Source organism: Carassius auratus, chromosome 20 (genome assembly GCF_003368295.1).
Source record: "Carassius auratus strain Wakin chromosome 20, ASM336829v1, whole genome shotgun sequence".
NCBI lineage: Eukaryota > Metazoa > Chordata > Actinopteri > Cypriniformes > Cyprinidae > Carassius > Carassius auratus.
In genome coordinates this window covers 10907321-10979409 of record NC_039262.1, presented here as the reverse complement: position 1 = coordinate 10979409, position 72089 = coordinate 10907321, and the positions used below count along the sequence as shown (strand labels likewise).

The following is a 72089-nucleotide window of genomic DNA, read 5'->3' as shown; positions in this document are numbered from 1 at the left end:
AAGTGCAATTTAATTATTGTACTTTAAATGTATTGCATGTTCATATGATTAGCTCATACTACTGATTATGCACCAAAAACATATGAAAGGAATTGAGTACAGTACAAGATATGTATGACAGCTAGCTTGAAAAATGCAATTTTAGAGTCATGATTTTTTCTTAACAAGAGTGAAATGTGAGAGCCCAAAGATAAGTATTTTTCTTTTTCTTTTTTTGTGTTTTTAAATGAAAAAAAAAAACTTAGGCATAGAAGACTACACTTACAAAACATCTGCTGTACTGTACATTCAGTATCCAAGAGATGATGTGAATTTATGTACCAGTAAATAAAAAATGATTCCGCTTCGACACCTGACCAGGCTTCAAACTCAAAAGACCCATGTGCTGGTTGTTTGTACTTCTCCATGAAATGCAACCCATATAAATATTTAGATCCTAAACATTAATCAAGGTGCCCCTATCTCTGGTTGTGCTTCCAGACTAACAGCTGACTAAAGTGAAGATTGGTTATCGCAGCAGAAACAGAACTATGTCTGGAAATGAAACATTTTCCCTTCTCTGACAACGTAGCGGACTGTATCTCGGTGGCCTTTCAGATAAGAATGGAGTGTGCCGTTTCTGCAGTAATTTATAGTAAATGATAATGTGGGTTTGTGTTTATCTGCTTGTTTTACGTGTTAACATTTCCCCAGGAGATTTGGAGCCGCTGGAATCACAAAAAAAAACAAAAAAAACATGGACTGTTCAAAAAACGTCCTTAGGGCCTGCTTTCTTTATCATGCAAATGTGGGTCATGACATAAAAACCTCTAAGGGAATCCAAAAATAATGTAAATAAAGTAAGATTAATGATCTCTTACAACTCGAAAAATGTGATATGCTCACTTAACATGCTTGAATTTCCAAATGTGGTTTGGCTGAATTCTTTTTCATACAGTATTCCAGCTGAAGCTGAGGGAGAGCTGTAAACTCTGGATGGAGAAGACTGACGGAGGTTGTTGTTTCTCTGTAAACATAGAGGGTTGGCTTGTGGCTTGGACTGTTGGTGAAGCAGCACTGCTTTGTTTTTTATATCAACAGCAAGCTTTATGTGATGATGCTGTCTCTAAACAACCACAACGCTGGCCTATGGTGTAACGATCTCAGTTAAGTCATACACATGATCTCCTCTTCTACAACTGTTAGTGTTACCCAATGACCCTGAACTGAAATAACACTGACCTTGGAAGAGTAATTGCTGAGAGTTGTGACATCCCAAAAGGACTTCTTGGAAGTGTGAAGCTTTGAGCCCTCCGTTTGGATCTCTGTCAAACACGTTTGCATCAAGGGAGTCGGGTTTGTTGAACATTTTCAGGAGCAGGAAATAGTTCCTAAAAGAATATAACAGCTTCAGTCTTACTAATTTTGGTATTAGACTCCCATGTGAACTTGATTCAAGACACTGGTTTAACAGAAATGCCTTGTTTTGCAATACTTCTAGATACTTGGCAAACAAAAAGTGAATTCTGCAAAAGCAGAAAAGATTTGGGCACAAAAGAGCTATGAATTCAGTTGCTTTTTTAGTGAAAAACAGAAGCAGTGTTTTGAAGCAACTATTTTCCTCAGGCTACATCCTAAGTCCACTTTACCGCACCTTTCCACTTTCCACTTATATTGAGTTAGTTAGCTAGGTTACATGTCACTCAGGGAAGGGGTTTAAACTACTCAAAAGTGCAAGAACATTCGGTCGTCTTTGAGCAGCCTTGGATTACGTGCCTTGCCTGAGGGGAAGATGTGGCAGGCTCTTCATACTTTCCTGGAATGAGTTGTAAGCTCAGATCCTTATCCATGAAGATAAAGATAAAATAAAAGTCATGTTCAAATGTTCATTATTCATTGAAATAAATGTTAGCTGTAAAGTGAAACGCACTAGAGAATATCACTGTTCACTTGGGGTGTCTATACTGATCTGCGTTACTGTGGGACATGACACACGCAGAGGTCATGACCCGTTCCAAGGTCAAAACCACTAAAAGTTTTTAGAAACCCGCTGGTGTCTGCATCCTCTAGACTGGTGTGTGTCACTGCCACACTAGAATCGGGGATTACAGATTTGCTTAATACCATTCTTTTGCATTTAAAACATCATAACGTCTGGTTTTCCATGTTCGCATTTCTATTTCAGATTAAATCTGTTCTTTTGAACTACCAATTCATGAAAGAATCTAAACAAATGTTTGAAAAAATATGAATAATTATAATACTAATAAATGTAACTTAAGCACCAAATCAGCACACTAGAATGATTTCTGAAGGATCATGTGACACTGAAGACTGAAATCGCCTGAAAATTCAGCTTTGCCATTACAGAAATAATTGCGTTTTGAAGTATATTAAATTATTTATTTTGAATTGTAATAATATTTCACAGTATTACACAGTATTACAATACGGCCTTTGTACAATTTTTGTTGTATTTTTTGCAGCCTTGGTGAGCATAAAAGACAGCTTTATTGATTCTTAAACTTTATTGATTCTTTCCAACCCTAAGCTTTGAAAATGGGGTAAAAAGATAAATTTGAAGTCCAAAAGTCAGAGGAGGACATTAGAGGACATCGGAGGACATTAATGAATTTGATTTTATTTAACAAATTACAAATTATATTAGCAGCATAAAAAATTGAGTGAAAAGTTAACTGAAAAATGTCCTCATTTTGCATTTTGGCAGTGTAAAACCTGATAATCAGTATGACATGATTAATCTCAGAAATAACTTACTTGATTAATGACTAAGACATTGTGCAAAATCATAAATATTTCTATTGCATTTACATCACTACTTCATATATTGTTTATTCCAGGTTTAAGTTACATTTCAAATCCCAGATCTTCAGTGTGGTCATACTTTTTGGATCTCTCTGTATAACTGAAATCATAATCGCTGGACAAACTTCTTTTTGGAGGCTACTGCACTGTTTATAAAAGCCTTATGAGAGAAGCAGGGCATGCTGCCATTTACTACTGTTTTTATACATAAGCTTGATTCATGGATTTTCAGATGGTCACCAATTAGCAGAGACATCCTCAGGATATTCAATATTGATAAACGCATGCAATCAGGAAATCTAAAGTCATATCACCTGGAAGCAACATCGTGTCCTCTAACAGACAATCCATTTTTAGTCTGCTTATTTAGTCTGCATCACAGAGTTATTTTAGCCAGACACAGTCTGATTAAAACTATGGGAGTTTAAATCCATCTGCATGTGCTTTTCTGAGCTGTCTGCACAGGTTTAACACACCAACTACCAGCAGCTGTTTCTGAGAAAGCAGCACTCATGAAAGCGCTGACACTCTCCCCTCATTTCTTTAATGGCCATATCTCCCACACCCTACACACCGCACACACACTCCCCCCCACTATTAAATATCTGCGTGTGTGTCTCTGATTCACACACGTGCACACGCACACACACATACACTTCCTAGCAATCAGAGGCTGAGAATAGGAAGAAGGGAGAGGAAGCGTCCGTGCATTCACAGTCTGGGAACAAGGGGTGATGGGGGGAGACGGAAAAAAAGCGGAACCTGGAATTTGCAGAGGAAAAAACAACAGCCTTCCAAAAATACCCCTGACCCATCCCAAAGCAGATAAACAGAAATATTATTCCTTTGTTGCTCCGGCCATCATCATTTTCTGTTGCCCCTTCCACGCTGGCCAGGAAGCTCAGTGGTAACTGCTCATTATGGAGCCTCATCAGCCTCCTGTTTCATGATGGACACAGACTGAAACATCACAACAGTTGAAAGACAAGAACGGCTTCCTGTTAAAACCATCGCATTAATCCCACTTTCATTAAAAACATGGTTATTTCTCCCCACAATCTGTCATCATTTACTCACACTCATGTTATTCCAAACCCATAAGAACACAGAGATATTCTGAAGAAAGTTTGCGGTCACACAATGAGGCCAATGGGGCCCAAAAGCAGCAACAACAACAGTGGACCCACTGATTTTCACAGAACACTCTTAAAAATAAAAGTTCCAAAATAAAGGTCTCTATGAACAGTTCTGGATTTCTTAGTTTTGTGTGAAGAATATTTGAATATTCTTAAGAGTCTTTTTCCACAATAAAAAAAGAATTTGTCTAGTGGCAAAGTTTCATGGATGTTAAAGGTTGTTTGTGGAACCATCAATGTAAATCAATCAATCAATAAATAAATAAATGTTTATGAATTGGGAAAAAAATTATATATATCATTTTGCTCAATACATATTGTTTTTCAACAGCTTCAGTGAAAATGCACATTTAAATTTTTGTCAGAAAATATACTATCATAAGAGATACAGATGTAAGTTATGTGGTTACATCATGTATTCAAACACAAGGAATCTATTAGGCAAAGATTATAGATGGAGATCCTAATGATTAGTGTATATGGACAATAATAGACAATTCTGTAAGACGATCCAAAGCTGTTGTCATCTGGAGTTTTCGCAAGGGTTGGCATCAGCTGTCATTTTGTCCTTTTAAGTTTCTTGTCTGACATTAAACTCATACACTTCTCAGATAAATTGCATCATTCCTTTGGGATTTGTTTGGCTATTTCTTGGTACTGATGAAGTCATAATATAATAATCAATGGGCATCTATTGTCTTCTGTGAAGCCGGAGCACTAGCATCAGCATCTTGTCAGATGAACTACACACTTTACCCAACACTTTACAACTGTGACAGCCTGTGACATAACCTTTGCTATGAGTAATTGTGTGTCAGCGCTTTTAGGTCACTTCCTCTGACCCCAGCATCCTAAGTGATCCAATTTTCTCCTCAGTAGTCTGGTTCTGAGCATTCTCGGAGAGACAACATCATTCGAACGGCCATAATTGTGATAAATCTACTCTGGGTAAAAATTTGATTTATATGAAAAATGGTAACGAGTTACAAAATGATTAGCAGAATTATATAATGTGCTGACTGACATCTATTCCATTATATGGTTTCATAAATATTCATAAATGTCAAACACTACTACACTCCTCAAATAACCTGCTCTGTGTCTGCTGGGCTGCACGAAGCTAGTTCTAAAAGATGCAAAAAATTGAAGAAGCTTCGTCCATTAACACAGCCCTTGAATAATGAATAACCCCATGACCTGAAGCGTTACAGATGTGGACCCTGGTGGTTAATTAGGTGAGTGGCTAACAAGATCTCAAGAGAGAACCCTCTGGGAGTATAAAAGCATATTTTAGTTATGGAGTTGGGCCATCTTTCTGACTAATGTGTATACATGCAAGATGAAGCCGAGATATAAACACTAAATCTAATCTAAAGTGTTTTTCCCCCATTAAATGGAAGTCAGTGTGGTCCAATGTTGTTTTGGAGCCTACTAACTCTCATTATATGTACATCTTCCTCTGTGTCATAAAGGTTTAGATCAGCACAAGTCAATTTGCTTTTATCCCTTTAAAACTCATTCTTTTATTTCACTAATTGTCTTATTTCACGTTATACATTAACTGGAGTATTCTTTCTGCTTTAAAATTTCACTTCCAATTTAATGTGCCGTTTCTTTGTAATTATTTTGTGAATTTTACAAGCATTATCGGAGTAATTTTTTGTTTACTTTGAAACAAAGTAATATTTTAATACTTCCTAAAGCATGCTAACAGCATCCAAAACATGCCAGCAACATGATAAAATGATATAGAAACATGCTAACAATGTTTTTATCTAATTCTTAAACTTCAAGCTTTTGAATGTACTTCAACCTAGATGTTGTCCAATATACAGCTTTTTGAGCTTTCTCAGACCAACATCAAAGTTTGTTTACAAACTTTACCATCTATTTGGGCTTGTATGTTTTAACCATGGTTTTACCACAAATAAACCAAAAACAAACAAAACAAAACAAAACGTTTACTATAGTTAAACCATTTTTGTGTATTTCTGGTAACCAAAAATTTACCATGTTTTTTTTTTTTCAACCAACTTTTGGTGCTTTTGGCAGTGTGCAGGTGCCAGATCGTGCTGGAAAATAAAATCAGCATCTTCGAAAAGCTGGTCAGCAGAAGGAAGAATGAAGTGCTTCAAAATTTCTTGATAAATGGGTGCAGTGATTTTAGTTTTCAAAAAACACAATGGACCAACACCAGCAGATGACATTGCTCTCCCAATCATCACAGACTGTGGAAACTTAACACTGGACTTCAAGCAGCTTGGGCTATGAGCTTCTCCACCCTAGGACCTCCCTAGACTCTAGGACCTAGGTTTCCAAATGAAATACAAAACTTGCTCTCATCGGAAAAGAGGATTTTGGACCACTGAGCAACAGTCCATTTCTTCTTCTCATTAGCCTAGGTAAGACACCTCTGATGTCGTCTGAGGTTCAGCAAATTCCTTGACACGTCTGTGTGTGGTGGCTCTTGATGCCTTGATCGATTTTGCTTAACATTCCTCATAAGGCTGCGGCTCTCTCGGTTGGTTGTGCATCTTCTTCTTCCACACTTTTTCCTTCCACTCAACTTTCTGTCAACATGCTTTGATACAGCACTCTGTGAACAGCCAGCTTCTTTGGCAATGAATGTTTGTGGCTTAACCTCCCCGTGAAGGGTATCAATGATTGTCTTCTGGACAACTGTCAGATCAGTAGTCTTCCCCATGATTGTGGAGCCTAGTGAACCAAGACCTTTTTGAAGTCTCAGGAAACCTTTGCAGGTGTTTTGAATTGATCAGCTGACTGGCATGTCACCACATTCAAATTTTTTGAGATATTGTTTTTGTTAAATATGAGCCAAAATCATCACAATTAAAAGAGCCAAAGACGTAAACTACTTCAGTCTGTGTGCATTGAATTTATTTAATACACAAGTTTCACAATTTGAGTTGAATTACTGAAATAACTTACTGAAAACTTTTCCATGTCATTCTAATTTATTGAGATGCACCTGTAGTAACTATGGTATTTGTAGCAAACCTGTGGTTATACAAATGGTAGTCAATATGCCAAAAAAACAAAAAATGGTTAGTACACTTTTACTATAAAACAATGGTTAATTTTTGTAAAGGAGAAAATAATATTTCAGTCTTTTTACTTAATTTAACATTTAACAATGTGTTATTTGTAATAATATACTAGCAGTATCTACTTTTTCAGTATAATTATTTTCAATGTATCGTAAAAAATATGTCACTTTGCAGTGTTTTTTTATTTGTTCTCTCTTGTACCAGATGTGCTGATTTAGCAATTTGAGAAGGGCATATCCTACTATAACCTGCATTAAGTAAAAATCATACAGGATTGGAAGAGATGTTAAGTTCAAGATAGTTTGGACTTCCAAGTGTGTAGCGCATTTACTTGTATGGAGCTTAACTGCAGCGTAGTTCTCACTTGTTGACTGATTAAAGACAACGCCGTGCCCACAGATGGTTAGTTGTCTTGCACCCCATGCAACAGATTACCCAAAAATGTTTTCATACCTTCTGCCAGTAGAAATTTCCACTCCTACCTGTTAACAAAGAAAGTAGACAAAAATCTGTAAGATCATCTCTCATGAGTCCAGTCTAGCCCTCTGAATCCACCTTACCCTTCTCTGTCCATTTACCCTCTATCGCATCTTCCAGTTTTGCAGGGTGAGTTAGTGGGGACACAACTGGGATTATCTTGGGCCACAGACGTTAATCCCATCGTGGCAAAGGCTTTGCAGAAACTGTGCCCCCATGTGTTGCTTTTGGCCATGCTCCCAAGGTGCCATGTACCTAACCACTGGGGTTCATTTTACTTCATCACTGCTAGCACAACTGACAAAGTTCTGAAGGTAAAATTAGTCACATCAGTAGTTGTATCAGGCTTCCATAGTCAAGAAGTACAGCAACCAGATCAAACACATGGTTTTCACTTTTGTTTTGCAGGCAAAGATGTGGATGATACGGTATAGCATGTCATTGATTAATGGAGTATGTTTTCTGGGAAGATTAGAGCATGCTTTAATTCAGTCTTGCATTGTGCTCTAAACCCCTTACATGGCTGCAGGTGGTCTCTCTAATCTACATTCTGTATCTCAACCTCATGTCTTCTCTCATAATCGAGTCAGGAAGTGGAACTAGTCTCTTTCTGTCATTAGCACCATACTAGCTGGATACATCAAGTTCAGCTGCTGCTCTGGAGGTGAGAAAACACAAATATCAGATTCATTCAACCCCATTGTTTCCCTATAAATATTGCAGGGTTCCACATATCAAGAGGGGTGGCATCTGAATGTACACTATTGTTAATACAAAAGATTTCCATTTAAAATAAATGCACAAAATTTTTTATTTTTTAAATACATTATTTACTGAGTTAAACAGCCACTAATATGATTGCATCTGAGAAATTAGCTTTTTAGCATTTTCATGTCGATCTTTTATTTTTCTGATGATTATGTACTTTTCAGTATGGTTTCTTCCAGGCAGTCATGTTGTGATGCATCGTGACATCTTGAAATACACTCATGGATCATGGTTTCAACAGAACAACTGCCAGTAACAGCATTCTTGTGAGGGACGAGAAGAGTGCTGGAACAATACTGTTGTGTCAACACAATGTGGTAGAGAATGGTAGAAAATTTCCAAAACAGGTTCAGAATGAGCTCCTCTCCTCTCAGTGGGGTGATGGGTGGGTGCTAGTGATTTTAATGAGTAACCTTAATGGCTCGCCAGCATCAAGACTTACACAGCCTGTCTAATAGATATCAGATCACTATGTTTGAGTGAGGATGTTTATAATGGTAACAAAGCCTATTGTACTTAGGTTTATTGTCCAATTTTCACATTTATATCCATAGAAATATAAGCATCCAAATTCACTGGCCAAAGTCTTAAAAAAATATTTTGATAGAGGTTGAATTTGGTGTGAAGCTATATATCTAACAACATGAGCAACTCAGATTAATTAACCTTCCTCTGTGGAATATTTTACAATGAGCGCCATCCTACTTTAGTCATTTGCTGGTGCTTAGCTAAAACAAATAGAGCTCTGTACTATAATCAGTGAAACAGGTGGCTTATATTGCTGATACACAGCCTTTCAGCGCAGCACTACCGACGGACTGGATATTGATTGGCCGAGACAGATTGTGGCTCAGAGATCAAATGTAGCATCGCGGAGTGTGAAACTGCCATGTTTTTAATAGGGGTGTAATACAAGTGGACCAGGGCCATCTGCCTCCACTTCCAGTGCTGGCAATAAAAAAAGTGTTGATGAGTCAGTCCGGCAAAAGAAGCAGGTTTATTTTATAAGTTCTAGATTTACAGTAACAATACTGAGCACTTATGCATGTGGCAATACAAAGCAGATGTAGCTGACATACAAAAACCATAATAAACCTAATAATAAAGAAACCTTATTTATTTGTTTATTTAAATAGATAGCTCATATCTAAAGTAGTTTGCTGATATAATATATCAGCTTGTCTGATAATATCACAAAAAATCTGCAAGGATAATATGTGACCATGGACCACAAAGTCATAAGGGTACATTTTTTTGAAATTGAGATTTGTTTTGATATATTTATGGTAGGAAATTTACAAAATATCTTCATGGAACATAATCTTTACTTAATATCTTGATGATTTTTGGCATAAAAGAAAATAATTTTGACCCATACAATGTATTTTTGGCTATTAATACAAATATACCTCAGCGACTTAAGACTGTTCTGGTGGTCCAGGGTCACATATAAATTAATAATAATAATAAAATAATTCATATATCTACATCAAATTAAAATTATTATCCTTCCAAAATTTTGTTCACTTTTTGGAAATGATTGAGAACAGGCAGATCATCAGACTGATCTCACAGATCATCAGATCTCTATGCACAGTCAAAACAAGAAGACATATATTGTATATATAGACCGGACAACTGAGTGGAGGGAAGTGCTGTAGACACAGGAGGAAAAATGCTCTGTGACCCGATTTCTGCTCACAACAGGGACGATTTGAGGACTGCAGAAAAGCCTCTTGGGACTTCAGTTCATCCAAATCCAGAGTTACAGTTTCTGGATCGTATAACTGAATGAAGTTAAAAAGTTTAATTTTGTGGTGCTATCAAACAGCCATCTATAAAGTTATTATGGTACAAAGTCTCATTATTTTCATTAACAGAAGCATTTTTTTTCTTAGTTCTAAATTTTTGTAAATAATCAATATTCTATAAAGAAACAGATAAGAAGTGATTTAATACTGTATATATATATAAAATTCACTTCTTATCTGTTCTTTATAGATTATTGGAAATCTATTCAAAGACGCAATCGTTTCACAGCAACCATTAAAACAACTTGTTATTCAAGGCTGGTTTTATCTCCCTTCTACCATGAAAAGAGACAAATGGTAATTTTCCACATCTAGCACAACGCACTATCAGTGTGAATGCATGGAACACATCTATAAATGCTCAGTTGTTGCTTGCACCATGACATTTATTATGTCTGTTTAATTTGAGGCATATGGCACCAGAGGAGATAAGACCGGCTATATTTTCCACAGCTATCAAACCAGAAACCTGCTTTCTAGACAACCTCCTTGGTGCAAATAATACGATACTATCATCAGACTATAAACCTGGTTTAATGATTTGATGAAAACAGGCTGATTTGAAGCGTGCTGAGAGTGGTATTGCTATTTAACTAGTTGCAAAACAAATGATATGATATGCCATGTGGCGTTGTGGACTAAGGCACCACTTTGTCCACTGAAACTCAGTGATTGCTCACAATAAGCCAAAACAAACATGTCTCCATGGTTAATTTGTTATAAATGGTGCTTTTAACAATTATTTCAGTTAAACAAATAAACAAAACAAGTATCAATGCAAAGGGTATGTCTCTCCATCCCTTTCTCTCTCCCTCGCTCTATACATGCATTTCCTTTCATTTAGTTGTTTAATTTGTTCTAGCCATCATCCGCATGGCAGGTGTGTAAATATGACTCACAAAACCTATTCAGTACACCATCAGAAAAAAAGAAAAAGAAAAATATGCTGTCTCAGCAAATGTTCAAAAGCAGACCAGAATGGAGAAAAAAGATTTGAAACCGATAATAGTGAATCAACAAACACTGTTTCGCATATTAGGGTCTGTGTCAACATCCACTAAAATTTCCATTTAAAAAGACCCTTGATAAATATTTCATAGATAAACTAACCGATAAAACTGTATTTTATTATGGCTACCCTTCTTACTACGACTATTAACTGCCCTACAGAACAAAAATAAAAACAGACTCATATAAACAGAATCACATGTGTGTATAACAGTTTATCAACATAAACAACAGAGGATGGAAGAGATTGGTGTCTAAGGTATTGCAGTTGAGCTGATTTATATGATTTACTCCCTAAAATAGGATCATAGGACATAAATAGGATCAATGAACTACATCTGACTCTATGGTCTGTGTATGATTCAAATATGAAATACAGAGCTTGTACAGTTTTGAACTAAATCTTATTTTACAAGCTTTAATCATAATACGTGCTTGATAATGGGGTATTCAAGCTGTCACTTCGGCATACTACTAAATTTGGCAAGACAGCAAGAGAAACTATAATGCCTTGTCGAAAGAGCTCAAATGTCACCGCTAACCACAAAGCAATTAAACCCTCTTTCATGCACTTTCGCCACCTGTGCATGTATCAGTCGTTTCCTTCAAATAGTCATGTTGGCTCGTTCATAGCGCTCTGGCAAATGAAACAGGGCTTGCTGTAATTATTGAAAATTTTGCATTATTGTAAAGCAATTAATGCACTGCTTGGATGCACCGAATCCCTATCTATTCACACTAACGATGCCAGCTAGAATCCAAAATGAACAGGTTCTGTCAGTCAGTCGATCAGCGCGCGCGCGCAATCTAGCACCAGATGGTAAATAGAAAATCCTCAAGCGATTTGACAGTCCAATAGCACAACCAGTCAAAAATCAGAACGCCTGTGGACATTGGCAAAATAACGAAACCAAACTGGAAATGCTTTCAATTTAAACTTCTCTGTAATTTGCATTGTTCTTTCCTTTCAGAAATATAGGCTCAATGCTTATCGAAGAGCATGCCTGCAAACCACTCTGATTTTCCAAATAATTCAAATCAATTCATTAGCCCATCAGGTTCAGCATATGCAAAGTTAGCAAATTATGACATTGTTATTTACCAATCTATTATTGAGATCATACATTGCGTTTGAGCAAGGCTAAATTAATAACTCTCTCTCTCTCTCTCTCTCTCTCTCTCTTTCTCGAATAAATATAATTAAATAACACAGGCTTACACCTACATGACGCAATTATCTTCTTCCTAAATAACTGATTGATAAACCATCGTGACACTTATGGTAAAGGGTCAAATTAAACCGGAATGAAACTAGAGTAATTTACATGATCTTTTTTGTTAAGTGCAAAAGAAGAAGATGTATAGTTTTATGGCGGTTAGTTCTAAACCCCTCATTATCATACAGCTGAATTGTTATCTCACCCCATCGCAGCTAGAGGCCCGTGTGAAAGCAACATGAAAGCCCTCTAAACGCGCTTCTAACGAGGGGCACGCGACTCAACAATAATGGCACGCTGCATTTAGGCTGAAAGGACTGCGCGTGCAGAACATGTATCAAATTAAATGAGGAAATACAGTGCATATATAAAATTAGGTGTCACTTGGAGTGAGCTTTTGATTATTTTGATAAAAATACACAAATAAAATACTTTGTGTAAAACTGTGAAAATGAAAAGAAATGCTTAGAGATGTAGCCTATGTACAATAGATCTGCTTATTCAGATATTACCTGCTGTAGTGATTACTATAGCGCTTAGGTAGAAACGTGAAAAGGCTCTACGCCAGAACATCAGGTAAACTATATGACCCTACACTGACCGCGCACGCGTTCAATTATGTTATATAATTACCCGCGCAATTGACGGGAACGGGGACAAACGAGAAGTAACAGGCTTGTGCGTGCGTTGTGCGGAGTTACTTCGTTTTTGGATGAGAGAAAATTGCACGGTGTGAAACGATCAGCGTTTAACCGTGCCTGCTCTAAATATGCCAACAGATGCTGGGCTTGTTAATAATCACTCGCGCTCAATTGGTCATCATCCGCGTAGTGGTGGGTATTAAATGTGGATATCATTGTTGTCGAGAGAGGGGGGCTGACTGAGTATATAAAGTGGGCGGCGTTTAGTGATAGACAGTTTATATAATGAGCAGCGCGGACACAAAGCCTGTATAAATACTGCAGGACGCAAGAAACAAGTCTTCATTCACGAATTACGCGAGAAGTGTGAGGATACCCAACAGCGCAAAGCTGACGCACGAAGTTTAGAACCAAAACAAGACATTACCATTGACACTAAACACATCGGTGTGCTCACTGTGGAATATTAAACATGCTCAGTGGATATCTTGAGACGAAGAGGAATAAGACTGGATGCTGATTTCCCATTTCTCCTTCACCTTTTGGATAACCTGGAAATTTGACGTGCTCCTGCACACTGAAGTGCCGCGCAGGGTGGACGCGCAGCGGGATATACCCTTTTACTCTTCGGCGTTTGTTTTCATTGCACCCTGAAACATTGGAATAGGCTCTTTCGGGGGAATATAATCGTGGGTGACGCGGCTGCCCAGGAGAATCGAAAAGCATGGCAGCTTGGCTCACCTTTCTCATCGCAATTTTCACGAGCGTTTTGACGCAGGTAAACATCCCAGGTCCTGTGGAAAGTCAGCAGGACCCCTTTCCTCTCATTTGATTCTCGAGCGTATTTTGTAGGTAAGCCAGTGTTTACTGTGCAATGTTGTAACGCGTGTAATTTTTCCCTTCAGATATTTGGATCTGGTGTTTTCGAACTCGACCTTCACGAATTCAGAAATTTGAAAGGCTTGCTCGCAAATGGCAATGCATGCAAGCATGAATGCAGGACTTTCTTCCGAGTTTGCCTAAAAAACTACCAGGTGGTCGTGTCTCCAGGTGACTGTATCTTTGGAAGTGCCATAACGCCAGTGCTGGGGACAAACTCGTTCAGTATCATGGGAAGTGGCTCTTTCAGCACACCGATTCGACTGCCGTTCAACTTTGGCTGGCCGGTGAGCTCAGATGGAACTCCTTTTAATCGCATATGAGCTGAAACATGTTTGCGGTTCATTACAGTATTGGGATAGCAACAGTTTGTAATGCAGCCAGGTTCAACGTGTGTAGAGTAACAGTTTTGATTCAATGTTTTGATCACTTAAATTGCGGTTATTCATTTATTTCTGCTTCTAAAAGATTTTATAATGCTGTTCATTTTTTATTTAGATGATAGCCTACATTCTCTCGTGTTATTCTACATTCTCTCATAATGTATGCTATATTGTGTTTTATATACAAAAGGCAAAAATCTAAATATCTCTTTCCTCCTAGGGATCATTTTCATTGATTATTGAGGCCTGGCATTCACCTTACGCGGATCAACCTGTAGGTAAGATTCGATTTTGTCCACTAGAGGGCGACACTTCGATATTGTACAAGCGTCTCTTTTCATCAGAACGTTTTATACCCTATACTCTAGCCTACTTTTTTTTTCTTTTTTGTCTACAGCGCTTCATTAAACCTCGGCAAGCTGTATCCAGCTCCTAAGAAAAATGTTAATTTAAAAGTTGTAAATTTGTACTGCATTTTCCTATTGCTTCAAACACCTTTGCATTCTCATGCTCGAACACAATTGAACTTCCTTTGGTTTATTTTTGGCGTGGGAAAGCGCAGTGGTCTTTGGTGAGAATACACAGCGCTTGCCAAAACCATCCGACTGCATTTTCCTGTATTTTACACCTTTGTCTGTCCCGCCCTTTAGAATGGGATAATACCATGGGAATATTTTGCTTAACTCAAAGGAAGAGGAAGTTTTACTCCAAATGTGTCAGCTTCCAACAACTTAAAGTTGGGCTGTATTTTTCACTTTGAAGACACATTCAAAAAAGGAAACTATCACACCATGCTTTTACCTACCTAACCTATTTAATTTAACATTTTTAACCAAAAAAAAAAAAATCAATTAATAATTCAGCAATGGCCTTATCACAATATTCTCCACTTTTTTTACAGACACATACAACCCTGACTTGCAGATAAGTTTTTTTGCCATCCAAAGAAAGTTGGAAGTAGGGGCTGGATGGTCTCAAGATGTTCAAAGCTGGAAGCAGACGGAGCTACGTTATTCTTACCGGCTCATCTGCAGTGAAAATTACTACGGCGACAGCTGTTCCAAAAAATGCACACCCAGGGACGACCGTTTTGGCCACTACACCTGCAAACCAGACGGGCAGTTATCCTGTCTCCCCGGCTGGAAGGGGGAGTACTGCGAAGAACGTAAGAAATCAGAAATCACAATCCACTGGACACTTGTCTTGAAACGTGTCTTGCTCATCACACTAAATGTACAATGAACAAAAGTATTAGAACATTTCTGAGTGATGTAAACGGTGCTGTCACAACCTCTTTAGATCTGTTATATACAGTATATATATATATATATATATATATATATATATATATATATATATATATATATATATATATACACACACAACAAATCTATAATTAACAAATAAATAGCATTTAGTGTGAATAAGTGTTTAAATTAATATTTATAATTAACATGTCAGTTGTTTTGTCAATGTTTCGTCCGATGATCCTCAAGTAGCGTTTTGTTGCTACGGTTACCTCTTCAGGTCATACTGTTCCCGCCTTTTTTAACTTGTTATATTTTTTGGTCAGTCCACAGTGTTGCCAAGTCCGCGATTGTCACTTGGCAACATTATTCCCGTGTTTTTTTTTGTTTTTTTTTTCATGTCCGCGGGTAGAATTGACACCAATAACGCATATTTAGCCCCTGATATGCTAATTTTACCTGGGAGCCCCGCCAAAGAACTTGATTTTTAATGGGGGATCCCCGTCGAAACAGTTTTGAGCAGCAATTGAGCGGGTTTTGCTGTGAAAACATGGCAACCCTGTCAATCTCACATACACAATTTTGAAACAATAACCTTCTATTTATATGTAAGTAAAATATAAATGTAGCTTTATTATTAGGTTTGACTTCTTTTGATCTTAATGAGTAGAAGAAAATGCAAACAGCGTGCTAAGATGGTTATGGGTTTGATGGAAATCGTGTTTGTAGAATGTACTCATTTGAGTTTTGTGTTTTGCTTTCGGCTTTTTCTGTGTAACTTACTGTTGTAGTTTCTCTGAGAATTCACGGTGTTGATCAGGGCGCTGACACAGTTTGTGTATACTCTAAACGCGCGTGCTTGGTAATTTAATCCTGCACGAGCGTCATGGCAAGCACGCGCCGAGTTAATCGCGCCATTATTATCCGCCACGCGCCACGAAATTGTAGTCCCCATTGTTGCGCTCCAGCGTAGCAGCTGCAAATATGGTTCGCACAGACTACAAACAACAATAGGGACAGCTGTCCGTTATTGGGACAGAGCATCTGCTGCGGTCTAACCAGCAGTTCAGCGCCGGTCGGTACCCGCTCAAAATCAATGTCATAGACGGCTCAACACAAGCAACAGTAAATTACCCACATCCAAAGCAGTGACCTCGCCAGACAGGTTCTGTACAACTGCTTGCAGCGAGACGGATTTATTTGGTTAAGAGCCATTCACTATGCTGATAATGAACAAGTAGGTCTACTAAACTTGAGTTTATTTAAGAGCAGCTGATATTAAGTTAAAGCCACAATGCAATTATGGATGATCCTACTGGAAAATGGAGTCAGAGCTTGGAAATAGATTTCTAGTCCAGTTCCTGCCATTTCTGTTTTTCATTCAGCTATGACAAAGCTTTATGCAAAGTCAGTCACACTTATTCATGTATTACATCTTCGATAATTATGTACCTTCACATTTAAAAGGTGGAGTTGAATTTTTTTGTGCCACTATTGCAAAAAGAAATGTTACCTGAGAACTGTTGTTCGTTGGAGAAACAGGTAGTTCTGCCCAAGCCTAGATAAGACAACATTGTTATTTCAGACCGAATGAGATGTTCAAACACACAAAGACATGTTTTGGTCCATTGTTTGAAGAATTAATCTGAAAGTCTTACTTTTTATCAAAGTATATTAAGCTGGTAGAGAACACATTATTTAACATGGGGTAAATAACATATATCACCTTTAATAAGTCCAAATAACTTTGACTGAACTTTTCATGACTTTTAAACCCATGACCGTTTACTAACAAGAGCTTTTTCTTTTAATGCAGCAATCTGTCTGGAGGGATGCAGTGAGGCGAATGGCAATTGCTCCAAACCTGGAGAGTGTGTGTAAGTATACATGGCCTGTGTGAGAATATTTCTTTTCATTTTTGTCTTTGCATACATGCATAGTCTATAGTATTTGCTCTGTTGGAATTTTCTTACCTACATTCAGGATAAGCCTTAAAATGCAATATCATTTTTTTCACCTTTTTTCATTAAATTATTTTTAGCTGCTGTAGTTTGATGGAAAATTTTCAAATGTTAATATCTAGCGGGGTTTTAAAAACATTGTTTGTGAGCCATATTTAAACTGAAGTGTGTTGTTTTTTTTTTGTTTTTGGGATATTTGTGTATTGCAGGTGTAGAGAAGGATGGCAGGGTAAACTTTGCACAGAATGTAGGAAATATCCAGCCTGTAAACACGGCACCTGTCAGCAACCATGGCAGTGCCACTGTAAAGAGGGCTGGGGTGGACTGTTCTGTGACCAAGGTAAGACTAAACCCTAAACAGTTACAGTAGCTGACTGAATGTCTCACTCTTCAATGACCTCAGTGTCATGGTAATAGAGCTTACAGCACTTTAGCTCATTGCTAGTTTAAGACTGAACAAGTAGATCTGTGACTGAAACGTGGAGAAACTTGAAGCGTGTTGAAAAATGGCCCTTTCTGACATTGTCTTATTATTTCTTTCAAAACAGATTTGAATTTTTGCACACATCACAAGCCATGTGTGAACGGAGCCACATGTATGAATACAGGTCAGGGCAGTTACACCTGCACCTGTCGGCCTGGTTACACTGGGGTCAACTGCGAGCTTGAGGTGCGCGAATGTGACAGCAGCCCATGTAAGAATGGAGGTCTTTGCTCGGTGAGTCATTATTTTGTGTCATTGTGACTCGATCTGAGTATATGAATTTGATTAAAACCACATGCATTTAACAAACTTAGTGTTTTTGTACTGTAATGTGAATTTGGACTGGAATAAACATAGATAAATCATCTTCAAAGTAGACTTTAATGATACTAAATTCATTAAAATATGATAGATAATCTTCAGCATTAAATTACTTGGCCATTTTATCATCGGTCCATGTCACAATATTCATTTTAGTGTTTGGATAAAACCTCAGGCTTAATCTTTGAACATGCTGTGATCTTATTAATGGATCCAAGCATCCATTGAAAAGCCTTTTCTCAACATGTAGAATTACTGTACAAACATAAAACAATGCGAATGGGTCCATAAATAGCTCTATGAAACATCTGCTTCCTCTCCCCCCCTATAGGATCTTGACAAAGGTTACAGCTGCACCTGTCTGCCTGGCTTTGAAGGTATTCACTGTGAGCACACCTCACACCTCACCTGTGCAGACTCCACGTGCTTTCATGGTGGCATATGCCACGAGAAAGACAATGGGCGCAGTTACGCATGTGACTGTCCAAGAGGCTACACAGGTCTGAACTGCGAAAGAAGAGTGGACAAATGCACGACTCTGCCATGTGCCAATGGTAAGAGAATGCATCTTTTCTGCCTCTAACTTTTTCATTTAGAAATGTTGCGAATGCAGAGATCCAGATGTGTGTGTGTGTGTGTGTGTGTGTGTGTGTGTGTGTGCATGCATAGCTCTGTAAAATTTGTCACTGACACCTGTCCCACTGATCCACAGATGGCTTGTGTGTGGTCCTGGGGGGCGTTCGCATGTGCAGCTGTCGAGCGGGTTTCACTGGCCAGCGCTGCGAGATCAACATCAACGACTGCGCAAACAACCCCTGCGCTAATGGCGGCACTTGCTACGACCGCATCAACGACTACGTCTGCTCCTGCACCCCTGGATACGAAGGCCCCAATTGCGATCGGCCTTCCAACGCCTGTTCGTCCAGACCCTGTCTCAACGGCGGCTCCTGCGTGGGCGTCCCAGGGAACCCGCCCGCCTGCTTCTGCCCCAGCGGCTTCACCGGGCCCCACTGTGAATACTACTCTGTCACCGCTCCTGTGACCAAAGAGGAAACCCAAGATCGCTTCCAGTGGGCCGCAGTTTCTCTAGCCGTGGGTTTGGTGGCTCTCATCATTATTCTTTGCATGGTGGTCATTGCCCTGCGCCACATTCACAGGCAGGCGTCTGGAGAAAGGACTCGAGGCGAGGCAATGAACAACATGTCAGAATCGCAAAGAGACAACTTGATCCCCACCTCCCAGCTGAAGAACACTAATAAGCAGGTCAGCCTGGAGGTGGACTGCACACCTGACAAATCAAATTACATACACAAGAACTGCCACTTGGACTACAATTCATCGAAAGAGTTCAAGGACATCGTGTCCCAAGAGGACAAAAGTCATAAATACGAAAAGTGTTTAGAAGAGAAAATACCATTGAGTAGAATGTACAGGTAAGAAATGGATTTCACGTCACTTTGATAAACCGAGGTGTTGGGTTGAATTGAATTTGCTTTATTATGCTGAGGTCATGCTCCATTAGAGTGCCGCCAAGTATATTAACCTTTGCACTTAGAGCTCGCCTGATGACCGTAATACGAACATCAATACTGGCTAAAAGAAGTTATCCGCAACCGCAAGACACATTTACATTCTCAAACACGGATTTTACTCAAAGGCATTGACAGCAAGAAGCATTTTTACCCCATTAAATGATTTTTATTGATTTGGACCGCACAACAAAAGCACTTTTTCCTCTTATGGGGATTTTTTTTACATCAGCCTCTATAGAGTGAAAAAATAAGCCAAGCGCATTCACCCCCATCTCAGCACAATAAATAGCCGCCCCATGTGCTTTTACTTTGTGATAACATAAAGTGTGTTTTGTGTGTGCAGGGAAAAGCCAGAGTGTAGGATATCAACGATATGTTCCCCAAGGGACTCCGTGTACCAGTCTGTGTTTGTAATAGCAGAGGAGAGGAGTGAATGTGTCATAGCAACTGAGGTAAGGAGGATCAGCTCATTTCTTAATATGTCTGCATGTTTGAAGCAGGGGTCTGCTGGCCATGTTCACCATTTTATCATTCTGTCAGTGTCTAGTCTACTGAACAGAGGCTTGTTAATAGAAAGAAAAGGGATAAATCTGCCATTAAGGCCACTAAATATTCTACTGTATGCATTTCAAGTTCTTACTTTAAATATTGAAAGCAATGCATCAATTCCAAAGCATATTCGAAGCCTCTGTTTTATTTTTACTCTTTTTCTGCAGGTATAAATTACAGGCTGATGTCTATGAAGAGAGGAGACAAAAACACAATCAAAGCAGAATCTTTTTCTGGATTGTTTACAAAGATACGTAGAGACTGGAGATTTATATTGACGTCCACTGCTGCACTGAGAAACTTGAGAAACTGGAGACAGCAGAGTGCTGCTCATCGAATGCAATAGTTTAGTTTTATGTTGAAGAAGTGTTTGTGTACAAAACGTGTACAGTCCTGGATGATTTCTGAACTCTTCTGCTACGGTATGTTTTTCCCCCCGTGAGCTGAAAGGAAAAAAATATATATTATTTTGCGGTAATCATGGACATGTCGTCCGACAAGTAATCAACTGAAGGTGCCAGGGACTTCCAAACCTTCAACCAGCATTGCCAGCTATGCAAGAACGAGGAGGGGAGCACCAATCAGAGAGCTCACCCAAACAAATCAACAACCAATGCTATGAATGTCTGAGAAGCAAAAAAAAACTGCTGACATCAATCATTTAAAAATTACTTTTTGCTCTCCTCTCTACAATAAGATTGTAAGCAGCTAAAAATTCACAAAAAAGCCTTAAAAGAATTAAATAGAGAGATATGTTTGTGCCCAGGGTCTTCTTGGATAGTTTTTTTGAGAATTTAATCAACATGGAAAGAAATAAAAACAAGAAATGAAAAATAACTTGCAGAACTGTGCCAGCAAGATCCAAGAGGAAGTTAAGTTGACTTCTTTTATGCAACACGGCCCATGAGTACAAGTCAAGAAATGGACAGAAAAAGAAAAAGCGACGGCTCACCACTGACTGCCTATAATTAGTTTTGAGAATACAGAACCAATAATGTAATTTTTTTTTAAAGTGATTATTTCCAGAGTTAATTTAATAATGACACACTGCTCTTTATATGTTTTATACTATTATTTTGTATATAATGCATATTTATAAAAAACCAAACATCTGAAGAATAAAAAAAGTTAATTCCTTCAAGCTATTTTGTGTTCTTGATAATTTCAAATTTGTGTGTGTATTATATAAATACAACAAATCTTCAGTTTGGTTACAAATGTACCATTTCTTTACATCTCCATGAACTATTTTCTCTCAATCCTTAAAAAAAAAAACTCACAACCCCCTCCTTCCCCTTCTCCAGTTGTAAATTGGCTTGAAATTTAAATCCGTTGCCTCGGATACAGGCCCCTTGAGCTGGAAATTCTGAAACAAAGACAGGCGCAACGACAGAGGAGCGGCCCCTCCTCAGAAAACCGAAACAGATGCCCCAGGGTGCAACCTTGCCCTGCCATAAAAACAGCGGCATATGCCGCCCCTCTCGCCAGGCTCATCATGGTGCTGCTCTGCAGAGCACCCATAAAGAAAACACACACACACTTCTCTACAGACGCAAACGAGTTCCAGCTCCGAGGGCCTCAGGAGCCATCTCGATCCCCAACAAAAGAATTGACCGGAGCTGTTCACGTGGCCTTGGTGCCCACAGATGGGTTTCAGCCGTATTATGCACTCCAAACATGGAACGAATAGGAAAAAAAGCCTTTTTTTTTTGCCTTTTTTTTTTTGTTTTTATTAATCAAAACTCTGTCGGCCTGCCAGAGCAGAACAGCCTGAACAGAATCACCTAAAGGGTGCAAAGGTCAGCTAAGGCTTGATCAGCAATTTAAGTTGTTAAGTAGTTCATCCTAATAAATAAGGCCATTTGGACTTTCATTTGATGTTCAGCTCCGAGATTCATTCTTCCCATCATCCTGGCCAAAGTCAATATTATGAGACCCCATGCAAGGCAGCAGAGGGCCATGCAGGAGATTCGTTTTTGAGTTTTACTAAGTACTTAACCAGAAATGGTTATCCAGGAGGTCAATCTCGGGTTTCTTTCCATTCCAAAGAGCAACATAATCAACCACCGACAACAAATCAGTGCCATGCAAACACACCACACACACATCCTGTTCATCTGTGTCATCTAAGCATCCTTGTCTGTGCTTGGGTCAAAGGGACGCTTGGGAAGAATAAACACATTTCGGAAAGGTTCTGAGAGCATTTCCGTCAACGGCCGGAGCTTTAAACACTTATTATCGCCGCAATGTAGTTTTGCGCTAAAGCTTTTGCAAAGCAACCTGTTACCCGAACCCCTCCCTGCCGCAACTGCAAGTATGTATGTGTGTGTGCTCTCTGCTCTTTGGCCTCTGGGTCTAAATCGCATGGCCAGGCATTCTCATTGTGTTATAATCACTGCATCCTGTTTGTGACCCAGTGACATCATTTCCTGCTTCCTGTCTGATTAAAAAATGCAGAACATGCCGGCACTGGCCAAACGCTTTTCTCACGCATCTCTTTCTTTCTTCGTTCTCCGTATTTGTACGGATCCCGAAAAGTTTCAGGAAACGAGCTCATAACAAACAAAAGGGGAGGGGGGCATCAAATCAAGACTATTGATTTCATTTCAAGAGTATTTTGAAATCTGGGCTGTGGAATGTGAAAACATCCTTGATAGGAGGATGCTAAACATTCATTAAATTTTGACACGGTCAGCTATGTGCAGTCAAAAGAGTAAAATGGGTAAACAACACAAATGAACTTTTTCTGAACCTGAAATTGCCCATTAAAAGGTTAGTTCACCCAAAAATGGAAAATTAGCCCATAAATTACACACCCTCAAGTCATCCTAGCTGTATATGACTTTCTTCTTTCAAACGAATCCAATCGGAGTTATTTTAAAAATGGTCTTTTATCTTTCAAGCTGTTTGATGACACTCAGCGGGTGTTGCAGTGCATTAGTCCAAAAGAAGTAAATAAAAAGCGCCCATCTATTATATAAATTAATTAGAGGTACAAAACGAGGATTTGTCAAGAAGAATGATATAAGCCAAGAGAAGACTTTGCTAAAGTAAGGAAACTTTGAAATGAGAATCACTGGCACATGCTAAACGCCGACCTCATACGTCATCTGCCCAGAGCTGCTTCCATGTGTAACTGTTGGTGCAAGCTACATTAACGTGGTTATTACGTTTTGAATACAGATATTTTTATCGCAAAAATGTGGCAGATGTGAGATATTTTTTTTATGGATGGGCGCTTTTTGCAGGCCCGTCGTCAAGGGGGGGCATTGGGGGGCAGTGCCCCCTCAAATGACTTTTAGTGCCCCCCTAAACGTAACGCACAGAACAATTAACCAAAATTGCATTACTGTGCATTCACACCGCCGGCGTCGAGAGCGTCAAAGTGGCCGGAAGTCATTCATTTTCAATGTAAACCAGCGGCGAGGAGCAGCGAGGCGCGACTTGGCCTTTGAGAGCGTCGAGCAGAGTTTAATCAAGGCAACTTTATGGTAATGAGCTATGACGCGGTTGGGCAGCAACCAATCGGAACGTAGAAGTCAACCGCTTGAGAGGATTCCAGAGGACGCAGCTCCGATCACATTAGTTCCTAAGCAAAATAGAGGACAGGTTGATTATTGCTGTTTCGCGTTTGCAGTAATCTATGATGTGTCCCTGTTTGCGTACAGGGACATAAAAAAATAATTCAACGTGATACGTGGACCAAGGTGTCTGAGATCGTTCATTTTAAGTAAAGGATCTTAATATTTCGTCCACAACAACATTTAATGAGATCAACTTGTATCGTTAACCTCCTTGTGGTTAGTCTGCATAAGCTCAACAAGTCTGTTCGCTTTGCGGCCACTTTTAATACAAAATATGAATTCGGTCTACGTGACTACGTCACAGCATCTGAGCGCTCACGAATCTTCCTGCAGCGTCGTGAACAGAACTGCAAGAGCGATTTTTCACGCTCCCGACGCCGCCGGCGTGAACGCGCAGTTGGACGTTTGACAGATCATTGCTCTAATAATGTTGTTTCAGCAGAACTTGACTCACATGAACAGTAATCACTACAACGGTAACAGTAGAAATGCATAACACATTACCTTCAGAAATGATTCAGAAGATTCATTATTCAACGCATTATTACACAGAACATAATTTTAAATATAATTATATTCATAAATGACTGTTAAAACATCCCAAAACAGCACCCAAACCTTGCAAAGACCTACCTCATTAATTATTCAAATACAACAGCCAATGGCAAGTCTCCAGCAGCAGACCTTTCAATATGTTATTTTTGTGTTAGTAGTTTTATTAATTCAAATTACAATATGCAGTTTGTGTGTAAGTATATGTATATGTATATGTATATATAAATCATGCAATTAATTTAGTTAAGCATACAGTATTGTATTGTTTATACGCAATTCCTTTGCGCAGCTGAGCTGCGCGTTGCATGCGATCTCAGAATAATTTTTTGGCGGTTTTGGAAATGTTAAGAGACAATAAACAGAGACGTTGAGATCAAACGGTGAAGTATTTTATTTGAATAATTGAACAAAACAAGATTATTGTGGTCTATTTTAGTTATAGCCTAATATGGGTTTATGTTATGGTCTGTCTCAGATCATTAAAAAAAGTGTGCCCCCCTATGAAAATTAAATGCCCCCCCATTTGGTTTGTTCTGGCGACGGCCCTGGCTTTTTGGTTCACTTCTTTTGGTTTGATGACATTAAACAGCTTGAAAGACAATTCAAAGACAAATGTAATAACTGACTGGATTTGTCTGAAAGAATTAAGTCATAATATACACCTAGGATGACTTGGTGAACTAACCCTTTTAAGGCCTTCCTGAAACCGCGTCCATATGTGATACTAAAATGTACTATTTAAATCACATGGGTCTAGTTTCACAGACAGGGCTTAGACTAAGCCATGACTAGGAAATAGTTCAATTAAGACATTTAAATGTGTAATAGAAGATCTTAGAAAATGCTAACATTAGCCTGATAGCACTGAAAACGAACGTCCCACTCTCCCTGCAATCACCGTCCAATGCCACGCTCCCTGGACGCATTTAGACTCACAGACCAACATAACTACATATAATTACAGAGACAACATTACTACAATAGGCTACATCAGCGGTTCCCAATTCCAGCCCGTGTTCCAAAGTGGAATAAACCCCTGCTCAGTGAGTAGGAAATGTAATGAGTAATGAACACGGTGTAGGGTCATATAGCTCATCTCACTCTGTTTGGACAGTAGTGATGGGTTGTTCTTGAACGATTCATTCATTTCTTAATTTATCTTTAATGTGACTCTAATGTGAGAAGAACGAGTCATCTTTATGGAGTTATTTGTTCAGTCGTGCATGCGCAAAATTCTTGGTTCTGTACTGTAATTAGTCTAGTAGTTCCAAGAGCACCAGTTTCAGTCAATGCAGTCTAATTAGTCCTTTATTATTAGTCCTTTAAGTCCTTTTAAGTCCTTTCTCAAGGTATCGCACACTGGACGCGCACATTCTATATGCGTGAGCTCAATTTCGCAGCAAGATGGGAGAGTTTTAACTTCATCTATTATTATTATTTTAAATATATGATTTTAATTGATAAAAGCTGAGTTTTGAACGTTAATTAATGAAAAGAATCTGTGTTATTATAATAAGTCTGTTATTGTTTTGTTGTATCTGTTGTCTAGGCAACTGTGCAGCTGAAAACGTAACCAAACACTTTTTGTAATGTTTTATTTGAATGAAACAAGTGTACTGTATTTTAATTTCAGTTTCAGTTTATAACATCTGGGGTTTTTTTATATAAAACTATGCGGATGGCGCTCTGTGGCGCGGCAGAAATTTGAACAGCGTTCTGAGTCATAGCTGGGCGCCGCGGACAGACGCCGAATGGCGCCGCCGGTGTGTGTACACCCATAGAGAATAATGTGTTCGAATTTTAAAGACGTGGCGCGACGCGACGCGGCGCTGCGCTTCTCGTCCGGTGTGCGACCCCCTTAAGACGTAAAAACAATTGTTTAGTTCATCTCTCGAGTATCAGGTTTTTCGAGTCGTTCATTCATCAAGTGACACACCTAGAAGCATAACCAATGCAGTCTCAAGCCAGAAAGAGAATCGATTAGTTTATCTTTTGAGTCTTCTGGTTTTTCGAGTCGTTCTTTCATCACGTGGCAGACCCATAAACTTTAACCTATGCTGTCTGAGTCGGAAAAAGACTTAATAATAATGATAATAACCAACTCTTTATTACCTCTGTCACAACAGTCAGTGTATGGAAAATAACCACCATTACAGAAAATCACACATTTATAAACTGTAAGAAGTAGCTAAGCTACAATTTGATAACAGAAACGCAGTACCTGTAAGAGTAAATAATAATAATAATGATGAAAATAATAATAATAATAATAATAACTATGTACAAGTTTGTAAGGAAGCTGGTAAATTAATTTCTCTATCCAATGCTGTCACGTTATGCGACAAAAGAATGAACCCTAGGTTAAAGCCTTTTATACAGTCTATGGTTAAAGCTTATGGGTCTGTCACGTGATGAAGGAACGACTCAAACCTGATGATGACCCCATATATGATCAGACTACATAGGTTTAGATTATGGGGCTGTCACGTGATGAAAGAACGACTCAAACTCGAAGACTTGCCAGATAAGAGGTGAGGTAAGCTTATTGTATACAGAAGACCCAGGTAAACAATGAATTCATCTTTTTTCTTATAGCATTATAGTTTTGTATTGTTTGTAGTGTGATCAACGTTTGCGTAAGTACTAGTAGACACGTTAGGGAAGTAACACGTAAAATTGTAATTATATTTGATAAAATGAACGAAATGAAAAAAGATTTGTTCATTTTGCTGAACGAGGCTCAAAGGTCCGAGTCTGTAAAATGATCCGAACTTCCCATCACTACTGCACAGCATGCATGAATGTGCTGATGACATATTCTGTCTGCGTGACCAGGGTGTGCAGAGGTATACATACATTGACAGGCAGCTAAGGAAAGCCATTTGAAATGCTCGGACCGAGTGTTTTGATTGGACGTACATTTCTTGGTCCTACGCCTTCCACAAATATATGAATACAGATAAATATATTTAGACCACTTAACTTAATGATTGCTATAGGAATGTGAAGAGACTCTCAACCAGTATAACAAAAAATGTTTCTGAAGGCAATCACCTATTGCACCTTTAAGTACTTTTTATTAACTTGCCTTAGAAAAACATTACTGGTGTGCATTTTGAGACAAATCAGAGGCACCTATATATTTTAAGATCAGTTAGTGAAAGTTTCTTTCAGTCAAGCAGCTCAGACTTACAATTTAGTCTGGGACTAGGCTTAAGCCTTGTCTGTGAATCCAGGGGTTTATTTCCAAAACACAGCTATCATAAGCCAGAAATCCATCAAACTCAGTTGTCCTCCATCTAAAATTTTCTTTCACTAACACTAGATGTCACTAAAATGCCCATGAGGTTCATATAGCAACACTATAATATAGTATAGCTGCAAGTTTCATTATTGTTTAAAACAACAACAACAAAATTCTGTTGTCTATTGCTTATCACACTGTTCTTGAAGTTCTCTTTTATATAAAATTAAAAATTTTAATATTTAATCATGTAACAAAAGTATGTTCAAATTAAAGTAATTCTCAAAAGACTAACAACAATGGGACAGTTCACCATAACTGGGTATTCTGTCATTATTTACTCTCCTTTCTGTCGTTTTAAAATAAAAAAAAATATATTCTGAAGATCTGTTTTTGTCCATACGACTAAACAAAGGGATTCGGTGTTGTCTTTCATGGACTATAATAGTGGGAACATTCTTCAAAATATCTTTAAATACGATATTGTGTTCCAAAGAATAAAGATCAAAATTACATAAAACTGATGATCAAAATAAATATATAATTATCAAACATTCTCATCTATTAGGGAACCAGTATATATATAAAAAAAATTAAATATTTTTTTTTTATTAAAACACTATGTCTGAAATGTTCCCTGCATTTTATCATGTATGGCAGGAAGAATGTTTAAGTGCACCATACATGTGTGCATGGGGCATGGGAATGTACTTTTTTCCCTAGATTTTGGGTTTGTTTATTTTGGGTGCAGATTTCTTGGTCTCCACCCATATGGCAAGCCCATTCTCTGCAACATTTGACAGCAGTATGTTCCTGACTAGCTGAAACTGGTCATCAACATAGCATCAAACTAACATGAGCCAATCAAGCAGTCTGAAGATCTGAATGTCATACTTTTTTTTTTTAAATAACGAGCTTTGGCAAATTACATATATAATTACACTCATTCAATTAAACATTCTATCAATTATGCTAATAAAACTTTCAGTAATTTAAATCAACAGCCAAAAAAAAGTATGGTTTTAGAAACTGGTTAATAACGGCTAAAAAAAGAAACATGCAAACAAATGTCAAGTACAACACGTGCATTTCACACGATTCATATAAGGTCAGCAGGGGCCTAGCGTGTCCGCGCCTGAGGTTACTGCTCTGGAGAAAGTAAACAGGCTGTCCCGTGAAAGGTCTGGTCACTGGAGCTCCCCCGTCTGCCTGAGCTATAGGCAGAGAAAGGCTTGTGCATCATGCAGACTTTTAAGGAGCTTACATGTGCTTGTATCTTATGATGCCAGCTAATACCTCTATTTATAGATAATCCTATTTTAACCAAAGAAGAGCCTAAGTTATACTACAAGGAAATGTCCAGGGGTGGCCAGGCCAGGGGCAGAGGGGTTTTGTTTATCAACTGAAATAGGACTTATTTGAACTTTTTATTAGATAAAAATAGCAGCAAATACAACATTAGTCTAATTGTTTGAAATTCAGTGATTCATTTACCTGAAAAAAAAATTACTAACAGGCTTGCAAAGATAAAATAACATGGGTTAGCTAATAAACTATCCTTTCTGTTGACATCAGAAATTTTTTACATCCGCATTGCCACACAGAGTGAATATTGGATGAGTCACTAAAGTAGTCTAATGGCTTAGATCCTGGCCTGACAAAACTCGTCAACCTAAGACGTAAATCCCAAACAGAGCTGACAAAAGAACAGTGACACTTCTGAGATCACAAGTCTGCTCTGCCTCTATTTCTTCATAGTTTGATGTTGTCATGTTGTTATTCTCAGGCTGGTCAGATATATAATATGCGAAAACACATTAATATAATAAGACTCTTAATCTTCTAGACCGACAACAGGTCAGTACATAAATATTTGTTTTGCTAAGAACATGACGCAATTCTAATGACAAACAACGTTCTCAGAGTACTTTCCGAATTTATGGCACTGATGACCTCAACGTTATCATAATATGCAAATAATCAGAGCATGAGATGTAAACAAAGTAGAGATAAACACATGTGGTTGAACTTGTCAGGAACGTGGCACTGGATGTCACAGGTTTGCAAGATTAGAACTGTTTGTGTACTTATTGGAAAGGTCTGAAATATGTCACATTATCATAGTAGAGATTACAGACAAAGGAGATCGAAAATACAAGCCGATGCCATAGCTTAAAAGATCTTTAGGAAGAAACTAATCTGTCTCAGCAGTCATGATAGGATAAAACTGAATGGAGATTTCTGAAGGATGTTACAATTTCTGGTGGCAATGCAAAATGTATTTAATATTTGACTAGATTTCTGCATTTGAAAAAAAAAGGGAATCCGTGGACATGCTTTGTAACAGCATCTTGATATTATATTATATTATATTATATTATATTTGAGATGCTCAGTTACACTCCCGCATCCCTGCGATGGATAAATAGATTAATGTTATAGTAGCTATTTTCTCATATATTATGTTATATTAATACATGAATTATTATATCTTCCAGTGAAGACTTCATACGAGGTCAAATCGGCTACCTGGTGTGTGCATTCAGCAGTGTTTTCGGTGTCAAATTACATTCTTAAAAGCCAAGTGCATGAGTGCAGGAGGCCGGATAATGAACGTACACGTCCACTGTTGGAACGGTTCTCGTTTTCGAGTCAAGAACCGGTTCGGTTTTCGGATCATCAATACACTGAACCGATTTCAGAACGATGAGCTGATGATACTGGGCATGCGTGTAATTTTTCAAGAGGACGAAAAGAATGTTATCCTCACATATTGTTAAACGTTAGAAAGTGTGATAATCTAAATATATTTAAAAATAAAGAAAAAAATATTTAAAAAAAAAGAAAAAGAAAAAAAGATTAATGTATCCAATTGTTCACTTGAAGACTCTAGGTTATATAGGCCAATGGGGTTTGTCAGGGAAGTTGGACAATAATTAAGACTCTCTGTTCAATAGGAATAAGGGATGATTTATGAAATACCTGTACTGTAATTATAGTAAATGATGACACATTCACAATTTGAGTTCGTAGCAAATAAAACATGAACAGGACACGAGTAGAACAGCTGATGAAATAACAGTGAGTGCAGCATACCGGTTAGAGCGGTTGTCGTTCTCGAGTCAATAACCGGTTTCATCAGTTTTTGGATCACCAGTACGCTTACACTGAACCGAGTACCGGTTCTTTCGGACACGTCTGATTTGAGAAGCGATAAGATGATGATACTGCGCATGCGTGATTCAGCGTGACGCTTCCAAACACATAGACTGTAGCCTATAAAACAGTGCAAAACAGATAGCCTACTATTAGCTACTGAAACAGTACGTCTGAACCGAACTGGTTATTTTGAAAACTGTGCTAATTGAGAGCGGGGAAACCGAGGACTTGTATGAGGGCAATCTGGCGAAAGGTAGCCTAAATTTATTTAATGACAAATTAATCTCAATGCATTATGAATAGTGGATTAACTAATTTAGACTATTTTATATCTTCACGATTGAAATCCGTGAGCACAGCCTATTACTGTGTTTGGGTGCTTGGTTGCAAAACTGAAGTTATGATTTCTTCTGACTTTATATGTTTGAATGTGTAGGCCTGTTTTCAGATAGACTTTTTTTTTAAATTCTTTTTTAAATGGTTATTAATTCACTGCCACAAGAACATGAGGTATTACATATTCACATAATAAAAATTAACAATAGCTGCCAGAGAGAGAAAAATAATGAAATAAATAAATACAAACGAGAGAAAACAAAATACCATACATTTCCATACATTTTAATTCGTTTCCTGTATAAAAGGTAAAACAAATTTCTATCATACACTCCATTTTTCTGTTAATATAGAATACCAGTCCTTCCAAAATAATCTTGAGTAAACACTCAAATTTACACACAAATGACCACAAAATTCAAAGGTAGTCTATATGAAATTTAAAGCTTAAATACAAAACATGCTTAGCAGAATAAATTCTATGAAGTATTTTGTAAGACACTTCCTGAATTTTGTAATTGATACAACACTTATTTGGCAGTTTCCATTCTTTAACCCAAGAGACAGCCTATTACCACATTAAGAAGACCAAAAAAAAAAATATATTGCTGCAAGTAAGGACACCGAAAAAAGAGCATTCCTTAACATTATTGCTACACTGCTGTTTTAAAACATCCGTATTTTTAAATGAAAATATTTCCACAAGGATTAACCATGCTGACTTCTGAGATACAGTTTTTTAAATAGTTGTGGTGTGAAAAAGAGTATTTAATATATAATTAGGGAATACATTCAAAGGAATTTAGCTATTCTTCATAAACTTTATCAAACATTTAATTTTAAAAGTGTCATTGAGAATATAATAATCTAAGACCTCCAGTTCCCCTTGCTCTTTAGGATTACAAATTACCTGGGATGAAAGATTTGATATCATTACGCCATCGCGAATTACTATTACATTAGGGTGTACAAGAACCGGGTCATTGAAACAAGCTGTCCGAGATAACCGGACTTCCAATCACTAGTTTAAAGTTGCATCAGTCGAACAGAATTTAAGCGACAGATTTTCTGACGAATGAGTGTGAGAGTTTTTTTGTGACTGACGTCTGGCTCGCCTATGAAATGAAACAACTTCTCACGTTTTTTCCTGGTTTGTGAGCCAATCAGACAAGTATGCGCTTATAGATTCACGACGAGATGATTTGATTGGATAGAAGATAAAACGCCCCGCCCTATCAAAGCCGTGATTGGCCAGGATTTTGAGCAAGGTCAGATACGCCCCTAGACACCGTCGCATATAGTCTGCCTCAAAGCAGCCTAAATTTCATCATCATCCGCAAAGGAGGAAAAGCAGCACGGCAATCTAAGCAGCTCCAAATTAACAGTTTACATATTATTTAATTTGACTTAAAAGTGTCGTGTGAATGGCTAGGTGTAGGGTTGTTGGTAAACAGCAGGTTTGGCGGTGAGCTAGTAACAGCTTCTGTGTTTTATTAGATGATAGAGCCCGAGAGGCCAAGATGGCGTTTTAAGGCAATGATGCGGTAACTACACGGCATCGGCATGCACCAGGCAAAGAAAAGCGATTTGCGGGACTTTACCATCACAACTGCTAAGCAGTTGGGCTCTGATACCGTCCGCGGTATAGCCGTGAGCCAACCGCTACCTCTGCTGCTAGACAGGAGGAAGCTAACGCTAGCCAGTTAGCCTGTGGGCCCAATCATTCAGTGCAAAGCAGATCTTCGATCAAAGCGTAAACTACTACCCTTTCTGTCTCATACCATCCTGTAAAGATGAAACCTCAAGACATCATCGCTGTTAAATCCAGCCTGTGGATCTTCGGTTACGGGTCGTTGGTTTGGAAACCAGACTTCAAGTACAAGAGGAGCAAGATCGGATATATTAAGGGGTACAAGAGACGCTTCTGGCACGGGGACAATTTTCATCGTGGAGATGATGAGATGGTGAGTTCCTCCGTTTATACAGATGTTTAGTTTTCTTAAAACAGTATAACTAAATACCCGAAGAGCTCCTCTGTTGAAACTCATTGACCCTTCCGTATTTCCATGACAGCCCGGAAGAGTGGTGACGCTCATCGAGAAGGATAACGTAAGTGGAACTTCTCCTTTTAGAGGAACAACGCTATGAATAGACAGCCGAGAAATACCCAATTCTGTGGGAATAAGTTGTTACTTTTTTTTATTTCTTGCGTGGTTTCAAACCTGTATTGACTGTTTTCTGCTTAACACTAAAGATGTTAAGTTGAATGACAGCCATTCTCCTTTTAATTTTTATTGTATAAAAACAAATAGATGCAATTTAAGCAAATTGTGACTGAGGCCATCATACAAAAAAAAAATTCTGCTGGAAGAAAGTCACTCATATTTTGAACAACATGAGTCAACAAACTACAAATTAAATTAATTATAATAAAAAAAGTCTCTTTTAAATACTCCTCCCCACTTTATTTGTGACTAACCTTGTGCTTTCATTCACAGGCGTGCACCTGGGGTGTTGCCTTCGAAGTGACTGGCTCTCAGGTCGAGGAGTCTCTCAGATATCTGAATGTAAGGGAGGCGGTAAGAGGCGGCTACCTGACCCGGCTCGTAGAGTTCTTCCCGCAGGGCATGAACCAGTCACCTGTCCAAGCTCTGGTTTACATTGCCACACCTGACAACCCTATCTACCTGGGGCCTGCCAGTACAGAGAAAATTGCGGCTCAGATCGCTGTGTGCAAAGGGAAGTCGGGCCCCAACATTGAGTACCTGCTTCGCCTGGCGGAGTTCATGAGAGTCAGCTGCCCTGATGTGGACGACCCTCACCTGTTCTCCATTGAGGCAGCTGTTCTCGCCACCATGAGACCCATTTTGTTTGCAGGCTAGACACCTGTATCTTCTGTAAAACATTAAATAGGTCAACATTTAGTCCAAACACTATTAAGGTCCTTGCATTAAGTTAATGTTGCCGTCCTTGAGGTGTGATTGTGATTTAGTGGCTATTCAAATATTTAATTCTCCCTATACCAAGCTATTAATCTTTACTGTACTACAGTAAAGATACTGTATTAAGGGAAAATGGTATTTTAGGCTTTCTGTTGTTATTCTATAGTGTGACATCATGCATACTGTCAGTTCTCATTGGTGCTGTAGTACAAATGCATGCTTGTGTGATAATGTATTGCCAAAGTTTGTCCAGTTCTAAAGCTGTTTGCATTTTTGTTTTGGATATGTGGGGATGAAACCTCAATACACTTTTAATTTGCACTAAAGCAGAATACTGTTAAGCCATTAAAATGGTTTTCCTTTTGTAAATAAAAACCTTGAGAGAACCTGTAACCTGAATATCAAGTGTGTTTGGTGTGTAATGAAGTGGCTGTCTGTGTTGAATGCATGCAAGAAAGATGATTAAACTTGAGAGAAAAATTTTTTACTCCGGTAGAATTGCATTTTTAAAACAGGCAAAAATATGGTAACAGAATGCATATGCAAAAATCACATTATATGTGAAAATTTCAAATCGCTGAATCAATGTTTATTAAGGTTTTTCTTTCTCTCCGAGTTAGTAAAAGAACCGTTTGGGTTTTTCTTCAGGTATTTACACTGACCTATAAAAATAGACAAGCAATTGCGGGAAAATGGAGAACTCTGAAAGGGACGATACCCTTGAAATATTTACACCCGTAGAACAATTATCACATTTAAAGACAAAATAAACCTAGAAATGGCCTTCGTCAAAACCATAGCCATATTTCACAGATGCAACAAAATTATGGACTTTTCATTGTTATTTAAAAATAAAATGGCTTTGATACAATTTACAACTAGCACACATAAATGACCAAGTTTTAACTTAAGCAATGATGCATTTCACATCCAAATATTTTAAGTCACGATCTAAGCAGTGACACGTTTTTCAAGCAGCACTCACTTCAGACATTTTTTCCATCACATTTACTACAAAAAAAACATTGATTTCTTGTATTTTTCCCAAGAGAAAATATATATTAGTATTTGAGCCAAAATCTTTGAATTTGAAGCGAATAAACAGAAAGAAGGCCATTTGGTATTTTAATTGAACAAATGTCAACAAGTCTGTCCTACAAAAATAAGAGCGATTTTACAAAAGCAGTCTTTTCTGTTCCTATGTGTTCAAGGTAAAGACGTTGTTCGAGAGGGTGTTCGATAAACATTCCTCCCCCGTTTGTATTTCAACTCATCTCTGCTCACAACGACGCTGAACATTCATGATCAGTGCCAGAAGATAAAGAAAACTTTGATCTCTCATTTGGCTTTGTTGCCCTTTGCTTACTTGGTTATCAGAAAACAAAAATGAGATCTCCCTAGAATAATCTCTATTGTCAGCCTTTACAATGGCTATTTTCTGTACAAAGGAACAATTCGTTACATTTCATATTCAGAAGATCAAATTTTCAATGTAAAAGAGACTCGTTTTTGCTTTTAGGAAAGTGCGCAACCTCCTGTTCCTCTTCACCAGACCCCAAATGGATGCTAAATTGGGGTGGGCATCAGGTCGGGCTTCACAGTGACAGTAGGGCTTGTGGTGTGATAATGGCTCAACATCGTAAGCATTAGAATTGCCAACCTGGGACTGATAATGCACTGGCCATGCTACAATCGAAAAGCGAATGTTCACAAGCTGCTACCGCCCACTGTGATTGCTCGGTCCTTTGCTTCTCTTAGTGGGGTTGTGTTGGCTTTGTGAACTGCCGTGGGCTAAAGTCTGTAAGTTGGTGGCCACAGCACTTCCTTTAGCCTGAGGGGAGGAGGTGCCAGCTGGGACAAAGGCAGGTGTGGTTGAAGACCGAATGAGAGCTGGTTGTAAGGAGCCTGTTGCTGGTATACCTGGAAGAGGGTTAATTAACAATGGATGAACGGTTATGAACCTTTTCACCAGGAGTTCTGCCAGTCAATGTTGAATCTGTTACCTTTGGACACACTGTAGCCATATGCGGCATACGCAGCTGCAGACGCCGCTGCCGCCCCTGCCATCGCCCCCGCCATTGCTGCGGCACTGCCCGCGGTGGACTTCCGTCCTCTTCCTTTCCTCACAGAAGAAGACTTCCCGACCCCTCCAGAGCCTTTGGGTCGTCCTCGACTCCGACCGGACCTACCCTTGCCTGGACTGGATATATCTTGAGAGGAGACCCCTGGGAGAGAGTCATGTGATGAAATGGGTTAGGATTAAAGGATTAGTTCACTTCCAGATTAATTTACATACCCCCATGTCATCCAAGATGCTCCTGTCTTTCTTCAGTCGAAAAGAAATTAGGGTTTATGAGGAAAATATTCCAGGATTTTTCTCCATTTTGTGTACTTCAGTTTGGAAGGACCATCTTGGAGTTTCATGCAGCATCAAAGGGATCTACATGATCCTGGTCAAGGAATAAGGGTCTTATCTAGGTCGGACACTTTCTTAAAAAAATTTTTTAACCACAATTTATTTATTTATATTTTAGAAAATGACCGATCATTTCGCTATCCAATCCTTATTTCTCGGCTGGAATCATTTCATAGAATCCTTTCATCTCCAAAGAAAAACTGAATTTGGAACTTTAACCTGTTGGCTCCCATTTAAGTTCACTATACAGAAAAAAAATTGTGGAGTGAGAGAAAGACATGGACATCTTATCAGAAATTATTAGGAAATGTTTTGTTCTGGAAGTGAACCAATCATGCAGCTTTTCCATCACATGAATAACTTACATTTTAGTATATTAAAATGAAAAAATAGTTAAAAAGTTGTAAAAAAAAAAAAAAAGTCACAATAATTTTTACTGTATTTTTTACCTTAATAGAATTACCAACCCCAAACTTGGCAGTGTATCCTCAAACTATGATTTCACAGATCTACAACTATTTAGCAGATTATGTGCCAGCCAAACACGTCAATATGTTTATACTAAATTGTCAGAGTGTGCCATTTTTCTCTAAGCCTCATTTTATTATAAGGTTGCATGCCAAGGCTGCCCTGAGCCACTGCGGCCCAGACTCACGCACACCATGTCTCCTTCATTGCCACAGTTCTGCTCGCGTTTCACAGGCAGACTCAGTCCCACAAACCTCTGCACTCTCAGCTTTATGGCCTAGACTGCAACACTGCTTATTAGCACTGCTCATCACTCGACAGGAAGGCAGCCAGATCTGTGCTAAATGTGACCCTGTTAAACTATATTCAGGGATTTGAACAGTAAAGCAATAAGACCCAAAAAAACAAACATAAGCCCAGTGAAGCAAGAAGTTGTAGTAAATGTAGGTGTTTAGACAAAAAAGTCTCACATGCATGGGCGGCTCTAGGGAAGGGCAAGAAGGTGCTTTAGCACCCTCAAGAAAAGCACCTTCACACAGCACCCCCACAAAAAAAAACAAACAAAAAAAAACATTTGACTCGTTATGCATGCATAACTCATGCAATGCATAACATGAAGTGATTTCTGTCACAATTTTCGTAATGTCATAGCATTTTATTTTAAAAATGTATTGGTTCCTTGTGCCAAGTAGTTATGTGAGCCTTTGACTCACATTCTGAAATGTTTGTTCACTAAATTATAGATCGACTGTATAAAAATATTTGGGATCTACGCTACCTGTTTAATTTCATATAAGTACAAATAAAATAAAAAATTAATAAAAAAAAAAATTCTAGCAGAGTATCCGAGGAACAAGCAGTAAAGGCATAGCCCTATTCTGGAGGAGGAGGTGGGGAGCAGCAGCTCATTTGCATTTAAAGAGACAGACACTAAACAGTGTTTCTGCCTCTACTCAAAATAGGCATTTTCAAAATGATATAACTAATGTTCTGTGGGGTATTTTGAGCTGAAACCTAAGACACCTGAGACTTATATAACATATTGTAAAAAGGGGATTAAAGGTCTCCTTTAATGTGTGAAATTTGATGTATATGTCTAATACAACAAAGCCTTCTGTGAATTAAATAAGTCTGAATGTAATTCAAAACGAACAAAAATTCTAACAAGGGCACCCACCATTCATGGTGTCAGACACAGAGCCGGCGATGGAAGCGGGAGAGTTGGTGGCACGGGACTGTTGAGCAGAAGACACAGGTTCGTCCACAATTACCAGCATGTCGCTGCTGCTTTCGTCTGCAGGAATGGAGCTGGGCTGAAGCTCACTGCTCAACGAGATCTGCAGGGACACATAGTTCTGGGGGTGAGACAGGAACAGAGGGACAGCACCACGGAGGAAAGACAGCAGGACCAGAAGATGGATGAGGAGGAGGAAGACGGCATGAGATCAATGCAGCAAGTGAATGAGAGGATGTGTGTTGACAATGGCATAATAGCTCTATAGAAATCATCCATTCTTTGGGAAAGTTCTCACATGATTGTTCTGCGGACTCATCAGCTAAAGAAATGTCATTTCAGGACCAGCACTGTACAATAATTCTTCCTTACATTGTGACCTCTGCAGTTCAATAAACATCAGGATCACAAAGTTCCACCCAGTCCAGGAAGTGCATAACAAGAAGAGTCTGGTACATTCTTACCTCACTGAAGGGGCTGGGCATGGCAGAGTCCATGTCCACACTGATGAAGGAGTCTTCTCCATCTGCCGACAGATTGGAGTTGTCTGCAGACGGAACAAAAGGGATGACCACATTCACACCTTCCTTCTTCCTCTTAGTGTCTGGGTCATCTTCCTTTTTCTTCTTTGAAATGAGAAAGATGCATTGAAAGAGGACAGTTGGTTAGGGTGGTTTCTTGGCGTTCACATACAAAATAATTTGTTATAATATCTACAGCATACGGATTGCAACATCATTATCCTTGAAAACCTTGATAATAAAAAATTTTTTTGATAGTGAATATAAAGCAGTGCTATTTTAGTATGATTTATATACTATTAAAACATTTACATTTTTGATAAGGTTTTACTTTTTGTCATTTTGATTTGTGCTTCTGTCATTTTTGGTAGATTTATCATTATTTAGTCTTCATTTCAACTATTTCAATTTAGTTGGTTGCTAAGTTTTTCATCTTATATTTTATTTTATTTGAATTAGTTTTAATAGTTTTTATCTACTACATGTCCTTGTGTGGTATCTATACACACACACAACACACACACACACACACACACATACACATATATATATATAATTATTATTATTGTTATTGTTGACCACTTCAGAGGAAGCACTTACCCTTTCTGCATACTTCTCCCTCTTCCTCTTCCGCTCTTTCACCTTACTGCTCTCCTCCAGCTGCCGTTTCTCTTCCTGCCGTAAACGCACTGCCCGGAAACAAAACCAAACCATCCAATCAGAGCTGAGCAATTAATTCATTAATTAACTCGTACAGATTACGCATATGCATATATCATCATAAACGGAGTGGTAACTCACATTTTTTCTCCAGCTCCTCATCATCCAGCAGTAGGCTGACCACCTCTTTGGGCTTCAGGGTGTCAGGTTTAAAATTTTCTCCTGATATTACCATCCTCTGAATCTGAAGCGCAGATCCCACAGCCGCAAGTGATTATCGAAATCAAATAAATACAATCAGTAGGAGCAAAAAGAAGACAAAATTTGACTCTTGGAAACATACACTGACTATAATGATGTGTTGATACAGACATCCTGGAATACATGTTTAAAGCACGTATGCAATTACAGTATAATTAGTAGTAATTAGAGCTGAAACCATAGGCTAAATAGTCCTTTAACCCCCTTGTCACTGCAAAGACTCTTCTGAGGTTTGACATTTAGATAAATATAGCTTTGTAACCTAAACTGAAGGATGTAAGCTATCAGGAGAAAAGGGGGTAATTTGTCCATCCATTACAGAATTAGCTGAATTAAAGGGAAAACATATTATATTTTGTGTAACCTGGCCCAAGGAAGGCACTTGATACTGTGGACTAACCTCACTCTTTTCTTTGGCTCTCTGGAGGATGCGTTCCTCAATTGTCCCTTTGCATATAAGCCGATAGACTGTGACCTGCTTGGTCTGACCAAGTCTGTGGGCTCGATCCATGGCCTGCTGGTCAACTGTGGGGTTCCAGTCACTGTCATAGAAGATCACCTGGAAAGAGAGGAAATGGCTAAATTGGTGGAATAAAATTATCTCCTCTTATGAACTAATTCCTATTCCTGGCTATTCCACAGATGCCATTTTTAATTCTTGCGCATATTATCCACCCTGGTTTAAAATACTGTCTAAGGCTCAAATCGCACACCTCTTGTAACCACTTCCAGAGACTGCTGCACCGCTGTTTGTTTATTTAATACCTTTCTATTATTGCGATATTCATCATTTCAGATAAACCCACCCCCAAACAAAACAAACTGTGGTAGGTCGCGTTACAAGTGTCCGTGTTAAAGTCAACGAGTTCAGCAGCTATTATTACACGAGTGCTAATGTCTTTGAGTTCATAAAATACTAGAGACTGTTCTCAGGGCCTACGGTGGGGGGAAGGCGATCTGGTAATCATGATGTGCTGATGGGCTGCGGCCTCACCGTGTCTGCAGCTGTCAGGTTGATCCCCAGGCCTCCGGCTCTCGTACTGAGGAGGAAGACAAAAATATCTGTCCTGCAAAGGGAGGGGAGACCAGAAGAGTGAGGGAAAGCAAATAAAGCGGAGGCAGATCGTGCTCTTTAAGGGGCCTGCCCAACCGCCCAGGATTTACACAGAGACATTTCAATATACAGCACACTCCTCTAGAAAATAAAAACCAGAGCCCACTGCACCCACAGAGAGCTGAGCTAATGCAAACCAGACCCCGTGTGGAAGGGTAGGGAAAGAGAAGAGAGCCCAAAACCCTGACAGCACCGCCAGGGAAGACAAATTTACGCTTGGTGACATTTTGGAAAAACAAGCCCCAATTAGGTTTAAGAAGAGACAGGCGCTTACAGACATGTTCGTCTCCTTTTCAAACTTTGCTGTCGGGCTGCTGAAAAACTAGCTGAAACTCACCGGCTCTGGAAGTCAGCCACCATGTCCCGCCGCTCCGAGATCTTGGATGAACCATCCAGTCTCATGTAAGTATGTTTGCGGTACACCATGTACTCCTGCAGATCAGTTGAGAAACATTTCAAGAAAGAAAGTGGAAAATCATGCAGGCAAAGCAGTCAACCATATAAAACTGGTGTGTTTATTTCACTTTAATTCTTTTTTTTAAAATCTGCCGGGCCGGTTTTCAATAATGTCCCTTTTAACACACCGCCACAGATCCTCATTAGCCTTGCAGACTCTGCTCAGAGACTCTTCTCAGATGACCTCCCACTCTCCTACACCACCCAGAGTGAAGTCTCAGCTCCATCGAGCCTACCACTCCACTGGACGGCCTCCCAAAAGCACATCTGGACCGTATGAAGCAAGCATTAGCACTCTTTTTGACATTAAATGTCTATGATTAGGACTTTGTTCCAGTCTGAAGTAACATTAGATCACAAATCCCAAGCTTCTCTGCAGCTGTGAGTAACAAATGATACCATCTTAAATGGCATTACAACCACTGAGAATATAAATCCAGGTTAGCAGAATGTCGAACATAACATGATTTAGCCTGAGACTTAGGAACAAAGCCCAGAATATGCTTGAACAGATCTCAAGTGGGAGTTGAGCTATAGAAAACATAATTAAAAAAATACATAAAATAAAAACTTGACCAAAACACTCAAGGGATCTGCTTGGAGAGACACAATATCAAAGGAGACAAGACACGACAGTCTTCGGCTTCTGCACAGAGAATGCATCGATACAGGGTTTTTCAAACTGGACTCCAGCGACCAGAAAATCTGAAGGCTACGGAGCCTTGTACATGGCATGCAAGAAAACAATTGTAGGCTAATTCATGTGCATGATTTACTATTTCGTTTCCTCGATTTATAAATTGTGTGCACGATTTACTAATTTGTTTCCTCAATTTGCTAAATCGTGCACAGTTACGAATTAGTAAACTGTGTGTGCACGATTTAGCAAATTGAGGGAACAAAATAGTAATCCTGTGCATGTTTTAGTCATAGACTGTAGGTTTTAGTACAGTAGTTTACCCAGCCCTAGCATATTTTGTTTTTAGTGGCCTCTGCTGTCACTGCGGAGTGTGGTGTTGAACAAGAAAAGTCATCTCTTCATAAATAAATAAATGCATGCAGTCTATATGCTTGTCCTGTTGGTTCATTATTAAAAATGAACGTCAAAAAAAATACAAGCAATTAAATGTGATATTAAAATTTAAATGTGAAAAACAAAAAGGGTAATGGATGATATCGGATAGTGTATATTGATAATATCATAAAACTCCAGGGGTTGAAAAACCAAAAATAAATTAGGATCAATCAAGATTTTCATGCTGACATAAAGTAAAAATATATGGTGTAGGTATAGGTCTATGCCAAAACTAATGGCCAATCAAAGCCAAAGGTTGATGCCATGTTTTTCCATGTTTAACTTTTTCTTTAGACCAACTTCTTCATAAATAAAGGATGTCAAATCTATGTAATCAGACTTTAGAGAGACTGCCATGGAAAAGGCTTAAGCCAAAATTAATCGGAAGGAATTCCTATTGACTCTAAGGAGGTGTTTCTAGACAACGAGTGCTGTTGTGTAGGACTATAAGCCGCCTGTGTTGACAATGTTATTGGAGGCTTCTACTTTTAGCTCCATGTTTGGTTTGCTGCTGAACATGTGGCAAACAACTGTGTGCCTCTGGAAAAAGTGATTGTTTCCTCCAGTTCTCTTCTCTCAGCTTTTGTCCAGCTTTAACAATATGAAACTATTTTACAGCAAACATTCCCTTCCCGATGCTTGATCAAATTTAGCCATCTCTCCTTTTGTGGGATTAACACTCAAAGTACAAGGAGCATGTAAACAAAAACACATACAGCACGACCTCCGATATCTACAATTGCTTCAGTACAGAACCATTTCTGTATACATAAAGGAAAGTTTGAAGGTTAAAGGAGAAAACATATCACAATGACATGATGTAGTTACGCAATGTTCACAGGCCACAGAGCTGTCAGTCACCGACTGTGAGAAGTTGCTGGAAGCACTCACCTCTAAAAGGTCTATCATGCGGGTCATCTGAGAGTAGATGAGAACTCGGTGGCCCTGAGACTTCAGTCGAGTCAGCAGCAGGTCGAGAGTGTGAAGCTTCCCGCTGTCTGTGATCAGAGACTCTTTGTCTGAAGAACAAAGAGGAGAAAAACATTTAAAAACACTGAAAATGGGAATGCGTCAGCTCACGAGATCAAAACTGTATCCCACACTGTCGGAACGGAGCTGATTAGACAAATCAATTTAATGAATAAGCTTGTGGAGTGACAGCAATTTCCTCTCCATGCTCAAAAGTTCTATAATCACTCCGCTCCAGCTCCGCTCCGGGTTTTCCATTTCCTGCTCCTCACTTGCCGATGACAGAAACCCCACTCTCGAGTCTCAGCAGCAAAAATTTGTTACAGATACGCTGTAAAGTTCGTTCAATGTGTTTGTTTTATGATATCACGAACAATTGAGCACAAAAGTGCAACGTTCTCTTAAGTGGAAAAAAATATTACGGTACTTAAAAAAAAAATGGTATACTTTACCAAAATTAGGCTAAAATATACTGTAGGTACTACACTCAGAATGGCAGAGGTATTTGTTTATATTTTTTTTAATGATGCATGATATATTTGTACCAAATCGGTTACTGATCACAGGAGGTTTTTTTCTTCCTTTTTCTGTATTTTTACATTTAAACTAACACGAACCTTAAAAAAGCAACAAATGACTGATACTGTTAAATGTAATTTTTGGAAACAACAACAACAACAAAAAATGATATTGATGTGAATTCAACACAAAATAGCAGTGAATTTTGACTTTGGTCACAACATGAGCCTATCAATATCTAGCATTTTAATGTTGTTGCATCTATAGTCATTTTTTTGATAATATTCGTTTGTTTGTTATCATCTAAATAATTTTCTGAAGTCATTTTTAGCTAAATAAAAATATTGTCAATGTCCACACTGTGCATTATAATGTTGTTGTGATGCCTAAGTGCACTTTCATGTAGATTTAAGTTTTTTTTTCTTTTTAAAAGACAAAATAGTACTGAATTTTATCTTTTACTATAACATGAGCTTATCAATCAATATCTAGCATTTTTGTTGTTGCTGCATCGCTAGTAGCTTTTGGTTTGTTTGTTCACCAGTTATATAAGTCCTCAACACGTTTGACGTTCACAGACCAGAAACTGTTGTGCCAATGGTCTATCAGAACTGTCACCCCAACGGTGCTTACAAAAGAGGAAGCACGGGCTTCCCATTGTTGACTGGTGCAACCCTTGACCCTAGGGTCAGCTCATGGGGGGAAGTTAAATGACCCTGCTAGTCATGGGCACTCAGAAAGTGATTATACACACAAAATGAGCCGGCTGCCAGAGCAATCTAGAGATCCCAAGAGACAGTTTGAGGCCTGCTGGCCAAGCCTTAGACAGTACAAAAAGCATGTCAAACACACGGCCAGCATGACCATGTTGCTGTTACCACATCATGTACATGCTAATGTGAACCATAGATGAACCCTGACTCAACACCCCATGACCCTGAAAAGGGCATGTGTGTAACCTTTTCAATGAGTGGTGGAGAATGGCTCAAATGAACCCATACACTCAAGAATCTCATACTCACTGTGTTGACGATCCATGAGTTAAAGAACACATGGATCTAATTTACTCCACCCGAGATGAACATTATCTCTGAGGCAGGGGGTCTTAAACATCAGGCCTGTGCACCATATTTGGCCTAAGTCTGCATGCTCGTATACATCAAAACGGTTATATTCGGCTGCACTGAATTAGATGGAAAGCTAGATCATATCCAAGCGAGATGTTTGCAGAGAGGATGGCAAGTTCTGTCTGAAAGCTTCAGAGCTAATTCATGTCATTTACAAGCAAATGAATTCTCATTATCGTCCAACTTTAAAAAAATATCCAGATTATCTGGCAAAAAAATTGGAAAAACAAATCAGACACTTTACAACGTTTACAAATTCTTCATTTACTAATCATGAAGAAACTGCACATCCATCAGCTTTCTGAAGAGTTTCAAAACAGATGTCTAAAATCTCCGTCTATAAAATACTATGAAATATAATTAGAAATATTTTTTAATATATTTCTATTTTTTCGCTTTTAAAAATGTAATTTATTCCTGTTACGGCAAAGCAGAATGTTTAGAAGCCATTTGCTGCTTAATATTTTTGTGGAACCGTGTTTATTATAATTTTTTTTTGGGATTCTCTGAAAAGGATAAAATTCAAAAGAGCAGCATTTAATTTAAATATAAATATTTTGTAACAAAGACTTTACGGTCACTTTTGATAAATCTAATGCACTTCCTTCTGAACAAAATTATTACCTTCTTTTAAAACAATGTTCTGCCCCCAAACTTTTTAATGGTAGTGTACATACCTTAAATTGCTTTACTTTTTTACAGTGACTTGCAGAATCAATAAAGATAGAACTGATTATACACTATACAATGATTATATACTACGCTACATAATGATTACATACTATACTATTTTCAGACCACTAAAGATTGCTTGAAGGATCCCATTTTTCACCAAGAGATCGCCTGCTCAAATACAAGTAGAAGTTTAACAAGCATATCCCACAGTGTTAACAGTAATGGTTTCTTTAGCAAAAAGCCGAGGTTTTAGGTTCCCTACTGAGAGAGGGATGTTTTCATGAATAGAGAAGAGTCTACCATACGCTCTTCCCCATAAAGCTCTAATCTAATGGGTCTGGCGTCAGAGGGATGAGGCAAAGAGCTGCCAGATCCCACTTTATGAAGCCCCTGAAAGACTGTGGGATGAAGATGGTGGTCTAAGGGGATGATGTGACCCGTCGGTACCCACAACTCAACGGCACCGGCACCACAGAGTCTCCTCTGTTCTTTCCATTCCCGTCTTATCAAACCCCCCCACACGTCCTATTTCTCAAGTCTGACGAGTCTGCAATTAGTCAGACACATGCTACTTCATCTAAAACCAGCTCTTTGACATGCTTATCAAACACAACTAATCTCATACAAAAACATTTGTCATTTTCAGAGGAACCTAACAAGGGTGACTTCTTCATTTAGATTTCACGATAACAGATTTAGGGGTGGATAATGTCGGAATGAAAGTTCACAGAGGACAGCTTCATGTATTTTCAGGACACCTTCTAACTGCAAAACAGAGGGAGAACAAAGATGCCATCAGACATCACTCTGGTTTTTGCTATCAATTCAACCCACCTGCTGGTGGATCGCCCTCAAGAGTGCCCTTCCAGGAGCCTTGGCTCTGCTCTAATCCAATCCATCCTGTCCCGAATTCAGGTCTGACCCGTGGGTGAACCAATTGAAAAATCTGTCACAGAGCCCTGGACGAGCTCATTAACCCCCCTGCCTATTTAATTGCCTTTCCGCTGCTAGCTAATTTCATTAAAGCGATCTCAGCATTAGAGCCGCTTCTTCTGGAAAAGGGACAGTGGGGAATAACACAAGCACTGGCCTAACTTGCTATAAAATTAGCTTTAGTGTTTACTGACGCCCAATACACCCACTAGTCAACACCTAACCATGAGCACAGGGCCAAGGGATGGAGGTGAGTCTGGTGTTCAACACAAACAATATTTGTTTTGCCACTCTGTCAACTGGCAAAACTTCGCAGAAGTGACAGTGATTACTGCACCTTAAAAACAGGGCAGAGCTGCACAAATAAATGACGCAATCACAGTTTATAAGGGCATGAGCTCAGATTGGCAATGTGATATATTTCCAAAGTAAGGTGTAATACACTTGAAAATAAAATTCTGTCATCATTTACTCACCCTGATTATGTTTTAAATAACTTTATAATAGGGAACACAAATTATATTTTGATGGATCTTCCCAAAAATGTAAGTTCTGTCATTAATTACTCACCCTCATGTCGTTCCAAAACTGCAAGCCCTTCGTTCATCTCCAGAACACAAATTAAGATATTTTTGATGAAATCCGAGAGCTTTCTGACCCTGCATAGACAGCAACGCAACTGAAACATTTTAAGGCCCAAAAAGGGAGTAAGGACATCGTAAAAAAAAAAACAAAAAAAAAACTTAATTTTATGAAGCACGTTATGTTCTTTGCGGACAAAAAGTATTTTTGTATCTTCATAACATTACGGTTGAATCACTGATGTCACATGGACTATTTTAATGATGTCTTTACTACCTTTCTGGGCCTTGAACGTCTCAGTCACATTGCTATGGACGGTCCGAAAGTTTCATAAATCTTTCATGAAAAATATCTTAATTTGTGTATTGAAGATGAATGTAGGTCTTATGGGTTTGGAACAACATGAGGATGAGTAATTAATGGCAGAATTTTTGGATGAACTATCCCTTTAAACTTTGTAAAAAAGTGCTAAATTCAATATTCAAGACAAAAAAGCCACAGGCCAGCTGTTGATGGAATGGATTCAGATAATTAGGATATTTAATCTAAAGTCATCTTTTGATAGGTAAAAATCATATGAAATGTGACACATTTGCCACACACAATCTTTACAGAGTCTTGCATCAGTCCAGCGACCACAGATCTTGCTGGGACGGGAGGTAGAACGGGCGAATGAGGGAGACTGTCATTAAGCTGTCGTATATCGATTATACTCACCAGATCTCGCCTGGGATCTGAGCACTAACCCAAACACCAAAGCAAAGGGATGAAAGATGTGACCACATTTAGACTTTCACACAAAAGGGAGAGGCAGAGCAGACTAAAACCAAGCAAAATGCTCCCTCTGTAGGCCAGAATGTGACCGGCATCAGTGAAGCAAATCATTTCGACATCGACATCATGACTCTTGCAGCCTTTGACCTGCAAAAGCAAAACAAGCAGTGGTCTTGAGAACAGATTGCGCAGTGGAGCTCATGGGAAATCAGGGTTCGAGTCTGTTCCTGGCCATATTCCCATAATGTATCCTAAAACTAGCAAATAAATGCAGCTATAGAAAAAAAGAAGTAAAAAACGTACTAGTAATTGTAAAAGAATAATAAATAAATCGATTAAAACGTAACACTGTTCTATTCAGTCTTTGATACATTAGCGTGATAAGTAGCGTGATTTTTTTTTTTATAATATACATATATATCTTACTTTCTAATATGCAAACATGGATACTATTTCCAAACACCTTGGTGAAGTCTAGCTGTTTTTCACAGTCAGAAAGGCGGGGCGAGGGAGCAGATCACAAACAATTATGCAGTCACTGTTGTTTGGGCCCCAAATCAAAAAGGCCAGGAATATTTCCGGCCATTTTGCTGGAGTGCAGAGATTCTTTGAAAGAACAGGAAGGGAAAGCAGAGTTTCCCACAGGCTGTCTGTGAGCTGAGCTCTGCAGCATTCTCACTCTCTCTCCCTCAAAACAACAGCTCAAAGCAGCAGGCGCGTTACAACAATGTGCAGAGCTATTGGAAGAGAAAGCCTGTCCTCCTGTGGCCTGCCCCTCAATTAGTGTGACACGAAAGGTACAGCAGTTAGTACACTAACACTTTCATGTGTGCGGACCATTCTATGGGCGGCCACACCAAAGCTGACAGCCCAAAACAAATGCAGCAATTAAAATCTTGCTAAATGTTTATGATACAGTAAATGTACTATGAAGACGGCAGAAGATCTAAATAAATATATATAATCTTCTACTATTCCTATTCTTATTTACATATATGAAATGATAAAGTAATCATCCTGACTTTTATTTCATTTTATTATACAACTCAAAAATATCTGTGATGATATAATTCATTCAATCAAGGGTTTTCAATTTAAGATGTCACAGACACCCAAATATCATCATCAAATCCTCAAAACCTAAATTCTCAAAATCAAGAGACATTTCTATAGTTTTTTTATAAACACCCAACAACCCTTTGGAAAACTAATAAATATGCCAAAAGAATGTGTCTATTATGTTTCTTTCTACTCATTATAATACTATACTGTTATAGTACTGTATTTATTTATTCACTAAATTATTTTCTTATTTATATTAATCTGATGTTTCTTCATTTACTGTAAGCTTATTTTGAATTATTTATGACCCCCTCCCACCATTTATGAACACCTGACCTATATAACTTAGTCATTTTTTTTATTTGGCATTTTAAGTTACAAATTTACAAATATTTCGATATATATTAAAAGGCTTTTTTTTACATTATAAATAACATTATAATGCAATATATATATATATGTTACCCAATGTATTACCCTATAATTAATTACACAGTATCCAGTCATTGCTCAGAAATCCTCCATCAGTCTCTATATGTAGATGTAGGCTTTCAATTGCATGAGCCAGTGGCGGGACCGCCAGCATACTTCAATGACTCTTACCCAGTCTTGTGTCATTTCCTTCCCTGGGTACAGTATGACTCTGAGAAAATGGGAAAAGTGCGCCCTGAAACACCTTAAGCCTGTGAATGAACATTCACAGTGATACACACACATACACTTTCAAAGCGCTTACCTAACGCTGTGCAGAAACAATGTCCAATAGTCCAACTTCCTTGCTTTGTCCCCCCTCCCAACTTCACAAGCACTCCCAGACCTCTTTCTCTTCCCCAGTCTGCTCCCAGCAATTACACTGGAACGCGCACACAAACACACGCCTACACGCAAATCACACAACAGGCTGATGCAAAAATCAGTCTTATCTGCTAATGAAGTCTAAGTATCGCCTGGCACTACTCCTATCGCACTGCCATGCTATACATGTGACGAATGGCTGTGCGTTGGTGCCAAAACAGTGATCATGACTTCGGTGCACCGGCCCTCAGACATGGCCTCTTCCATGACCTCCAGCACTCTCCCATGGGTCTCCATCTCGTTTTTAGCCAGTTTTCTTTGATTGAAGTGCACTTTGGCCCCAGAGCACAGCGGTGCCATGGTGTCCCTCAGGGCCTGAAGGCTTGCCATAAGGAGCTGAGACACAGTTCTCTGGTTTGTGTTTGGTCTAAAGGAGGGAGTTGTCGCTTCTGAGGGCATTATAACTTTCAATAAAATGTAGACTTCCTCTCGAGACATTTGAAACATTTATGAACAAACCAATGAACGTGAGAAAGTCCTTTGTCTTAAATAAAAATGTCTTTGCAAGGACAATAGCCGGATACAAACGTCTTGGAAAAATGAAGTACCTCTCGATTGCTTTTACACACGAGCAAACATAAACAAACCTGCATGCACGCATGCTAACTCCCACCCAGGATTTCACCTACCTGGGATCCTAATGAAGGACCAGCCGTGTCTTTGCTGCAGGGACATGACGCCCCCTGGGCTCTGAGGGAGGAAGGCCTGCGAGCGTTGAGCCCAGGCGCTAGCCAGCTCGGGGGATCCGTACAGGAAGCACTGCTTGGCAATGAGACTCCCTCCATCTCGTATCAACCTCCATTCATACTCGGCACTGCGATCCGCACAGTAGCGTTCCATGGGAACTGAAGTCACCTAGGGAAAGAAGAAAATCCCTTAGTCAACACCCCCGAGGCTGTTTACACTATCAAAGTGTCATTCCTCCAGATAATTGGCATCCATTTCCCAGTATTCAGTCTTTTTATCGCTAAGAAACACCAAACAAATTGGAGCTTAAGGGGGGAGAACAATCGTTTCCAGTTGTCGAACTTGCACACACACAGACACGCACAACCCTGTCTTTCTGACATTTTGTTCGAACCCCGCGGCTCTGGCAGGAAAGCGTGGCAGAGGTCAGCGGTGCTAACAGCGCTAACAGGCCTTTGAGTAACAGATGACCATTTCCTGTAGTGAATCACACCGCTCACAACCCCTTTCCACTGGCCATTTCTTTTCTCTCCCTCTCCCTCTCTCTTTATCCCTCTTTCAGTTTTATGAAGAATTTTATGGCGTGCTGACAAGCGGATGATATTATCTTCCTTTCATTCTTATCTCTGATGAAAAACAGCTCAGCTTTGGCCGGGCTTCCAGTTTTGCAGCGAACAGCTGACCAATAGGAGCACGAACACGCAGATGTGGCCATAAAAAGCCAACAGGGTCAAGAGTCCCTCATGAATAAAGAGAAGAAAGGCGACTAATCTATCTTATCACTTTCCCACAGTGCCCATATGCCCCTGGTGCCTAGGGGCCAGTGCCAACGCGGTGCCAGTTCTCACATCGTACCCATGAGGCCAGACACAATCCCGACTCGGGGCTGGGATAACACAGAGAACAGTTAACAGCAGATGTTGGGGAGAAAAGAACAGTTTCTCATACATGACTGAACCATTAGCGTTACAGATATGATTCAGTACAACCCCACTGATCACGTATAAAAGATTCATATCTTGACTAGCGTAAGTAGGACGTTTTCCTGGCTCACCGTCTTTTGTTGGATCTGAAACAACCTTCCTATCCACCAATCAGATTTTCAGATTAGGTTTAGGGTTACGGTTAGGCTTAAGGGCTTGAAAGAGATTCTGATCAAACTGGCATTTGATAAAAGATCAAATTGTCTCAGGTTTAAAAGGTGGCTCACTGTTAGGGTTCGAAAAAGAGTGGAGGTTCAAACCGGGAAAACGAGGAAGAAAACGGAGTGAATAAAACATATCAAATTATAATATCATAATTAAATAAGCAGAATACAAATATAGAAGAATTATAACGTTATTAGTTTTATAAAATAAAATACTATAAAATATATGTAAATAATTATTTAATTATATTACATGAAATTATATGTAAAATATGTACACATAAGAATACTGACATATCTTTTTCTATAAATAATAATTGCATAACTGTAAAATCTACTTAAAATATGTAAACTCATATTATAATATTATTGTAGAAATAAAATTATAATTATAAAAAATAAAAAAGGAGAATAAAAATTGTATCAATAGACTAATTAATCAAAATAATTTGGCTTTTATAATAATAATAATAATAAGAAGAAGAAGAAGAAGAAGAAGAAGAAGAAGAAGAAGAAGAAGTAAGACTAAGGATATGTATTGTTTTGAGATTTTCTTTATCAATCTAAAAAGATCTGAAAACCACTCAGATATTTTGGCTATAATTGTTTGAAAGGAATACTGATCGTGAAGCAAATGAGCAAATAATGTTATCAGTCTCAACTAGCATGTTTCCTTTAGTACCAAACATGTTAATTCAAAATATCTCGATAATTTCCCCAAGTTTGCGAGTATCCCAAATGGCGGTGTGGTTTTTGATGGGCTGTGTGTTCACAGCCAGAGAAGCAGCCCTTAACCAAGAGCTCTGATTTCTCACTGGTGGGCTTGTGTTGTTTGGTTACTCTCCACCGGGGTCATGATCAGCTGAGCAGAAGATCTGTCAGGAGGTCAAAGAGGATAAATAAACCAGGCTTGTACTGAGGGCCACACAGAGAACAAGTCTTTCATTTCGGATAGCAAGTTTGTTTCTGAGACAGCGGGAGATCCCTGTCAGCATCTGACCACCCTCAGCAGACTTTTGCCAAACCGTTACTGGATACTGAAAACTGAGTTACTACGTATCGAAATCTGGATTTATTTCAAACTGCTGAACTGAGTGAAAGTTCTGCCAATCAATATGGTCTACTTAGATGTTTGTGGAGGGAAAGGCTGTGTGTTTCTCACCCTGGGTGTGACGGTGAGTAAAAACTTGGGTGGCTGGGTAGGCTGGCATGGTCTGAAGGTTTGAGTAAATGAGCGTCTGCTATGGATGACCACGTCAGTGTGACAGATCAGCGAAGACCCTGTGCACGTGAACACCAAATCCTGCAGGAAAGAAAGAGAGTTAGTGTAGCATATTACACCCTACTAAATCACATACTGTCAAAACGTCAACAACATGAATGAATGAGTGAGTGTGTGTGTGTGTGAGGATGGCCATTATTCTGCACAAAGTGTAAATTTATCACAAAGGAGTAAATGGGCCTGCAGCACCTCCTAGTGATATTACTACTCTACAACGAGTTACTCCTAATCTAATGGAAACCCAACTCCCATCTCATCAGCTCCATTTGTCACAAGTCAAGGGGTCACACTGAGCAGAAGTGATACCCTAAATGAGACCACAGTGGTAACAGACATCCAGACGAGGTCACGGTCAAAACAGCTCTAATGACCCACATGAATCATAAAGACCAGCCTATATATCTGCCTGTTTCCTGTCTGCATCCACAAAACTGACCAGAATAAACAGACATGTCAACTTCATTTAGAGGAGGCTGTGAGCTAATGATGGATGAGGTGTGAAAGACATGTGATGAGAGAGAGAGAGAGAGAGAGAAAGAAAGAAAAAAAGAGAAAGTGAGAAAAACCAAGAAAGAAGGAGTGAGAAAGGAAAGAAAAAAAGCAAATGCAAGCAAAACAACACAAATAATTAGAAGAACAAAGGAGTGGACAAAGAGAGCAGAAATGAAAGATTGGAAGAGTGCAAGAAAGAATAAGAACAAAAATAAAGTTAAGATGGAAGAATAGGGGATAAAAAACTAATTAATAAATCACAGGAAAGCAAAAATTAAAGAACAAAAAGAGGAAGGATGAAAGAACAAATAAACAACAATAAAATAAGAGAACATAAAGCAGAGAAAATTAATACATTTATTTATTTTTTAAAGAAATCATAATAAGCAGGCAAGAAAACAATAATACAAGAAAAACAAACAAAAAACAGAGAAAGAAAGAAAGAAAGAAAGAAAAAGTAAAAGCAAGCAAAACGACAGCAATAACTAAAAGAATGAAGAAATGGGAAAAGGGAGGAGAAATAAAAGAATGGAAGAGTGCAAGAAAAAATTAACAGAAACAAAGATAAAGTCAAGAAAAATAGGAGAAAAAAAATTAAAGAGGCAAAGAGTGAGTACAGGGGAAAAAAGCACAAAAAGCAAGAAAATTTAAAATTCTAAACAAAAACAAAAAAAATTCTTAAAAATAATTGATAGGAAAGCTAAATTGAAAGAACAAAAACAGAGAGAGTGAAAGAACAAATAAACAGCATTAATAAAATGAGAGAACAAATAAAGAAAGAAAGAAAGAAAGAAAGAAAGAAAGAAAGAAAGAAAGAAAGAAAGAAAGAAAGAAAGAAGAAATTAAAAGTGGGTTATGACTGAAAAAATAGAAGAGTGCAGGAAAGAATTAAAAAAACAGAATAAAGTCAAGATGAAACATGAAAAAAATAATAAAAAAGAGGGAGTGTGAAAGAACACATAAACAGCAATAATAAAATGAGAGAACAAAAAAGCCAACAAAAAATAATAAATGAACCAACAAAAGAAAAAGCAAGCCGGAAAACAACAAATAATATAAAACATGAAAGAGAAAGAAAAAAAAAGTATTACTGAAAGGATCAAAATGGACCAAGAGGATTACAAAGAAAGAAAGAAAGAGCTGTGCTGTAGGCCAGTGTCAGCAGGAGTGCTCGAGTCTCGTTTCATAAAGCACAGGCTTCAAACTCTTGCCAGGACGTCAGTGAGAGTGACCGTACAAACACAGATGAGGCGTCAATACGATCCAGCATCCAGAGACTGGGAATCAGTTTTGCAGAGTATCTTGGATTACAACTCAAAATGGCAATATGTTGCAATGTTTGGAGAAAACTGAACTGCTTCAAATTGTGCCTGGGGCAGATCTGAAACAGTAGAAAAAGGCAGGTGCTTTCACTTTTGTCACTAGTTAGTATAGTTTCAGGTTCTTTACAAGTGTAACGGCAGGCCTCCGAGTGCTCGATATGGGCCAGTCCACACGGGGAGCTGACTGTTGTGGTGTCGTGTTCCCCATCCATGCCCCAGTGGAGCTAGGAGACGCTTGTGTGGTATAAAAGCTGTAGTGGGAAGTGGATAATATTACACCTCAGTCAGCACCTTCTGAACACAGCTTCCCCTGACCGTAGCCTGAACGCACGCCAGCAAGCCAAACTGCAGGTTAACCCTTGCCGCTGTTTGGCCTCCAGGGGACGACACTGTAGCTTCTGGACTGGGACATCCAGCATCACTTCCTCTATGGTCTTTCCTTTCCCCGCTAATCAGTTTGGACCTTTGATATTCCCATCAGCATTTGATATACAGCAACACTGGAGAGATTCGTGGGTGAGTAGAAATAGGTTTCCACAACGAAATACGAGCCTTAGCCGCTAATGAAAGATGAGGGTTATTTAATCTGGTTCGGTGGGGTAACCCAAAGCAAGAGTAGACCTGTGCACTCACACATAAACTCCAAAACGGTGGATGCACAAACAAATACGCCAAAATTTGTGCGATCAAATCTTTGGAAGATTTTCATGATAACTAGACATCTAGAAGCAAGTCTTTTCCACAGTGTCTTTTGAGTTATGCCTGAGAAATAACCATTACTTATTATTTTTGGATGTACCTTTCAACGAGATCGTATTCCAATAATGAGAAGTCATGGGGACGTTCACACAGAAGGCAATTTTTGCATTCCACTGTACTGCTTTTCATATGTTTTTCTGTCTCACAAAAACTCATGGATCACGGCATTCCAAAAAAAAAAAACAGATACTTTTGGTATCTGTCACGGTTCTGAGAGAAGAACACTTACAAAGGACAGCATATGGCAAACCTTCTCTAATAGGAAAAGCCTCAGCAAACTCAGCAAAAAGGGAATTATTTAAATTTATTTATATTAATTATCTTTAAAATGTAATCAGAAAATTGAGGTCTATCATCTTAGTTCGGTAAATATATTTTCATATGACAAAGCAAAAAAAAGAACGACAGAGCTTACCTGTAGAATAGGACTCCTGTGGACATTTGGGTAAGATGTTGGCTGGTTAAGCCACAGGATGAGATCTCTGTGTGAAAGCAACAGCTTGCCTAACCAGGCTCTCCCTTTAGCCTCGTTCTCCTGCACCTCTTCATCCCACAGGCGGCTGTGGTGGAGCCGGTAGGCCGATTTGAAGGACAGATACAGAGCTAACCACCTGAGAAAAGAGGAGATTTTATCATCAGCTCTTTAAGTTGCTTTTGCTTGCCATAGAAAACAATGAACATGATGAAATGGACCCAAATCTCACCTTAATGCACTCAGCTATGCATCTCAAGTGTGGCAATAATCAGATTCTTATTGATATATTAAGTGAACTGTCCTGTTATCTAACTTACCTCGCTAGAGTCCCCTGAAGCATGATGTTGGACATCTCAGCAGGAGACACATCGATGAAACGAAGGAAAGAATAGCTGCTGCCTTCATCGTCAGCTGTATCAGTTGAACATAGGATCACAAATTAGATAAGTTTACAAAATCGAAATAAAATTGTTGAATAAAAGAGACTGACTTTTTCGGTGAAACAGGGACTGTTGAATGTGTTGAGCAGAGAACGGAGAGAGCAAAGTCTGCTTCAGTCTGAGAAGTGAGAGAATAAATAAAACAATGATTAAAAAAAGACCATTTGGTTAAGAATCACCCTAAAGGTTTGTTCACAAAGCATTATACCTACAAAGAACTGTAACAAAAACTATAGATTACAGTCAAAATCATTCATACCCATGGTAAAGATGATCAAAGAAGACTGAAAATACATTTCCACAGCCCATCAAAAGTTTCTAGCAGGGACGTCTCCAATGGAGATATATTTTCTCAGACTTTTTTGATCAAAATGAGTAATTTTGAGCACAACTGTATGTTGTCTGCTGGCTGCTGCTTTAAATGTTCTGATAAGCTGACAATGTTTTTTTAGCATTCATTAGCTGGTAAAACATATATATATTGTTCTTTATTCCAACAATATTTGTGTATTTGTATTTGTGGTGCGGACTTTCATATTCTTACAGAATTGGAGCGGTTATAGTTATTATCCTTGATGTGAACAGGCCTTATGGAAGGTACAGTGAACCTGGGAGCTACACTGAGATCAACTCACTTGGTCTTTCCGTGGTCAGACGTGTGGAGCATGGCGTGTCGGAAAAGAAATTTGGACATGATGAAGGGCTTCAGGGACATGTGGAAAGGCGAACGTATCTCCTGACGCTCAAATAGGTCTGGGTGGTTACAAACCTTTTTAAGTTGAGAAAAACATGTTTTAAAAACAGCAGCTCTTCACTCTATACACAGTAAGAGTTTAAAAGGTCACACAGGCTTTAAAGGGATAGTCCACCCAAAATATTCTGTCATAATATACTCACCAAATTTTCATTTTTGGGTGGACTATCCCTTTAAAGCTATCCAACCCGGCCTCACCTTCCTGAACTGCATGACAAGGTTCATGAGGCTGCTGGTGGTGCTGTGGGCCTGCTGGGCCGTGCCCATTGACGACTGCAGCAGGTCCTCGATGGAGATCTTGTTCTTTAGAGCCTGGTAGAGCAGCCTCTGTCTGCTGGTCAGCTGGCAGTACGTCAGGATTTCAATCTGAGAAGCAGGTTTTTTTTTTTTTAAAAGCAACATAAATATTACACACATACACATTTTAGGTATGAAAGCATAATTTCGACTGAGAGGCTGTAAGACATCACCTTGTCAGAGAGCTCGTTCTCCACATCCTTCTTTATTCTGCGCAGCATAAAAGGTTTTAGGATCATGTGCAATCTGGAAAGTTGGTCTGAAAGGGTAAACCACGATAAATCAGGTCAAACGACAGAATCAAATTATATTGCGTCTGAAATCCCAAATAATATAGAATAAATGAATTATGTTGGCTTGAGAAACCAACAAACTGTTCTTGACTAGCTTAGAACAGAGTAGATGCAAGCAAAACATTCAACGGGCTAAAATATGCTAGCAAAATGATGATAGGCTAGATGAAGAACAGATGAGGATGTCTTTTAAAACTACTTCAAACTGAAAACTTTTGGACTTTAAGCATTTAAATCTACTTCAGACTTTCTATCCTGTCTTTCCCACATCAACATCTACATTTGTCTTGACAAACTTTTTTTTTTATTATTATTTATTTGACTACATCGTCCCACCCTAACACATATTGTATCCTACTTGGAGATCAAATGAGCAGTAAACAACAACTTAAAAGAAATAAACACAAGAGTTGACTGACTTTCATCGATAGCAGATTTGTTTTCAGCATGACTCTCGATGTCTTTGGAGAACCACTCGTTGAACTCCTCGTGAGAGTCAAATAAAGTCGGCATGATGAAATGAAGCAGGGCCCATAACTGAGAGGAAGAACAACAATGTCAGGTTTTTCTTTTCGCACATGTGGACTCTCAAACAAGGTATCGCATGAATGCACTCACTTCTGCCATTGTGTTCTGGATCGGCGTCCCTGTTAGCAGAAGGCGGTTCCTGCACTGGAACTGAAGGAGAATCTTCCATCGGACACTGCCAAGAATACCCAGACACAGCTACTAAGACCTCCCAAGCAAGCAGCAAGCTGAGGTTAACGGAGGATACAACCCTCGACGTGACATCAACACTCACTGCTGAACTCTGAATCCCACAGGTATTTTCTTCGGAGCTCATTTCTCAGACTCGGTTAAGTCTTTCATTGATTATGGGGACTTTAGAGACTTAAGGGCTCATGAAAGCCACTCTGACTGCCCGTTGAGACTCTGATTGGGCAATAAATCATGGTCCACCACAACAGAAGCTGCTGGCACATGTGCTGTCATCTCCAGAGAGGCACAAACTCACACTCAGAGCTCGAGAGGCCATCGTTCTCTGAAGGGTTCCAGTCCAGACATAGTGTCGCTAAACTGACTGTGAGGACAGGGACATGGAACATCTGAGATGCACCAGTACTGGAGACTCCCTGGAGCATCTGGAGCTTTTTATAAGATCTTTTCCCCTTGTTTAAAGGTTCAACTTAGGATAAATACCAGTGAGACAAGAAAATTTGCAAGAAAATACATAGATTGACTGCCTATACATGGCCATTTTAAGATTTTCAGCAGTGTGGCAAGTGCTAGAGTCAGTCCCCAAACATTTTAAAATATTGTTTTCCAATTTTTTTTTGTCAAGATTTGTTTGTGTGTAATAATCCTATATGCTTTGCATTCAATCATCTTATTATTCCAGAAATGATTTACATATAGTGCTACATGTATACAAATAGTGTATGTGTGTAAAGTAAACATCTGAAAAACTGCTATTAAGAGTATTAATCGAGTGCTTATTACCTGGTGCTGCTTTTCAGTGCCTGGGCCTCATCCAGAACCATATACTGCCATTTCACCCTCTGGAAATACTTTACATCCTGTACTACCAGTTGATAACTGGTGATGACCACATGAAACGGTGCATTCTGGGTATAAAGAGTTTTCTACAGAAGCCAAAAAGGGATAAAACATGGTTCAAGTAGTCGATTTCAATTTATCTGATATTTTAGAGCATAGGTCTTCAACCCTGCTCCTGGGAACCCACTGTCCTGCAAAGTCCTGGCCTGGGACTTTTCAAGTGATCCTGAAGACCTTGCTTCACTGGTTCAGGTGTTTTTGAGACGGGTTGGAACTGAACTCTGCAGGACAGTGGGTCCCCAGGAGCACACTTCAAGATCTATGTTTTAGAGCAGTATTCTTATAAATGTTTACCTGGCTCCAATATTTTCTATTAACTTTATGATCGTGAGGATTCCCCCAGTATTGAGCAATATTCTTATGAAATGTTTACCTGGCTCCAAAATTTTCTAATAACTTTACGATCGTGAGGATTCCCCCAGTATGGCAACACCTGCAAGACAGAATGAGACAAAATTGCAATTCTAAGAAATATTATTTAAATAAATTTGTCTCAGCCTGATGAAATGTAAAACTAAAAATATATATATGTATATACTTTTCATAATCGTATATACAAGGTGTATTACATGACTTATTTAGGGCTCTACAAGAAGAATAGACTGATTAACCCAGGCACGAATGAGAAAGTAAAAGTATGGATTTTAATTTATCATTATATTTCTATAAGTTCCAGTTATTACACAAATTAAAAAACATGATGCATTACTTTTTGTATCTAGATTTTAATATAAAACAAAAACAAGCATTTAATGAAAAACATTTCCTTCTGACACACAAAAATATGCCGCTAAAAATAAATTGTGGCAGGGCCAGTAAAAACATTGGCAGGGCAAGTATTAACCCGAACAACTGGCCTTACCAGGCCAACAAAAAGAAATAATTATTGCTCAGCCCTCCGATATTCCTAAAGTTTTTCTGGCTGGGATTTCAGATTCAGATGATTTGTGAGGTTTAGTCTGACTTGCAGGGAAATAATTATTTAGGTGGCTGATATTAGTGGAACACGCTATAAATGATACAACACTGCCCCCTAAGGATTACAAAAGTCTGACCAGAAGTGCAGTAATCTGTCATGCGTTTCCTTACAGCAAACATAAGCAAAAAAAAACACTTTTTCCATTGTTCTGAAAATAGACATAGTTCAATGGGTTTATAAAACATTTGACACAGTGAGGGACACTGAAAGAGAGAGCGGTAAAAAGGATTCCACGGCTACAGGTGTTTCCCTGCACAGCTGTCACACTCACCTTGAATTTGGGGACAAAGCGGGAGAACTCCTGATGCCAGTTGTTGAGTGTTGAGGCTGGGGAGATGATCAAGAAGGGTCCCCAGATGTTTTCCCTCTGTCAGATAGAGCACACGAACACAAAATAAGCCAAACAGGTGTGGACAGCGGAGGGGGAGGGGACAGAGATGGTGGGAACGAAAGAGAGAGGAGAGAGGGGTCAAGCAGGAAAGAACTGAAGAACGAGGTAACATGCTACCATGGCTTCCTATGGGCCCACAGCGCTACACTTTCATATCAAATACCAAAACTCTGCATCCTCCTCTTTTCACAAGCCCTGGAAGTCACAGAGAGCAGCGGAGACAGCTGGAGGGTTCACACTGATGCCAAAAACCTGATTTGTCGTGTCAGGGGTTTGTTTGGGAGAAAAGAATATGATAGCACTGAATCAGAACCGACAAATGTTTTCTTTTAAAATCCTGGTGTTTTATTCCCAGAAAATAAACCTTTTCCAGATTTTCGACCTGAAAGACCTGGAAGATTGGGAAATACAGTATCTTTCAAGTGAAATCAGTTGGCTTGAAGACGAAACAATAGGGATGGAGAGAGCATATACATGTACTTGCTTTAAAAACAATTTTTAGTAGTAGTCGTAATAGCAGTACTACTATTTGTTATTTATGGAACTCTGTAAATGTATTAATAATACTAAAACAGTACAGAAAAGCTAGAGTGAATGCCAAGATTTACAGTGTCTGTTCCCCAAACAAATGTGCTGCATGTCTTCAGAAAGCTTGGAACATCAATCCTTACCTCAGCCAGATGAGCCAGCAGAGCAATACTCTGGACCGTCTTTCCAAGCCCCATCTCATCTGCCAGAATGCCATTAATGCCCTATAAGAGACAAAAATCACCTAAAGATCACAGGCAAATACACTGCTGTTCAAAGGTTTTGGGGTCATTATGCGCTTACGCTAACCAAGGCTACATTTATTTTAATCAAAAAACAAGAAACTTTTTTTTTTATATTATCAGTGTCATGCTGCATAAACAATACATGCATGATGTATTTTTTTCAGGATTCTCTGATGATTAGAACACAGTGTGAATGTGTTTACGGTCATTTATTATTGACCCAAACATTTGAACGCTTATGTATATAGAAATAAACATAAGAGAACATCAAAAATCACCTGTTCATAAAGATTGGCCAGCCAGTTCATGCCTTTGAGCTGGTAGCCTTTAAGCTTCCCATTGAAGATGGTGGGCTGGGGGATGTCTTCACCTGCTTGAATAGATGGGTTTGACAAACTGTAGCTCTCGCCGAAGCCAGAGCCAGACACGCTAGCCGCATTCAGAGAGGCGCAGCGACTGTCCTTTGCTTCATCATCAAACAACCTAGTCTATACAACAAAATGAGGGACATGTAATAATTTCCAGCAGAAATTCATTCATATAAACATGTATGATGTAAATCAAAGGTATAAAATACACTTACTCTGGCCTGGTGAATCTGGTATGCCTCTTTTGCATTTTTAAGGGCCTGAGACTTGTAATATTCACTATCTGCAAAAGGACAGCATGAGATTTGACATTTAAAAATGCACATGATTGTAATCGGCATTTTGATAAGATCTATCCGGGTGGGTAAGAATAAGATCTTACCATAGTCTTCCTGGCCGACATTGACCAAAACCCCTCCACCGATGTCGATCTGCCGTTGGGAGGTGTTGTCCTCCAGCTTTAGTAGGATCTCCTCCTGTGTGCCGTCTCCCCCAGCGTTCTGCTTGCCCCCCATGAAGTGAGCATACAGCTCTGTCTGGGTGATCAGGAAGTTAAGCTTCCTCTGCTGACGCTTAGCCTAATAGGACACACAGGAAGAACTGTCAGGAAAATGATTTAGGAAGTGATTCTCAGCGAAATATCATTTCTAGTGCATATTTGCTGATACCTCCCGCATCTCCTCATCCAGTTTGCGTTGCTCAAGAGCCTCTTTTTCAGCACGTTTGCGGTGCTCCTTCTCCACCTTCTCATACTTCTTCCAGTACAGCAGCATTTCTTTGGTGAGGCGGCGTGCTCGCGGCAAAGTCTCTTTGCAGTTCTTCTGTGCTTGGATCGCAGCCCTCCGGACCTCACGCATACATTGGTGGGCCAACTGGACAAGTGTACACATACAGTTTTTATACCAGATTGTCTCAAAATATTGACTTGTGACATGTTTAGGGTCAGTAAGTTTTTTTTTATTTTATTCAGAGGGGAATTACATTGAATTAAATTGAAAATTAAATTGATCAAAAGTGTAAGTAAAGATTTCAATTTCAAATCAATTCTGTTTATACTTTAGATATATTTACATACTACATACATTTTATATATCTTATAAGTTTATATTTATTAAAGGTGCTGTATGTAGGATTGACACCGAGTGGTTGAATTAGGTATTGCAGTCCAAATTCTAAATATTGGAGAGGGTTTTTTTTTCACCGGTCTCTCCTCCTCAGATACGCAGGTTGACACGCAGGTTGCTAGATTGACACACCGACAGGAACGAGCGCACTTGACGATGAATTAAATTAAATATGCTGTGTTTTCCACCAACTGGAAACCCGGGGTGCAGAAATACAATTGGGTAAACTGGCAGTGGGCGGGTTTCACAAACCAAAACAAAGACCGACATTCCGGCTGGAATGCATATTTTCAAAGGAGAATAACTGACTGTTGTTTTTCAGATAAACAAGTATGTTAACTTAGCATGTTTCTTAAATATCTGCAAACATGTTTTGGTAATGTTATGCTTTAGTAGAGTCAAAAACTTACATACACCTTTAAATAGAACTGACAAATATTTCAATTTGTTAAAAAATGTAAAGTACAACAACGGTTTTCAATATTGATGATAAGAAAGGGTTCTAGAGCCCCAAATTAGCATTCAAGAATGATTTTTGAAGGATTATGTAACACCATCAAAATATAAAAATAACATTTTAAAATATGACATTATTTAACTTTTTTCCCAAATAAATGCAGCCTTGGTGAGCATGAGAGACTTCTCTAAACCCCAGTGGTAGGTTATGTAAAAAAAATAAATAAACATCTCTTACCTTTCTGGCATTGGATAAAACAAAGTTCCTTGCCGAGACTTTCTGTTTAAATGCCTGAAATGAGACAATGAAAACCTAGATTAAAGCGGAGAACCGAAGAAACGGATATCGTGCATGTCACAAAGCTCAATGGGATTCCAAAGAAAAATGGTTGCACCTTTGGGATTTCTTTTTTGGCAATCGTGAGCCAGACCTTTCGTCTGCGAGCATTGAGCTGCTCGATGGTTAAGTGCTTCTTTTTGATCATGGGAAGAGGTGCATCATGAGAAAACTTGGCAAAAATTTTTGTAACGTGTGGCCGACCCTCCATAGAGAACTCCTCTCCTCTTTTCTTCTTCTTTTTCATCTTTTTTAACTTGGCTAGGAAAACAGAAGAAGGATGAGTATTCAAATGATCAGAAAACAGCTACTGTCATCCTCTTCTACTCTGTAGGCTTACCCTTACATTTCTTCTCTTCCTTGATTTTCTTTTTCTTGAGGCCCAATAGGTGGCGCTGCTGCTCGTAGAATGGGTCTTGAGTGGACAGGAGGCCTGTGCTGTAGTGTTGATAGTGCTGCAGCTGTGAACACAAACACAAATTACCAACTGGTTCCAGGAAGCTATTTATGCGGGGGCAACTATCCCAGACTGTCCCAGCAAGTGGGTCGTACCTCTCTGTCAGAGTGGAACTTGCTCTGGTGGAGTTTGGTGAACTTGTGCAGGCGCAGCATGTCCTGGAGCTCTTCCCGTGACATTGTGAAGTCAGAATCCTCCGAGTCGGTATCGGAATCTGTGGTTTCATCGCTCAGCAGGATGCCCTGAAGTTCACAAACAATCTCCCAGACATCAGGATGCTTATAGGACAGGCACAACTGACAAGGAGAATTCTTATTTTGCCAGTTCAAATAGTAGTCTGGAAACCTGTTTCCTCTTCAGAGCAACTGAAATTTTATATCTTATTACTGCAATTTATTTGCATTTTGTCATAACTGCAAAAACAAATAAAAATCGCCTCTGTCCTCTTAGAGTTGGTATCTCAATATTGTGAGTGTACTTCTTTCTTTTAATTGTGACTTTACTCTTACTAGTACTCTCACAATTTTGACTTATCATGACTTTATTTCTTGTAACTGTTAGTTGATATTTTGCAAAGTGCCTTTATTTACTTTTTTAAATGTTATATTGCAATCACTGGTTTTATTTTTTACTCTGAGGCGGAAACAGGCTTCTTTAAAGCTGGGGTTGGATTTAGATAAAGGTTTTCCCAGAATTACAGTAGTGTTGTATCTATACATTACCTTTAGCCATTTCCTGCTTTTCTTCAGTTTTGAGAAGTTATACAGACTGGCCTTGTCAGCTCTATACTCTGAGGACGACAGTTTGGGATTTAAGGTGAACTCAGTCTTTTTTTTTTTACTCGTTAAAAGCATCTACCCAAAAATAAATGAAGAGTACTTATAAAAATATGTTTAAAACCATATACACATCGAAATGCTTAATAAAGGCTGCCATGTTAATTCCATGACCATCCAAATACTACTAATTTTGTCATAGCAATGAGACAAAATGTACTACATCAATGGTATTAGTGCAATATATACAGAAAATGCCATTCTTATGTTATATATCATGGCTACTTTTTCTTTTATGTCTTGTACCTTGCAGCACAGCGCCATTGAGAGTGCCACACTCTGCCTCTCTATCTCTGCAGAAGTCCTTGCTCTCATTCTCAGGGTTGATGTGATCCTTTTTCACTGCCAGCAGTGGGTTAGACGAGGCCAGAGAAGACCCCTCGCCCAAACCATCATCGCTGTCATCGCTGATATAGAGTAACAAACACAACCGTAAACAAACCACCACAGGCCTTACCACCAAGCTGCGGTGCATTCATTGGAATGGAGAAACACTCAAACACAACAAAACAACAAACTACGCAACAAAAGACCTGGAAATATTCTGGTTAAACACAGCAGCAGTCTGCTTTAAGAACGTGTCTAGCCGGAGGGATCGCTCAAGGTACTGCAGGTGAAGTGGTTTGGCCAACTTTGAGCTTGTGGCGTCTCCCACACCATCCTGCTCTGAGGCCATAGGTAGAGGTTAAGGGCCCGATCACTGCAAATACAATATGGAAAGTGTTTGTCGGTAAACTCTAAATGAGATTATGAAGATCATCTGAATGCTTTGAATCGAGGTCATAGAACAGTACCGTACCTTTCGAGAGCGAAACTTCATATTTCACGATTTCAACATTGAGTGTCCCAGAAATGATTTATCTGAAACAGAAAAGGATGTGATATTGACTTATTTACTGATTAACCTGTCTGCTCTTATATAAAAAAAAATCACTGTAAGATTTATTGCACATTTAGTATAAGAATATTGCATATAAATAAATATTCAGAACTTAATGACCATAACAAATTTTAAATAAAAATTAAAAATAAATGTAAAAAAAAATACATATGAATATGGCATACTGGCAGTAGCTGGATGATAATGAAGTGGATAGAGGTTAACACAGCTGACAGGTTTATTGAGAGCATACTGAGATGGAATACTGAATTTGTTTCATTGTTGTTGTTGGATGTGGATGTAGGGCAACAGAGGAGCTAATCAACCTGATAAACAGCCTTGTGAGGTTCAGAATCAACTGGACACAAACTTATGAATGGCTTGGCCTGAACTTTTTTCAGATTTGCATCTGTTCAAAGATTTCAAGAAAAGTAGATTTTTCTAATTAAAGTTTGGGACTGGTAAAAAAAAAAAAAAAGTATGTTTAAAAAAAAAACCTTACTGACCACAAAAAAAATTCTTACAAGTATTACACAATTCAAGTATTACACAAAAACAGACAAAAGATTTTTATAATAAGTAGGACCAAGTAGCAAATCATGTTTTTGTGACATCAAGTGAATTCATGGAGTCTTTAATGTTGAGAAAATGTAGCAACAACAATCTCAGTATGTCAAAAATACAGAAGAAAAAAATCTATTGCTACATCACTGCAACTTTAAAAATTAACAAACATGAAGCACATGGATGCATGGTTTAATATTACATTGGGGAATTCTGAACTAATACACTTGAAATTAAGGGTTCATAAAAAATAAAAAAAATAGATAAATGGAAAATAGGGTGAATGTTCTTTTCACATCCACTTTTTAAAACTACTAGTGAACTCTCAAAATATACGTTGTATTTATATAAACATAGGCAATGTTTTATTAAAAATGCACCACTGTAAAAGGATTTATATATGTTTGTAGTAATTCAACCCACTGCAAATCTAAAGCAAACATGATACTCCACGTCAAATAATACTGGTGCATTTGCACAGGTTTTTGAAAACATAAGCAAGCGCCTCACCACTAGTGTTTAGTATCCCATTTGACCACTTCCTGGATGCAGTATGACAAACAGAGCAAAGGCTAATCTATGAGTCACTCATTTCAATAGTGTGGCAACACATTTGCCTTTAATATCTGGGGAACTATTATCATACAAGCAATAAACACATGTGTTACTAACAAATACTCGTCAATTTTGGTTTCTTCATACGAGACAACACAATTTACAAACCTAACGCACACTGATGATAGTCATACCAGCGTAGTAACCTTTTATATACAGATGAAATGTTAGCGGTGCAATGTGTCTTAAGACTTATGAAATTTAGGTAAACCTACTGTTCACAAAATATTATTGACAGGCTTATGTTTTATTTCCGACTTAGCTTAGCTAGCACACTAAACTGGCTAGGTTTAGCTAACGCAGTGCTGCTTGTTAATCTGAATCCAGGGTCACTGTACATGTTGTTAGTTAGCACCGCTGCAATGTAATGTAAACTTGAGTCACGACCACTAAAAACTATGACGCTATTAAGTTGTTACGTTAGCTGGATGCTGTTTGGAATGATAACCGTACAAAGGTGATTCTTTTTAGTATCGTGACAAGTTCTTGATCATTTTGAATAAGTGAAATGGGTTCTGTCTCTTTAAGGCCACCACCTCTTTGTCAAATGAAATTTAGGGAGATATGATTTAAAATGAATCGTAATGTTCCGTGGCCTTGTTCCACGTGAGGTCAAGCACCATCTGTCCCGTCTCATGTCTCTAAGCACTGCGGGAGTCGAGGAGGCCAGAAGATCTGCGATACCCATATTCTAATTCTTTCTCCCTCCCGGCCATCTTCCCCCCTTGCTCCTCCACCATGTTCCTCATAAACGCTAGCTCACCTTGTCCCCCGTGTCCGCCGTTTTTGCTCTGTCTCTGTTGCAGCCGACTCGCAGCTCTCTGTCTCCAAAATGGCGGTTGTGAGCGAGGAGAGAGACCGTGAGTCGGTAGCAGCAGAGAGGCGGCCACTTTCAGTAACTGAGAGAGCAGGGACACGGCGCCATGGCGAGGACAGAGTGGGGAACAGGCGTGCCAATCAATTATAGAGCGAAGGCTGAAATCTTATAAGCATTTAGGGACGTATCACAATAAACTACTAGTGACGAAAAGAAAAGAGTAGTGTCGTTTAAAAAAGATAGTGGTGAGAATCCGACCCTTTATAAATGCAGTGGATTGTATTGGAAGAGAACGTAATGGCTATCGGAGATCTATTGATTGTGCCTAGAAAAACCGAACGTTGCCGAAGGTCTTATGACGTAACACTTTCCGAATGTTTCCTCAAAATATCGCGTGATTGAGACTTAACGTAGAATTTGTCACAGTCTTGTAATACACAAATAGCAGTAATGCAGTAGGCCTATAAAAATCTTTATTTTCTATGCAACTTGATTATCATTTTTACTTTTTTTTTTAAGGTAAGGTCTGTTGTATTAAGTCTTCCTAACACATTTATTTAGTTTTCTCTCTTTTTATTTTCACATTTGATATATTTTCCCTTATCGCCGTGTTATGTATAAATCATTGTCCATTATCTCTTGGTATTTATTTGTTTCGTATACAGTTGTTAAACATAAATAACCCTAATGAACAGAAGTCATTTAACCTATCAAATAAATTACTCCAACTCATTAAATCTGAAAACTTAAAATGTGCTAAGATATAGAATTATGTATACATTACTTACTGATTTCCTCCTGATTTCCTTTTTTTTCGTTTTTTTTTTTTTTTTTTTTATCAACAACTATCTCTTTTCGCTTTTGTCCCACAACATTGTATCACAACACAAAATCTGGCTAAATAGCAGTCATTTATTCTTTTTTGTGGCATACTGTACATTAAAAAATATATATTATACACATTATTCCAAAATGAAAACAAATGCACATTAAATTTTGAAGTGACCACTGAACAACATAAAATGAAAGAAGGCCATTTGTACAGTACCCATTTATTCAGAATGTAAAATTCTAAACAAATTAAAACTTTCACAATGCACAAATGGTTAATATGTCAGGATATGTACAATGTATAACATAGATTTATTGTGCAGCCCTCAAATGAACTCATGGATTACGGTGTCCTTCAGAGCCAGCTGGGCATCTCTTGATCAAACTTCTGTGGCTCTATGAAAGGCTTGTCAATGGATTTGATCATCAGCTCACCACAGTAGACACACTCACACGCTATGATATCATCAGACTTTCTCTGCTTTCTGCTTCCTTGGCCATTGCCTATGCTGACCTTATCCTCCTCTTTGGGCCTGTGCCAGGATTTGGTGGTCTGAGTGGTTGCTGCCAACTTCTTCTGAAGCACCTCTAATTTATTCTGCTTAAAGGCAGAGAGGTGAGGGATGACTTCCTGTAAGAGGCAATCATAATGGAACATGTGACCACACAGGAAGAGATAGAAAGGTCTGTTGAGCAAAGGGAAATCGCAAGTGGCACATTTTTCCTGAGACCCCACCACTCCGTACTTGTTCTTCATCTCCTGGATGTCTTCACGGATGAGTTTGGCACTTTCTGTGGCCTCCCATTTCTTGCTTTAGCTCCTCGATGTGTTGATTCTACTCTTCCAAGGAGTTGAAAATTGCCTCCTTGAAGTGATCTATTGTCACAAAATCTGGAAAGAAAGGCAAGATGTCCTCAATCTTCAGAAGGCTGCAACTTGACAGACAGTTCGTGGCCTTCTTCACATCTTTCTCCTCCTGAACCACATGACGAGCAATCTTCAGCCACAGCTCCTTCCTCAACTCCTCGTCATCCTCTGGAAGGTCGGCGCAAGAATTGGCCAAATCTACATCCACCTAAAGGATTAAATACAGGCATTATTTAATAAAAATTAAATGTATAATTACCCCAGTACATACCTAAAAAGAAAATTATTTCATTAATTTATCACCAAGTTTATGATGTTCCAAACTCACCTACAAAGACCTTTGTTCATCTTCAGAAGACAAATTAGGATACTTTTGCTGAAATCAGAGAGGGTTTAGATACCCATGTGTTGTGGTAATCTACTGAACATGCATCAAAAACTGACACGGAAGATAAGAAATTGTTGAATAAAGTCATTATTTCTTCACGCACAAATGGTATTCTCATATCTTCATAACATTATGGCTGAACCACTGATATCAAATGGACTAATTTAACGATGTCCTTACTATCTTTCTCGGCCTTGAACAGTCAGAAAGCTCTCCGATTTTTGTGTTTTTAGTGTTTGGAGAGAACATCCAAGGCTGCACAGTAGTCATCATGCTGGCAATGAGATATGACACGCTCATAATCTTGCAATACACCATGTTGTCCACGTCGACGTCTTTATGTCTTTATGTTTGGGGCTTTTCAGAAAGGTGCGGAACTCTTTACGGGTCTCCAGAAAGAGGTGTTGCTTGCTGTCATCAGCCTCCAGCTGACCGAGCCGATTCAAATAGAGTTCTGTCAGTCAAGTGACCAGCAGTGTGATCTGAATCTTCTCGGAAGGCTTGACGTTGGTCAGCTTCTTAATCAGAAACTCTTTCAAGGCCTCCTCCTGCTTGGGCTCGATGAACTTTAGCGCAATCTCCTCAAAGTAGTTTTGGAACATCTGTTTTGGAAGCAGTGCTCCGCCTCTTTGGCCAGCACCATATCTAAGCATTCTGGTCTGTCTTTGCAGTACTCTTTAGCAAGGTCAAACTTATTCATGTTCATGTATATCTGCCAAACGTCCCGTGCCTCCCTCTAGACGTGGTAGCAAAACACAGCTTTCTCTGTGTAGATCCACACAAGCCCAGTGATTGGATCTTTGATCATCTTTTTTAGACTGCTGAACTTTTCCGGAAAAAACTTTTCTTCGTGCACTACCTGTCCATTCAGAGTGTAAATACTCTTGACATGTTCTGGGAGCAGGAGCAGGAAGTGAAACTGGGTGAGTACTATAGAGATGGGCTTGATGGAGTTTAAATCTATGTCTGAGGTGTATTCCCACACTTGAACAGCACTGAGAAGAAAGTCGGGCCGCACATAGTCCAGCTGTCCATACAAAACCCCCTTTCCCATCATCCATGCAAAGGTCTTCGGGGAACTGGGCTGCTTGGATGTGTAGAACATAATCTCACTGTAGCCCATGTTGACTGGAAACTCCTGGAAGCTGGGTAAGAGGTCCTGGTTCTGGGCTAAGATGGAGCTGAACCCCTGCTGCTCGGATCCCTCTACCAGCTTTCCAACAAACTGGAACAGGCGGTTCCGTGTGGTCGCAACTATGAAGAACTTGGATTCCAAGCCACGTTCTACCTCGAGGCAACAAACCAGAGCTGGCTTACCATCCTCCTCCAGAGAATGAATTGGGTTAGTGTTGAACAGGCTGCCGTCTGAGGCAGAGATCTCCGCTTCAAAGATGATTCCCTGGCTGGTGGCGACCAGAATCGGCCCAGTGTTGGTCTCAGAGCTGATTAATCTGTTTCATCCTATGCTTTCAATCAAGTTTCCTTGATCAGTTTTAAATATATATATATATATATATATATATATATATATATATATATATATATATATATATATATATATATATATATATCAAAACATTAAATTGCAGCATACAGGGTAAAATATAATTAAACAGATTAAATTGTGGTATTTGAAAACAAACAAAGGGGGGGGGGGATTAAATGAAAAGTCAAGGTGCAAATACTGCTGTGTCTCACCTGACCATTTGTGAATTGATCACACAAGACAGATCATAATACCAGGCTTAAACAAAGAATTGGTTTCTCTTAATGGGATGCATTGTAAAGAATTACATGATATAAATCATATCGAAATGTGTTTATACATTGTACTAGTTTCCAAGAAAGTGAATTTTCCAAGTTCACATCTGTTAAACTACTTTGGGATGCTTCTTTTATCATACTAATTTCAGTGGAAATCTAATCAGAGCACTTATGTGTCTAGTGAGGTCTAATAGATGGCCCAAATGCATTTAAATCCTCTTACAACAAAGTGTGAACTTCATCACGTGATTACCTGTAGGATCTAGGA

General features: G+C 38.9%; 3 protein-coding genes and 1 pseudogene across 5 annotated transcripts; 2 read left to right on the top strand and 2 right to left on the bottom strand.

Moving 5' to 3' along the window:
• Positions 1 to 13236: 13236 nt before the first annotated feature.
• LOC113120901 (delta-like protein 4) lies at positions 13237 to 21426 on the top strand. Its single transcript, XM_026291033.1, has 11 exons — positions 13237 to 13709; positions 13837 to 14097; positions 14414 to 14471; positions 15095 to 15358; positions 17257 to 17317; positions 17611 to 17741; positions 17950 to 18119; positions 18538 to 18760; positions 18919 to 19639; positions 20082 to 20190; positions 20455 to 21426. The coding sequence occupies exons 1-11, from the start codon at positions 13656 to 13658 to the stop codon at positions 20458 to 20460; spliced, it is 2058 nt and encodes a 685-aa protein (XP_026146818.1). The 5' UTR covers positions 13237 to 13655; the 3' UTR covers positions 20461 to 21426.
• Positions 21427 to 30957: 9531 nt separating this feature from the next.
• On the top strand, positions 30958 to 34500 carry LOC113120900 (glutathione-specific gamma-glutamylcyclotransferase 1-like). Its single transcript, XM_026291032.1, has 4 exons — positions 30958 to 31082; positions 32959 to 33129; positions 33239 to 33274; positions 33664 to 34500. The coding sequence occupies exons 1-4, from the start codon at positions 31062 to 31064 to the stop codon at positions 34045 to 34047; spliced, it is 612 nt and encodes a 203-aa protein (XP_026146817.1). The 5' UTR covers positions 30958 to 31061; the 3' UTR covers positions 34048 to 34500.
• A 75-nt stretch (positions 34501 to 34575) lies between these two features.
• LOC113120899 (chromatin-remodeling ATPase INO80-like) lies at positions 34576 to 68090 on the bottom strand. 3 transcript variants are annotated; one of them, XM_026291028.1, is made up of 37 exons: positions 67917 to 68090; positions 65894 to 65955; positions 65628 to 65794; positions 65341 to 65501; positions 64981 to 65048; positions 64354 to 64500; positions 64142 to 64262; positions 63860 to 64062; positions 63703 to 63756; positions 62553 to 62756; positions 62267 to 62462; positions 62100 to 62167; positions 61795 to 62004; positions 61415 to 61495; positions 60624 to 60719; positions 59747 to 59806; positions 59257 to 59399; positions 58375 to 58459; positions 58176 to 58293; positions 57637 to 57722; positions 57365 to 57532; positions 57048 to 57181; positions 56463 to 56530; positions 56290 to 56383; positions 55913 to 56108; positions 52805 to 52945; positions 50438 to 50663; positions 43204 to 43331; positions 41119 to 41213; positions 40662 to 40734; positions 40068 to 40226; positions 39548 to 39650; positions 39347 to 39435; positions 38690 to 38851; positions 38169 to 38328; positions 36111 to 36332; positions 34576 to 36027 (listed from the first exon to the last, which is right to left on the bottom strand). In XM_026291028.1, exons 3-37 carry the CDS (start codon positions 65768 to 65770, stop codon positions 35825 to 35827), a joined length of 4665 nt encoding a protein of 1554 aa, XP_026146813.1. In that variant the 5' UTR covers positions 65771 to 65794; positions 65894 to 65955; positions 67917 to 68090; the 3' UTR covers positions 34576 to 35824. The 3 variants fall into 3 exon arrangements, with proteins under 3 accessions (XP_026146813.1, XP_026146814.1, XP_026146815.1); XM_026291029.1 differs by having other exon boundaries at positions 38690 to 38848; XM_026291030.1 differs by having other exon boundaries at positions 64148 to 64262.
• A 2074-nt stretch (positions 68091 to 70164) lies between these two features.
• On the bottom strand, positions 70165 to 71531 carry LOC113120898 (vacuolar protein sorting-associated protein 18 homolog; annotated as a pseudogene).
• Between the last annotated feature and the right edge of the window lie 558 nt (positions 71532 to 72089).

Coding starts and splice junctions, on each gene's coding strand:
- LOC113120900 (XM_026291032.1), top strand. CDS start 31,062: ATGAGGGCAATCTGGCGAAAG. Junction 31,083..32,958: donor TGAGGGCAATCTGGCGAAAG/GTAGCCTAAATT, acceptor CATCCTGTAAAG/ATGAAACCTCAAGACATCAT. Junction 33,275..33,663: donor CGCTCATCGAGAAGGATAAC/GTAAGTGGAACT, acceptor TTTCATTCACAG/GCGTGCACCTGGGGTGTTGC.
- LOC113120899 (XM_026291028.1), bottom strand. CDS start 65,770: ATGGCCTCAGAGCAGGATGGTGTGGGAGACGCCACAAGCTCAAAGTTG. Junction 59,807..60,623: donor GCTTTGTCCCCAAATTCAAG/GTGAGTGTGACA, acceptor TCTGTCTTGCAG/GTGTTGCCATACTGGGGGAA. Junction 41,214..43,203: donor GCATGATAGACCTTTTAGAG/GTGAGTGCTTCC, acceptor ACTGATCTGCAG/GAGTACATGGTGTACCGCAA.
- LOC113120901 (XM_026291033.1), top strand. CDS start 13,656: ATGGCAGCTTGGCTCACCTTTCTCATCGCAATTTTCACGAGCGTTTTG. Junction 13,710..13,836: donor TCACGAGCGTTTTGACGCAG/GTAAACATCCCA, acceptor TTTTCCCTTCAG/ATATTTGGATCTGGTGTTTT. Junction 14,472..15,094: donor TTACGCGGATCAACCTGTAG/GTAAGATTCGAT, acceptor CTTTTTTTACAG/ACACATACAACCCTGACTTG.